At 49.1% G+C, this 62,582-nt stretch overlaps 15 protein-coding genes across 15 annotated transcripts; 6 read left to right on the top strand and 9 right to left on the bottom strand.

Annotated features, from left to right (window-relative positions):
- Nucleotides 1-7,024: 7,024 nt before the first annotated feature.
- Nucleotides 7,025-7,259, bottom strand: BX661DRAFT_186465 (uncharacterized protein). The gene has a single exon (XM_051537033.1). It carries the CDS (start codon nt 7,211-7,213, stop codon nt 7,052-7,054), a length of 162 nt encoding a protein of 53 aa, XP_051389833.1. The 5' UTR covers nt 7,214-7,259; the 3' UTR covers nt 7,025-7,051.
- A 1,116-nt stretch (nt 7,260-8,375) lies between these two features.
- Nucleotides 8,376-10,770, bottom strand: BX661DRAFT_172749 (uncharacterized protein; the record flags this gene model as incomplete). Its single annotated transcript, XM_051533796.1, has 2 exons — nt 8,376-10,601; nt 10,723-10,770. 2 exons carry the CDS (start codon nt 10,768-10,770, stop codon nt 8,376-8,378), a joined length of 2,274 nt encoding a protein of 757 aa, XP_051389832.1.
- Nucleotides 10,771-13,124: 2,354 nt separating this feature from the next.
- On the bottom strand, nt 13,125-17,540 carry BX661DRAFT_145398 (multi drug resistance-associated protein MRP; the record flags this gene model as incomplete). Its single annotated transcript, XM_051533113.1, has 1 exon — nt 13,125-17,540. The coding sequence occupies one exon, from the start codon at nt 17,538-17,540 to the stop codon at nt 13,125-13,127; it is 4,416 nt and encodes a 1,471-aa protein (XP_051389831.1).
- Nucleotides 17,541-18,928: 1,388 nt separating this feature from the next.
- Nucleotides 18,929-23,932, top strand: BX661DRAFT_186402 (P-loop containing nucleoside triphosphate hydrolase protein). The gene has a single exon (XM_051537032.1). The coding sequence runs from the start codon at nt 19,237-19,239 to the stop codon at nt 23,857-23,859; it is 4,623 nt and encodes a 1,540-aa protein (XP_051389830.1). The 5' UTR covers nt 18,929-19,236; the 3' UTR covers nt 23,860-23,932.
- Nucleotides 23,933-23,956: 24 nt separating this feature from the next.
- Nucleotides 23,957-25,944, bottom strand: BX661DRAFT_186400 (uncharacterized protein). Its single transcript, XM_051537031.1, has one exon. It carries the CDS (start codon nt 25,796-25,798, stop codon nt 23,963-23,965), a length of 1,836 nt encoding a protein of 611 aa, XP_051389829.1. The 5' UTR covers nt 25,799-25,944; the 3' UTR covers nt 23,957-23,962.
- Nucleotides 25,945-28,658: 2,714 nt separating this feature from the next.
- On the bottom strand, nt 28,659-30,515 carry BX661DRAFT_200093 (oligomeric Golgi complex subunit 6; the record flags this gene model as incomplete). The annotated part of the gene is made up of 1 exon (XM_051538378.1): nt 28,659-30,515. The coding sequence occupies one exon, from the start codon at nt 30,513-30,515 to the stop codon at nt 28,659-28,661; it is 1,857 nt and encodes a 618-aa protein (XP_051389828.1).
- A 332-nt stretch (nt 30,516-30,847) lies between these two features.
- BX661DRAFT_186397 (ras protein) lies at nt 30,848-31,902 on the bottom strand. Its single transcript, XM_051537030.1, has 2 exons — nt 31,565-31,902; nt 30,848-31,340 (listed from the first exon to the last, which is right to left on the bottom strand). The coding sequence occupies exons 1-2, from the start codon at nt 31,774-31,776 to the stop codon at nt 30,923-30,925; spliced, it is 630 nt and encodes a 209-aa protein (XP_051389827.1). The 5' UTR covers nt 31,777-31,902; the 3' UTR covers nt 30,848-30,922.
- A 1,241-nt stretch (nt 31,903-33,143) lies between these two features.
- BX661DRAFT_186395 (uncharacterized protein) lies at nt 33,144-34,367 on the top strand. Its single transcript, XM_051537029.1, has 2 exons — nt 33,144-33,496; nt 33,602-34,367. The coding sequence occupies exons 1-2, from the start codon at nt 33,376-33,378 to the stop codon at nt 34,108-34,110; spliced, it is 630 nt and encodes a 209-aa protein (XP_051389826.1). The 5' UTR covers nt 33,144-33,375; the 3' UTR covers nt 34,111-34,367.
- BX661DRAFT_186394 (uncharacterized protein) lies at nt 34,358-35,567 on the bottom strand. The gene has a single exon (XM_051537028.1). The coding sequence runs from the start codon at nt 35,198-35,200 to the stop codon at nt 34,463-34,465; it is 738 nt and encodes a 245-aa protein (XP_051389825.1). The 5' UTR covers nt 35,201-35,567; the 3' UTR covers nt 34,358-34,462.
- A 666-nt stretch (nt 35,568-36,233) lies between these two features.
- On the bottom strand, nt 36,234-39,627 carry BX661DRAFT_186393 (uncharacterized protein). Its single transcript, XM_051537027.1, has one exon. The coding sequence runs from the start codon at nt 39,525-39,527 to the stop codon at nt 36,375-36,377; it is 3,153 nt and encodes a 1,050-aa protein (XP_051389824.1). The 5' UTR covers nt 39,528-39,627; the 3' UTR covers nt 36,234-36,374.
- Nucleotides 39,628-40,010: 383 nt separating this feature from the next.
- BX661DRAFT_186392 (uncharacterized protein) lies at nt 40,011-41,777 on the top strand. Its single transcript, XM_051537026.1, has one exon. The coding sequence runs from the start codon at nt 40,075-40,077 to the stop codon at nt 41,677-41,679; it is 1,605 nt and encodes a 534-aa protein (XP_051389823.1). The 5' UTR covers nt 40,011-40,074; the 3' UTR covers nt 41,680-41,777.
- Nucleotides 41,778-42,770: 993 nt separating this feature from the next.
- Nucleotides 42,771-44,690, top strand: BX661DRAFT_186391 (Metallo-dependent phosphatase-like protein). The gene is made up of 2 exons (XM_051537025.1): nt 42,771-43,100; nt 43,371-44,690. The coding sequence occupies exons 1-2, from the start codon at nt 42,981-42,983 to the stop codon at nt 44,622-44,624; spliced, it is 1,374 nt and encodes a 457-aa protein (XP_051389822.1). The 5' UTR covers nt 42,771-42,980; the 3' UTR covers nt 44,625-44,690.
- BX661DRAFT_186388 (uncharacterized protein) lies at nt 44,681-46,197 on the bottom strand. The gene has a single exon (XM_051537024.1). It carries the CDS (start codon nt 45,948-45,950, stop codon nt 44,805-44,807), a length of 1,146 nt encoding a protein of 381 aa, XP_051389821.1. The 5' UTR covers nt 45,951-46,197; the 3' UTR covers nt 44,681-44,804.
- Nucleotides 46,198-49,239: 3,042 nt separating this feature from the next.
- Nucleotides 49,240-53,684, top strand: BX661DRAFT_186380 (molybdopterin binding aldehyde oxidase/xanthine dehydrogenase). Its single transcript, XM_051537023.1, has one exon. It carries the CDS (start codon nt 49,358-49,360, stop codon nt 53,609-53,611), a length of 4,254 nt encoding a protein of 1,417 aa, XP_051389820.1. The 5' UTR covers nt 49,240-49,357; the 3' UTR covers nt 53,612-53,684.
- Nucleotides 53,685-54,167: 483 nt separating this feature from the next.
- BX661DRAFT_186379 (uncharacterized protein) lies at nt 54,168-55,559 on the top strand. Its single transcript, XM_051537022.1, has one exon. The coding sequence runs from the start codon at nt 54,204-54,206 to the stop codon at nt 55,512-55,514; it is 1,311 nt and encodes a 436-aa protein (XP_051389819.1). The 5' UTR covers nt 54,168-54,203; the 3' UTR covers nt 55,515-55,559.
- The last annotated feature ends 7,023 nt before the right edge of the window (nt 55,560-62,582 follow it).

Here is a 62,582-nt window from a genome sequence, read left to right as displayed (position 1 = left end):
CCCAAAACCCCAAAACCCCAAAACCCCAAAACCAAAACCCCAAAACCCCAAAACCCCAAAACCCCAAAACCCCAAAACCCCAAAACCCCAAAACCCCAAAACCCCAAAACCCCAAAACCCCAAAACCCCAAAACCCCAAAACCCCAAAACCCCAAAACCCCAAACCCCAAAACCCCAAAACCCCAAAACCCCAAAACCCCAAAACCCCAAAACCCCAAAACCCCAAAACCCCAAAACCCAAAACCCCAAAACCCCAAAACCCCAAAACCCCAAAACCCCAAAAACCCCAAAACCCCAAAACCCCAAAACCCCAAAACCCCAAAACCCCAAAACCCCAAAACCCCAAAACCCCAAAACCCCAAAACCCCAAAACCCCAAAACCCCAAAACCCCAAAACCCCAAAACCCCAAAACCCCAAAACCCAAACCCCAAAACCCCAAAACCCAAAACCCCAAAACCCCAAAACCCCAAAACCCCAAAAACCCCAAAACCCCAAAACCCCAAACCCCAAAACCCCAAAAAACCCCAAAACCCCCAAAAAACCCCAAAACCCCAAAACCCCCAAAACCCCAAAACCCCAAAACCCCCAAAACCCCAAAACCCCAAAACCCCAAAACCCCAACCCCAAAACCCCAAAACCCCCAAAACCCCAAAACCCCAAAACCCCAAAACCCCAAAACCCCAAAACCCCAAAAACCCCAAAACCCCAAAACCCCAAAACCCCAAAACCCCAAAACCCCAAAAACCCCAAAACCCCCAAAACCCCAAAACCCCAAAACCCCAAAACCCCAAAACCCCAAAACCCCCAAAACCCCAAAACCCCCAAAACCCCCAAAACCCCCATCAGTTGCCCTTTTCCTTGTGAGTAGAAATTGTAATGAGAATTGGACTAGCTATAATATATATTAATAAAAATGAGACTACAGAAAGAGCTGAAGAGCTCACTATTCAGAATTCGCCATACACATAAAATATCAAACATATTTTACACGTCTGCACTGTCACGTGACTCGGCCCCCCATTTCTGATGTCACAGAAAGACTCACAGCCATAAAAAGGGTAAAACAACAACAATATTTTATGTTCTCTCTCTTCTCTTTTCCTAGTTTTAGAATATAATTTTAAGGATGCTTATTGAATTCACCCATTAACAGCATTGATGGCCTGTGGTGAGATGCAGCATCCTTGTGCCCCTGAGTCAACCAAGGCAGTGAGTGTTTTGTTGTTTTTGAGCTTGCAGGGCACCAGTACCTGTGAGTATGCAAGATTTTTAGTAGAGTTGGCATTTATTTGAATAAATGTAAAGCCTGAACTACTATCAACAGAGTGAGAGACATTTTGTAAGAAGACTTATTCATACTAACTAATTTTATTAAAAATTCACTATAAGTGTAATAAAACTTATTTGTACTGACTAATTCTATTAAAAATCCACTATAAGGGAGCTTAAAGAGCTCCACTTATCTATTTGAAACTATTGCCCATGAAAATAGAAATTGCAATTGTGACATCAATTATTGCGATTGTTTGAAATTGTGATTGTTTACAATCGCGATTTCTATTTTCACGGGCAATAGTTTCAAATAGATAAGCGGAGCTCTTAAAGCTCCCTTATAGTGGATTTTTAATAAAATTAGTTAGTACAAATAAGTTTTATTACAGCGATCGTCATGTGACATCACAATAATTGGTGTCACAGACAGCCCAAGTAAACTGTAACTGCCATGACATTCAGTTTGTTGGGCACAAATTTCCTTAATAGGCAATGCCCATCAGTTGTCCTTTTCTTTGTGAGTAGAAAGACTCACAGCCATAAAAAGGGCAAAACAACAACATTTATTAGTTCTCTGTTCTTTTTTCCTAGTTTTTAGAATATAGTTTTAAGTACATTTATTGAATTCACTCGTTAACACTTACAAAATACACTCATTAATATTATTAATGGCAATTCTTAATTCGTTTATTCTTTTCTAATAGATTGCTTCTTTCCTGAAATCTCTTGTCTTTTTTCAACATGCCATTATAAGTCCAACCCCCATCAAATATAAAATCATAATCATTATCATCTGTCCATTTTACATCAATATGAATCGATTTGAGATGTAATTTTTCAATATTTTTTGATGGATGGGAATCAACCAAATACTTTAAATATTTTTGATAAAATGTATTCTTCTGACTAGTGGGGTAACTTCTTTCATTCCCACTTATTTTTTTTTCATTAATAACATCCATAGTTCCAGATGAGAAATTACAAAAATAGCGAGTATTATCACGGCTGAACATAACTGCATGAATACAAAGCTTATTATTTTTTTTACATATAGGTGTATAATTTTTATTAAGCATATCTGTAATGCGATTTGGACTAGCTAGAATATATATTAATAGAAATGAGACTACGGAAAGAGCTAAAGAGCTCACTATTCAGAATTCGCCGTACGCGTAAAATATCATAAACATATTTTACGCGTCTGCGCTGTCACGTGACTCGGCCCCCATTTCTGATGTCACATTCGCCCCTACTTAAGATCAGACTCCGTCGGTCTTGGCGATAGCGCGCGCGGTTAAATATCGTTCATATGCTTCTGTCTCATCCACGCTACTCTTGTCCTCCCATGTTCGTCCTTCTATTCCATATCCTTCCCACTGCACCAGGTATTGGCGTTTTCGCCTCCACACACGGTCGTCAACAATCTTTTCGACCTGATACTCGAGGTGTCCTGCAACTTCTACAGGTGGTGGTTCAGAGCGGAGTGCGGCACGGTGATCGTCGGCAGCATGGTATTTTTTTAGGTGTGACCACGAAATGACCGGGTGAATGCGCATGTCGAGTGGGAGTTTGAGGCGGAATGCATTTCGGCCGATCTGTTCTTCGACCTTGTAGGGCCCAGCCCATTTATGTTGCAGTGAGTTGCTGGACCGGTTACGCAGGTAAGGTGGCGTTGTAAAGTTCGTCGAGATCATTACTTCATCGCCTGGCACAATGTCGGGTGAGGTTATCTTCTTGTCGTGGTTTCTGATCATGCGTAGCTGTGCGAATTCGATGTTTTCCTTGACTATTTCGCTAATCTGTTTAATCTTCAGGATTGTATCGTCGGCGTCGGTATTGGGCTCAGCAGTTTCCATGTTGAAGGCGATGGTGGCGGCGTTCAATGGTTGGAAGCTATAATTTGCATAGAATGGGCTGTGCTGTGTCGAGCTGTTGCTGCGACTATTATAGGCGAACTCTGCATGCACTATGTGTTGGTTCCAGTCGTTTTGGTAATTGTTGCACGTCGCACGCAGCATTGACTCCAGTATCTGGTTCACACGCTCAGTCTGTCCATCAGTTTGTGCATGGCCGGCAGTGGACATGTTGAGTTGCGTTCCAGTTTGCTTCCACAGTGCCATCCAGAATGCAGAGCGGAATTTCGGATCACGGTCTGATATTATGGACTCGGGCAGGCCATGTTGGCGGTAGATGGTCTTGAAATACAGGTCGGCGGTTGTCTGGGCGGTTGCGGCATTGTGTGTTGGTACAAAGTGTGCCATCTTGGACAGGCGGTCAACGACGACCATGATTGCATCATATCCGTCCTTTGTCTTAGGTAGGCTGACAATGAAGTCCATGCTCACACTTGACCAGTTGCGTCGCGGGATCTGTAGCGGCTGTAGCGGTCCATCGCTTGGCCTGTTGCTGCCTTTGACTCTTTGGCACAGGTCACACGTTGTGACATAATTCTCGCAATCCACATACATGCCTGGCCAATAGAATAGTTCACTCAGCTTGTCGTATGTTGCTTTTATACCCGGGTGTATTGCAGCATCATGGAACTCGGCCAGCAGTAGTGATCTGTCTTGCTTTGTTCCGACGCAGCGGCGTCCTTTCTTGAACAGGACACCACCCTGTGCATGGAATTTGTTTGTAATGTCGCGCTCGGCTCTGGATGTTGGTTCTTCGCCACTACTAATCCTCTCCATAATTTTCTCCAACTTGCTGTCGCCCTTGTAGGAGTTCTCAGGGTTCGCGCTCGTCTTCAGCGTTAGCGCTTTGACAGCAGCCATGCGGACTGCTATCCTCCCCCCTTTTCCTGAAGAGCCGAACCCGTTGGCTCCACCGGCTGTCTCCTCAAAGGACTTGACCTCAGTGATGTGTGAGTGTGCGATCTTGGTTGGAATCAACTGTGCTATGCGGTCATGTGCAGCGAACGGAATCTCTATATTGCCTGTGTTGAACAGGAGTACTGAAATCTCACCGCGGTAGCCCCCGTCGACTATTCCTCCGAGCACCACAACACCCTTGGCAGCCAGGCTACTGTGTGGGGCAATGCGCAGGTATGTGCCTATTGGCGCCTTGGCGGCGATGCCTAATGGGACAAGGTGTTGGGCCTTGGGCTCGAGCACAAACTTGGTTATACAGTATACATCAAATCCAGCGTCATCTGGATATGCCTTGCAAGGCATCGTCGCATCGTCGTGTAGCAGCTGAACCTCCATGCTGTTGGCAGTTGTGCGTGGCACAAACAGTGCGCACAGTTTCCATTTTTCAAATTGGTCTATCAGGTCGTCGTTGTGCGTATTGTCCTTTGGCTGGTCAGTCTCCATGGTTGCACTCGTCGTTTCTGCAGCCACTGTCTCTTGTGTTCGTTTGGCTTCTGTTTCGGCTTCAGCGCGACATCCGCGTTGGTAGTTCTTGTAGTGCAGCGACTTGCGCACATATTCAGCACGGTTTAGTTCTCTGCGCTCATTGGCAGTCAAATATGTTCTGTCGACCACGGCTGGCGTTGGCGGAAAATTCGTTGTCTGTGCAGCTGGAGTGGTTGTCTTGATATTGGGCATGGGTATGGGCATAGGTATAGGTACGGATGTGTGTGCGGCGTCATCGTTTTTACTCGTGTTGTTCAGCGGGGCATCATTTAGTGGTATAGCTGGTGCAGTCAGTCCTGTCGGTGGCGTCAGTGCCATGTGTGGCACCTTGCCTGAATGTGACGCTGCGTATACTATGTTGTCGGGTTGCGATTCGAGTGAGCGTGACAAGCCGTCAGCAACTGCATTTTGAGCGCCCTTGCGGTAAATGATTTTCATGTCGAATTCCTGCCAGATATCCAGCCAGCGAGCCTGGCGCGGGGATATGTTGTTTTGCGTCTTAAGGAACTCGATTGATTTGTGGTCTGTAATCACTTCAAACTTGATGCCATGTAGGTAATGCCGCCAGAGGACCAGTGCACGAATGATTGCAAGAAGTTCTTGCTCGTGGACTGCATAGTTGCGCTGTGCTGGTCCCAGCTTTGCCGAATAGAATGCCACTGGGCACCACATCTTGTCATGTCGTTGGTGTAGGACACCGCCAATTGCAGAGCCGGATGCATCTGTCTCGACTCTCGTTTCGCAAGTTGGATCATACTGATGGAGTATTGGTGCTGTGGATAGTTGCTGCTTCAGCTCGGTGAAAGCCCTGTCAGCCTGGTCGTTCCACGAAAAGTCGGTATTGCATAGCAAATCGGTCAGCGGTAGTGCTATTCTAGCATAGTTTTTAATAAACCGGCGGTAGTAGCCGCTTAATCCAAGGAATGCGCGGATGTCTGTAATTGTCTCTGGCGTGCGCCACTCTTTAACGGCATCTACTTTGCGTGGGTCAGTCGCAATACCCTTGCCTGAAATGACAAACCCAAGGAAGTCGACTGTGTCTTTGAAGAATGCACATTTTTCGGGTTTTGTGTGCAGGTTGTGCTCCTTGAGGCAGGCGAGTACATCCTCGAGATCTTTTGCATGGTCGGCGTCATTCTTTGAAAAGACTAAGATGTCGTCTAGGTACACGATGCACGTTTTGCCAAGTAGGTTGCGCAGCGCATGGTTCATGACACGTTGGAAGACGGCAGGGGCATTTGTCAGCCCGAAAGGTACAACTGTGAATTCAAATGACCCTTGTTTTGTGCGGAAGGCAGTTTTGGCGATGTCTGCATTGCAAATTCGCACCTGGTGGTAAGCCTGTACCAAATCGATTTTCGAGAAAACTTTTGCGCCACGGGTGTCGTCAAGCAAATCGTCTATACGCGGCATTGGGAATGCATCTTTTATCGTCACTGCGTTCAGGCCACGGTAGTCAACACACAGGCGCATTGATCCATCCTTTTTCTTGACAAAGAGGACTGGTGCACCCCATGGGGAAGATGACGGGCGGATATACCCCTTTGCAAGTAAGTCAGTCACTTGTCGGTCTAGTTCATCCATCTCTGCATGTGACAGGCGGTATGGTGCCTTGGTCACAGGTGCTGTGCCCTCATGTACATGGATTTCCATCTCAGGGCCGCCTGGTGGTGGTCGTTTGGAGGGCGGCTGATCAAGGACTTGGGTGTATCTGGCATGTAGCTCCTGTAGCGCCCTGTCTTGTGTCGTCGAGGTGCTACCAAATGTAATGCGATTTGGACTAGCTATAATATATATTAATAGAAATGAGACTACGGGAAGAGCTCAAGAGCTCACTATTCAGAATTCGCCGTACGCGTAAAATATCATAAACATATTTTACGCGTCTGCGCTGTCACGTGACTCGGCCCCCATTTCTGATGTCACATTTATGATATTTTATGCGTATGGCGAATTCTGAATAGTGAGCTCTTCAGCTCTTTCCGTAGTCTCATTTCTATTAATATATATTATAGCTAGTCCAAATCGCATTACAGAAGCTCCCTTTTGGTGGATTTTAAATCATAAATATATTATAGATAAACTATTCTTATTACAACAATAGTCATTAGTTCAGCTATCTTTTCTTAGTTAAGATATATATATATATTCTATTCAAGACATTAATCAATTGTTTAACACACATGGCTTACCAGCACCATACTCCAATAGTGCGCCTAGGCGCTGGTGCCAGAGACAAAAATCGCCAATACATGCCACAAGTTCTCTAGCTGTATGACCTTCGCCAGCACAGCCAGTGCCACAGTTGCATCCTGCAATGTGCACAGACACCAGAGCGAGCGCAGAATCAGCTAGTCGGTGTATGCATACTTGCTTATCACCAGCCTGCAACACAGCCAATGCACCAACCCAGGACTTGCTGTCAGCTGTGCCTTGCCAAGGCTTTGCGACACAAACTCATGCAGAAACCCAATGCCCCATGGGGACATGCCCTGGTCATCCTTGCAGATACACGCGGGGATGACATCGACAGTGCCCAGCTCCAGCAGCTGCACCATCTGTGGATTTCCCATCTCCATTGCATTTTCTTATGCTGCTGCCAGCCGATATGCTGTGAGAAAAGTACACAGCCACACGAGACTTTCCACTGGCATGCGCAAAAGCTCAAGCTCAGACACTGACTGGCGTGCGACACTGAGCAATGCAGACAGAAATACCAGGTCGATTATCCGCTGGTGGTACTCGGTACGCAGCGCAAACTGCTTTACCATGGCTGCACATACCAACACAATCACAGAGTCTGACTGCTGCCTCTGCTTGCTGCTGCCTCAAGCCGAGCTGTTGGCTGACTGCATAAGTGTTTTGCTGAGCACCTCAAGCAGCCTGCCGCCAGCTTCCTGCTGCATGTGCTGTCAGCCCAAACTACCCTGCCATTCCACTGCAGTGTCATTAGCAGCACATGCAGCAACACAACTGTCCTCAACCAGTCCCCCCTCTGCTGCTGAATTGCCCTGATCCTGCACAACTATCAGCTGCAGCACCTCTCACTGCATAGCCGTATCGAGCAGCAGCTCAGATGAAATATCCCACAGCTTAAAGTTGTCTGAATGCAGCACCAATTATGCCAAGAGATTAGCCATTTCAAGCGTCTGAATGTCCAATTCTGCCTCATTGTCCACACTCCCTTTTGGGATTATTGGTCCTGGAATATCAGGCATGTCGCTGTTGCTGTCTTTGGCTGTATGCAGCAGAAATCTAACTCATACTGTGATTGGTCTAAAAGATGTGAAAGTACCCAGTATGTGCCGAGTGCTGCTCCGACGCCAATTGCAAGGTGGTACCAGCTATCGTCTATGCTAGCAAAAGAATATTGAAAGGGTGTAAAAAAGAACAGTAATTTGTTAATTACGAAATGTGAATTGGAAAGGAAAGGAAAGGAAAAATAAAGAAAGAAAGAATAACGTTAAATTGAAATCATTTGGCAAAATAGCAAAAATCAAAAATTATGGATGAAATCAACCATGTTCAAGTAAAATTGGCCAATGTGCGAGTTTAAAAGTATGTTGTTTACAGTTAAAGTGATCGGCGAAAGGTGATCGGTGGGTTGGTGAATCTGTAAATAAAAGAGGGACAGACAAGAGTTTTAATCTCTATTAAACGTGAAGAAAAAATGAATAAAATGTAAATATTTTATCTTTTGCAGTTGATTTTTGGGTCGTAAAAAGATTTATTAAAAACAAAAAAACCTAAAGTGCTAGCTTCTTGAATGACCCAGCATTGATCTCGTCCTCAGCTGGTCGCTTAAGCTGGCCACTATCCTCTTTGAGGAGCTCAATCGCCTTGGGATGCATAAACTCAGGAGCAGCATCCCAGTTGGCCTGCCGGACAAATTTCTTGTTTGACCAGAGCCGGTGGTTCATAACCTTATTTTCTGGTTCAAAAAGGAACCGGCGCATTGCACGAATGAGCTTTTTGAGACTAGGGCTAATACCATCAACACTGAAGCCCTTCAGCAAGATACCACCACCTTGGATCAAACCCCACCTTGTGATGGCGAGGGATGGAGAGTCCAGGAATTTGAAGCCCTGAACGTCATCCCTATTAGTACCAGCTGGACGCACTGCGTCCATAACGACATAGAGAACACTCTCCATGTCGTCAAGGATTCCCCGGATGGGGCTGCTGCTGAGCATGGGAATTCCCATGAAAAGCGGCGTCTCTGTAAATGGGTCTTTGGCCACCTCCACTTGTCCCACTGTTGTTGCATTGAATCCCCACTGTTCGGCAACCTCAATATGTTTAAGTTGGGTTGGGCCAGTGTCCTCAGTGGGATCCTCAACAGCATCCTCAGTGGCATCCTCATCAGTCTCCGCATCAGTGTCCTCATCAGTGTCCTCATCAGTGTCCTCAGCAGCATCCCTAGGAGCATCCCTGGCAGCATCCCTGGCAGCATCCTTAGTAGTCCCCCAGCCAATGACCTTGGCACAGCCCCAGTCAATGACATACACCTTGTCGTTTTTGATGCACATGTTCCCTGCTGAGATGTCCCTGTGCAGGACACCAGTGTCATTTGCCTGGGCAAGGCACAGGGTCAGCTGCTTGACAAAGCTAGGAACTAGCTTGCATATCTCCTTTTTGGTCTTGACTTTCAGGTACTCGGCCATTGACTGGCCGCAGTATTCCATGAGCACGAACTCCAGCCGGTATCCATTAAGGTCGCTGATGAGCAGGCCACTCGAAAAGATCTTGGGGATACATTCGACTGGTCTCTTGTTGAGGATGGCGTATGCGGCGCCCTCGGGCAAACGATTGACTGGGGTCCAGGAAAGCTTCAGCACAGCATCACGACCTTTGCAAGTCCCCCTGAATAAATGGACATGGCGCCCAATCATGTATGAATAACGCGCTATTGTCTCCTTGATACAAAACAGAGCAGCGCCATCCTTGACATCCTTGACATCCTTGACATCCTTGACATGCTTGGAAGCTGAGTATAAGACTTCGATCTTCGAATCGCCCTTGCTCTCCACATTGACTTTCTGCGAAAAAAAGAAAGAGTCAGATTCCTCTGAGACATCGCAGAAATGCCCGAAAATGTCAGACTCAAGAGTCAGCAGGAACCAAAGCCGCATGAGGCATGACTGAATTCTTCCAGCTAGTTCAGGTGTCCAACGACCCGTATTAAAGCATAGCTGGCCAAGCTCGACGATGTACAGTTTGTCACGATAATATGCGTGAAGCGTCAGGAGGTGCCCATGGAGGTAGAAGATAGGCGCAAACGTGCGGGTTGCCTGCTGATCATTGAGCAAATAGCCGTAATCTGCGAGCTGGCCACGAGTATCCTCTGGGGTTCTCTTGGGGTTCGAATCCATCTTGGCCTCGAGTATAGCATGGACGGATTGAATGTCATATGTCATGTAGTTGTGATAAAACGTGATATCTGGCTTGTGCGGTGTGCCTGGTATAGCATCAGTCTGATGTTCATCCAGATTAAGCCTGCACGCTGGGATTGGAGTTCCGCCTGCTGGAATATCTTTATTTGCGACACGAACTGCATTGACCATTGCGTCGAAGAGGAAGATAAAATATTCGACCAAACGAGCTTCCTTAGTCAACCCCATCAACTTCGGGTAAGATATGAAAACGTCAGTAAAGGGCAACCCCCTGAGTCTGGCTTCCGAGCGACCTGTATTGGCTACGATGCCTTTGCTATCAGCCACTGGCGATCCTCTGGCTATGCTGAGGAAGAGATCAGGCCAATCCTTGATGAACCGTTCATACCGCTCCTTCACACCCAGAGATTCAACAAAGGCATTGAACAAATAGTTGTGTTCTATGTTATCGCCAAGGCATTTCAGCAGCCGCTGACGGCGCTTATCGCGTACTTCGGGGGGTTCCGATTCCCCGGGTGGCAGTTCCTCCTTTTTTTGATTTTTTGAGGGTGTTTGGATAGTACCGCCTGTCTTGCTGTTCTAATAAAAAATAATACAAAATGTTTTAAATGTGACCGAATTAGTTTTATATGCACACAGAATAAACAACAACAAACAATTCATCAATATCATAACGATCCGTTTATATTGAAGTACTTACGCCTATTTGATTCGGCGGGGTCTTATTCGGAGGAGCTAGCTCAGACATCATTGAGAGAAAGGGAAAGGGAAATAGAAAGAGAGGGGAGAGAGAGGGAGAGAGAGAGAGAGAGAGAGAGAGAGAGAGAGAGAGTGTGTGTGTGTGTGTGTGATAAGCACTGAGGTATGGTAAAAGTAATAAAAAGTGAAGAAAAACAAATTGAACGAAATGGTGCGAATTGAGAAAAAGGCAAATATTAAAAGTAAAAGTAAAGGTGGAAAGTTGCAAAGGTGAAAAATTGTTGTGATAGATTGCGCCAAAAACAAAAACAAACTTTTTTAATATAAACAAAAAACCTTGAGCTTCTCATGCTTGCATTTGGTTGGTTGAAGTATGGAAACAAGTGTTATAGTAAGAGGGGGGTGTGAGGAGCACTAGTTGTCTAGTGGTAAAAGTTAGGGGTGATTTTATAAAAGGTTTTATTACTGATGTTTCTAAAGTACTACTAGGGGCCAGCCTCATCTTATATATGTTCCCAGTCGCCTTTGTCGTGCACATTGTCCATTGTGCGCTCCGTTGGTGAGAACTGGATCTTCTGCGAGTAGACCGGTATCTTGGCAAGTCGATGTTGTGGTTTTCGTGCGTGTACGCTTATGCGTGTGCATTACAGGATGGGGGGCATGTTTGGGCATCAGTGTGATGCCTCCCTGATTTGCACCTGCATTATCCAATTAGCGTCCTATCGATCAGCGCGCAGGTGGGAACTTGTTTCGCGGTTCTCGACCTCAACATCTGCTTCCATATCTTCAGTCTGCGCAACAGCTGAATACTAACCTTGTGCCGAGATGTATAGAGGATAGAAAACTTAAGATTAAAACAATTAGAGCTACTACTAATGATTCTAGTAAATATCCAACACTATACTCTTGCTATTGGGATGACATAGTAAATGCTAAACGTGTTAGTAAGAATAAAATAATTAAACCCACTAGTCAGGGAAATATCTTATATCAAAATCATTTACAATATTTAATTATTCCTTATCACAATTTATGTAATAATGTTTATGATAAATCGAATATTTTGAGGGGACATGATAAACGGGGTGTACTGGATAAATATCCTGAATTGAATTCATTGAATATGTTTAAAAGTATACACATTGAAATGGATTGGGGGAATAATGATGATCATGATATTATTTTTGATAATTGTTGGAAACATGATAAAATAAAATAAAATAAGAGGTTTCTTGATAAAAGTAGTACAACAGAAAATAATAGACGAATTAAGAAGTAAAATTCATAACCCAGCTTATACTTGTTATAGTAAGAGGGGGGTATGAGGAGCACTAGTTGCCTAGTGTTAAAAGGTAGGGGTGGTTTTATAAAAGGTTTCATTACTGATGTTTCTAAAATACTACCAAGGCCGGCCTCATCTTATATATGTGCCTTGTCGCCTTTGTTGTGCACATTGTCAATTGTGCACTCCGTTGGTGAGAACTGGATCTTCTGTGAGCAGACCAGTATCTTGGCAAGTCAATGTTGTGGTTTTCATGCATGCACGCTCATGCGTGTGCATTGCAAAATGGGGACCATGTTTGGGCATCAATTTAATGCCTCCCCAATTTACGCCTGCATGGTCCAATTAGTGGCCTATCGATCGGCATGCAGGTGGTAACCTGTTTCGTGATTCTCGACCTCAACATCCACTTCCATATCTTCAGTCTGTACAACACTATAAAGGAGCTTAAAGAGCTCCGCTTATATATTCAAAGCTATCGACAGTGAAAATAGAAATTGCAATTGTCGCGTGGCATTATAATAATTGATGTCACATGTGTGGTGCCATCTATGCACTGTTAATCGGCATGTTGAGGTTAAGAATCGCGAAATGAGTTTCCATCAACATCCACTTCCATATCATCAGACTGCTTAACATCACAATAGTTTTTACTTTCATTTCTTTTTTTGTCTTATTCATGAAATAAAATTTAATAATTTAATTTTACTACTCACTTTATTAAACATACTAAAATTTCCAATGCAATATTATTATTTAAATAAATATACTGTGGTGCCCAACACACATTTCAAGCCACTATCTTCCCTTTTCAAGAATCAAGATTGCCCTCATGGCCACTATACACATTTCTGTTATTGCTGGCTGACATCAAGGAACACCATGATGTTTACAGCGCTGCCCACACAGCGCTGCCCCCTTTTTCAGTTAAGTAATTTTTAAGACTTGAATATATCGATTTAGACCCACATTTTTATAGAGCACGACATATACTGGTATATGTAAACATGTATCATTCTAATAATTTTGTGACGAGTTTTTATACAGCTTGTTGATAATTTGAAAGTTATTTCAAACTTTATATTATTAAGTTTTATTGTTTACATTGTAAATAATTATATTTATTGCGAGTCGTTGTTGCGGGATTCCTCGACAAGCTTAGCAAACAGACTGGTCTCATCAGCCAGCAGGTTGCCTGGCGTGTCGTACTCAGCAAGCCTGCCGCCATCAACAACCAATATCATGTCGCTATCAATAATCGTGTTGAGCCTGTGCGCAATGGTCAGCACGGTGCAGTCCTTGAACTCCTTGCGGATGGACTCCTGGATTATCAAGTCGGTTGAGTTGTCAATTGCCGCCGTGGCCTCGTCGAGCACAAGCACTTTGGCGCGCTTGAGCAGCGCACGCGCAAGACAGATGAGCTGGCGCTGGCCGACGCTAAAGTTCTCGCCGCCCTGCGCGACTACAAATTCGAGTGCCTCGTCCTTGGAGCGCACGACATCGGCCAGGTGTGCGTGCTCGAGTGCATGCCAGATCTCCTGATCTGAATAGCTGTTGAAGGGATCAAGGTTCTCGCGAACCGTGCCAGCAAACAGCACAGGGTCCTGCGGAATGATCGACAGCTTGCTACGCACATCATACAGACCGTACTGGGCAATGTCCTCGCCATCAATCAAAATCTGGCCACCTGCGGCTTCAATGATCCGGAACAGTGCCAGAGTCAGCGAAGATTTGCCAGCGCCCGTACGGCCCACAATGCCGACCTTCTGTTTGGGCAGCACGCGGAACGACAGGTCGCGAAGTACCAGGTCAAGTCCCTCGCGATACCTGGCTGAGTATCCTTTGAACTCAACCGTACCTTGCTCTGGCCAGGACTGCGCCGGACGGTTGTCCTCGATAACCTCGGGAGCCTCGGAGACCAGCTCTTGAAACTCTTGGATTCGCACATAATCACACATGCTGTTCTCAAGATCGCACTCCATGCGCAACATCCAGTTAATCTGCTGCGTACTCTGCAGGGCGTAAGTGACAGACAAGCCAACCAGACCAGCGTCGCCCTTACCATACAATAGCGAGATAACACCCAGCATCGCAGTCGCAAAAATAATGAATGCCGAGAGAAATTCAAGCCGAACAGCCAGCCAACGGTTGAGTGACAGATATGGATAGACGCATCGTTGGTTTGTCTCAATCTTGCGCAAGTTTTCAGTCATGAATCTCTCCGACTTTCCATACGCACGGATGGTGGAGACGCCAGCAAGAGACTCTTGGAAACTCGCATAGATGGGGCTGCGTGTGGTAGAGTCGAGTCGCTTGAGCGTGCGCGAGGTCATCAAAAAGTAGTTCTTCAGATAGAAGAAAAACACAAAGACTGGCAACATAACTAAGCCAAATGCCGGTAGTGACCAGACGATGACAACTAGTGACATAGAAATATTTGTTAGGTTCTGGAACCACTGGGCAACTGTTCGCGGAATGACCTCATCGACGCTGTTCTGGTCCTTGGAAAAGCGCTGCAGAATGCGGCCCAGAGGCGTCGTGTCAAAAAAGCTTGTTGGCGAGTGGAATACAGCCTCCAGCATTTTCTGATGTGTAGCACGGCCGCTGCGCACAGCGCACACACTCCATTGAACGACAGACCGAATATAACAGAATACGGCAGAGGCCAGGCCAAATAGTCCATATATCACAATGTAGTAGAGTGGGCCATGTTTACTGCTGACGGACAGCTCGTGTCCTCGGCGCTCGCTCTCCTCGTTGGCGGTCGACCAGACCTTCAACCAAACGTTGCTTAATACGAGAAGTGCCTGGTTCAGGATCATGCCCCCCACAAACATGGATGTGCCATTCCACGTGCAGCTGCGAAAGTAGTCGATGTACGCAGACGTTGAAACTTTGCCAATGGCAGAGACCTCTTCAGCAATTAGCACATCGCGCTGCCCAATGCCGCTGCTGTCACTGATGTTCCTGCTTTCCGCCATAGAGACCAACTCTCCGGGGCGATGAACTGGAGCAATGCTGGCGGATGGCAGCGAGTTCATTGTCGATCGTCTGCGTGCATTGTCAAAACCAACAGGCGCATCAAGATCAACCACACTGCCAACAGGTGTGACGCCAGCAGTCGAAGGCGGCGTGGATAGATCGACATTGCCAAACTGCTGGATCAAATCATACACCAGACCTCGGCGCTCGATCAAATCCAAAATGGTGCCGACCTCTGCTGGAAGCCCATCGCGCAGCAGCAGCACAGAATCACACTTGCTGATAAACTGGAGAGCATTCGTGACGTGGATTCTGCACCGTGACTTGAGCATACCCTGCGGGCCCAGCACGTGAGCGAATATGTGCTTGCCCACATGCGCGTCGACAGCTGAGAGCGGGTCGTCGAGAATGTACACATCCGCTCGCGAGTACACAGCACGTGCCAGCGACACTCGTGCCTTTTGGCCACCCGACAGGTTGATGCCCTTTTCGCCGATCTCGGTCATGTCACCTGCGGCCAGTATGGCAAGATCGGGGCGCAGCGCGCAGGCGTCGATGACCCGGTTGTAGAACACCTCGTCGTACTTAAGTCCAAAAAGAATATTTTCGCGCAGAGTCGCATTCATGATCCACGGCTGCTGCGGCACATAGGCCACCCGGCCACAGACTGTGACACTGCCTTGCTCACGCCTCATGTCGCCGAGAATTGCTGAGACCATTGAGGACTTGCCCGAGCCTACCTTGCCAATAATCGCCAGGTGCTCGTTGCTCCTCGCGCTAAAATCAATGCTGTCGAGGATGAGCGGTCCGTGCTTGGCCCAGCGGAACGACGCGTCGCTGACAATTACAGCGTCCTCCTTGTCGCTGCCTGACGGCCCGGCAGCCTGATGGCGCGTGCTGTGAAGACGAGCAACGCTATCATCGTCGAGCTCGTCGCTGGTGAGCAGTTTGTATATACGGCCCAATGCCACGCTGGCATCGACGATGGACGAGATTATCATGGGCACCATGGTCAGCGGGAAGCGCAGAAGGTTGAACAATGACAGCGACACAAAGACCAGCTGCGCAGTCAGCGGGCCGTGCGACACGCCGTCAAACAGTGAATATATGAGGAAAGTCACGAACGACACCAGGAAGGGCACAGCCATCATGGCAACCGAGCTCCATGCAAACATCCGGCCGTACTTGCTCAGCGTGACGAGCTCCAGCGACTCGCGGACGTATTGGATCTTCTTCAAGAACGAGCGCTCCCAGGCATATAGCTTAATGACCTTGATTCCCGACAGTGCCTCATCGATCAGCGTGTTGCGCATGTCCTTGTTCTTCATCTGCGCTATCTGCAGGTCACGCATGCGCTTGGTGATCCAGCCATTGACCGGCACAGCGATGACCATGATGACGATGCCAGCAAAGACCGACCACCCAAGGGTTGTGTACAGCAGGTATGTGGCCAGCACAATTTGAAGCGGGCCAGACCACGCGATGTGCGCGTAGTCGGTGACGCCGCCGATGCGCTCAACGTCAACGGAAAACAGCGTCGCGATGCTACCAGTGCTGTACTGCTGGCGCGTCTCGTTGGACAGGCGCAGCGCCTTCTTGTAGATCGCTGTTGTCAAGCAGGATTTGGCCTTCATGCCGGTAGACATTCCCAGCTGGAAGTACTGGTGCAAGAACAGTGTTTGTACAACCTGCAGCACCAGCATCGCGGACGCATAGAAGTAGCCGTGCGACACGGGTTGTGGATCCTCAGTCGCGTGCGAGGCTACGAAGCCAATAAGCCGAGACAGCAGCACGGGTTGCGAGAACTGCAGCGCGTCTTGCACAAACTTGAACACGCCGGCAAGCGCAAAGGGTGGGCCGACTGTCAGCCACAGTGCGCGCAGCAGCGATGGCGTCGAGTGGGTGTCCAGCTCGTGCTGCCAGCGCTCGGCGAACAGCTCAGCGACATTGGCTGGTGCGAGCCGCCAGGGCAGGCCCCACAGGTCACGCTCACCGATCTGCTTGCGGCGGCCTAGCCGCAGCAGTGGCGACATCCACGAAAATGTCAGCCGAGAGAACACGTTGGCGTCTTCCTCAGGCGCCCGCATGCCAAAGCGTGCCACTGACTCACGGCTGTCGTCGTAGTCCGCCGGCAGCGCGTACTCGGGCAGCCGCCGCGGCCACAGCTCGGCGCCGAACAGCGCGGCGACCGCTGCTGCCGACGCGTAGCGCGCATTCCACACCCACGGATGCTTCTCGGGCGACGGGCGCCCTGCAATGCGGTCGGTGCGCAGCGTCAACACCCACATTGCTAGGGACGCCAGCCAGAACAGCAAGAGCTGGTCTGACGACCGCCGCGCGCGCGTGTGCTCGTAGTAGTGCAGCTTGGCTGCCACCGCGTACGCGACGATCTGTGCCAGCTGCCCCAGCACAATCGCGTTGAGTCCATGCGAGAGCGACTTGCGCAATACTATAAACACGAACTCGGCCACTGCAGCTAGCGCGACGGCGCCTGCCAGTGCTAGCTTGATCCAGAAGACTGCCGAGTGCGTATATGAGCGTGGCAGGGCGTACATTTGCTGTAGGCGCTGCAGGCGGAGGGCAGCAACGCACAGAAACACCGCGCTGAGCAGGGGCACGAGGACGCCGTGCTCAAAGCATGGTGTCAGATCCAGCTCGCGCTTCGTACTCCACGGGCCCTACTTGGATAATTCGATCGGATCAGATTAGATCAAAGATGTGGTTGAAGCAAAAAATAACGATAAACAGATCAAGCCAGTAAGTTGACTGCCTATATATATGAAAATGTGTACGAGCGTGCGTGCTCAGTTGTTGGTGGTCGAGAAACGTGGATTAAATGAACACTTACCCAGCCCTCTTTGTTTGGGCAAAAGTCTTGTCGATGATACATGATTAATGTCAGGTGCAAAAATAACGATTAAAAATAACAGTGGCGAAAAAGAAAAGAATTGAGGACCAAGGTTGCTGATTCTGCTCGCTGTCATTTAATAACCCAACGCCTTTTTGTTTTCCATTTGGAGCTGCCATTGCCGCCACCGCCGCAGCAGCTGGAGCCCTGAGTTCTAAGAGCATCTATCAGATTGGCGGCTGCGTGGTCAATGTTTTCCTTTTTGAATAGTGGGTGTGAGAACAGAACATGGAAAATATTTGTGCTTTTTTTCCGATGGCTGACAAATACGTTGTCAATTATTTTTTTGCATCTTAATGGCCTGGATCTTGGAATGCCGCTTTCCGATTGGCTGCCAAATGCGACCAGGCAAATGCTGAAAAGAAAATGGCAAAGTCCCTTATGAGCACTTTTTTGGCGCATTGTTCGGCCGCTCTGCGCCATTGAAGTCGTAATTGGCGAGATAAAGTTAATAGAAACACACCACGCTGCGCTGAGCTTGTGACCCAGCAGTACGCCCAGCAGCAGCAGCGGAGGCGGCGGCGGCGGCGGACAGCAGCACATGGCGCTTTGCATTGTAGATGTTCCTTTTTAATGCAATATCTTCCAATTGAAATGCCAACAAACAACCCCTTTCAGTTACTGTGCGTGATTCTATTCGCACGATCTGGTGGACCCCTGCCGAAGTCAAAGTTAAAGCAAATGAGCGGCGCTGCTGATTCTGACTCTGACTCTGATCCTGGCTCTGTTCATGAGGCAGTGGCAATGGCAATGGCAATGGCAATGCCGTGACTGCTTACTAGTTTCCCTGATTATTCAATTGATTTGTATTTGAAAGGATCGGCCAAGGCTGAGGCAATTTGCGCTCAGGCGCAACATCGGAAAAAATTGCTCGCGAGACAAAGCAAATCCATGGTTAGTGTCGCAGACTCCGGAATCTTCGAATGATGTTCCATCGTCGCAAGCTGAGATGCATGGGGAAAATTCCAAAATAGGGGCTGCGGCCAGTCGAAAGCCAATTTTGCGTGCTTTTATTTGCCATTCAGCATTTGTAACCCTCACACCTTGCACTGGCGCCCCTCCACAGCCTATATAAAGAATAATGAATTAGTTGCCCCTTTTTTATTTGGTAAATGAGGAGTAGCAGACGGTCCAGCCATTTTTTCCATCTCTTTTTTCGTATCTTTTCTATTGCAATTTCAACTTTATTTTCAACTTTGATTTTTAAACTCTAGGCTGTGCGCGATCAAAAACAGTTACTCTGCTCCCACCTTCCCGCACCCCCTCTTTCTTTATATTTTTACATACCAGCAACGATATAACCTACTGCGCCGCTGATAGGTATCAATCCAAACAACCACCCAATGCAGTCGCTGCTGCCGCCACTCTGTCCGTCGCTCGAGGGCTGGGGCCCGCTCAGCCCAATCCGCCCGGTCGACTTTACCACCTGCTTCCAGCATGGCGCGCTGGTTGCCGGCCTCAACCTCGCATTCGTCGTGGGCGCCGCAGTGCGCCTGAGCGACCTTCGCAGCGCACCCCTGCTTCCGCGCGCCATTGTTGTCTCGGGTACACTTTGGGCCAAACTCTTTGCATCTGCTCTTGCCCTGGCCGCGTCCACCGCCGAGCTGGTGCTGCTCGCCGACCAACAGCTCGTGTTCAGCGTCTTTGGCATCTCGCTGGCCCTGCAGACAGTAGCTGCTGCTGTAGCGCTGCGCCTGCATTACAGGGAGCAGCTGGCCAGCCGCGTGGCCTCGACGCCGCTGCTGCTGTTCTGGCTGGCCACCGTGCTGCTTGCGCTGATGCGGCTGCGCACTGCCGTGACGATGGGACTGTGGATCAGCAACGTGCCCGTGGTCGCTGCCAACGCTGGCTTCATGCTGGCGGCGCTGGCGGCATTGGTGCTGGAGTCGCAGCCCAAGCCGCACCTGCTGTACGAGCTCCCTGACGAGTGCGACGACGATAACGACGACGAGGCTTTGTGCGCACTGCAGTCGCCCGAGGAGCGCGCAAACGTATTTTCGCAGCTCACGTTCTCTTGGATGACGCCGCTGCTCGAGGCCGGCTTCCGCAAGCCACTGCAGATGGAGGACACCTGGGAGCTTGGTGCGGAGTACCGCCCGCAGGTCGCGACCGAACGCTTTCAGCACAACTGGCAGGCAGAACTGCAGTCCGGCCGGCCGTCGCTGTTCCGCGCCACCATGCGCACGTACGGCATACCGTGGATGATCGGCGGCCTGTACAAGCTGATCAAGGATTTGGTGTCGTTCCTCAACCCGATCCTGCTGTCGCGTCTGATTGGATTCGTCAGCAAGTATGGCTCTGCGGATTCAGAGCCCATCGAGTACGGCTACTTTTACGCGCTATCCATGTTTGTCGTTGCCACCATCCAGACAATGGCCTTCCAGCAGCACTGGGCGCAAAACCAGCGTGTCAACTGCCTGATGAAGATCAGCCTGACCACGGCAATTTACCGCAAGACCATTGCGCTGTCCAATGATACGCGTCAAAAATACAACATCGGGGGCATCGTCACACACATGAGCGTCGACTCGCAGCGCATCGCCGACTTTTTTGCCAACTTTTCGCATCACCTTTGGAGCACGCCTCTGCAGATTCTACTGGCATTGTATCTGCTGCACCAGACTCTCGGGTGGAGCATGTTCGCTGGGGTCGCCATTATGCTGATTAGCATCCCGACGTCGGCGCACATCAGCCGCATCATGCGGTCGCTTAATAAGCTGCTGATGGGCTATCGCGACCAGCGCATGAAGATTATGGACGAGGTGCTGTCGGGAATCAAGATCATCAAACTGTACGCCTGGGAGACCTCGTTCATCCGCCGCATTAACGACGTGCGTGTGCGCCTGGAGCTGGCCACCATTCGTCGCTACGGAACAGTTCAGGCCGCCTTCTCATTTGTCGTCACGCTGATTCCGTTTGCCGTGTCCTTCTCGACCTTTGGTCTGTACAGCCTGGCCGACAACAAGTCGCATGGCCCTCTGACCCCGCAGCTGGTATTTGTGTCACTGACGCTGTTCAACATGTTGCGTTTCCCGCTGTCGCACGGCCCGATGGTCATCCCTGGGCTGCTCGAGGCCATGGTGTCGAACCGCCGCATATTTGACTTTTTGACCGCCGGCGAAATCGACTTTGAGGCCGTCGACCACGCACCCTACGACCGCGACGCGCCGGATGCGTCCATGGACGACGTGCTGGTCAGCGTCAAGGGCGGCACGTTCAGGTGGCTGTCTGCAGACGCGCAACCGACGCTCAGCGATATCAACATTGAATGCAAACGCAGCGAGCTCGTCGCAGTGATTGGCAGAGTTGGCTCGGGCAAGTCATCGCTGGCATCGGCGATTCTTGGCGAGATGGTTAAGAGTGCCGGTAGCGTGACTTTATGCGGCAGCGTCGCTTATGTGCCGCAGCAGCCGTGGATCATGAACGCGACCCTGCGCGACAACATCTTGTTTGGCCACCGCTTCGAGCAAGAATTCTACGACAAGGTCATCAATGCCTGCGCGCTGGGCCCCGATCTCGAAATGCTGCCGGGTGGCGACACAACCGAGATCGGCGAAAAGGGCATCAACCTGTCGGGCGGCCAAAAGGCGCGAGTGTCACTGGCGCGCGCTGTGTACTCGCGAGCGGACGTGTACATTCTCGACGATCCGCTGGCTGCTGTTGACGCACATGTGGGCAAGCACATATTCACTCATGTGCTGGGCCCACAGGGCCTGCTCAAGACGCGCGCGCGCATACTGGTCACCAACGCGGTCCAATATCTGTCCAATACCGATCAGATCGTCATGCTCAGTGCCGGCGCCATTGTCGACCGCGGGCCCTTTGCTCGCGTCATTGCTAACCGGGGCGAGATCTATGAGTTTGTGCACAAGTACATCGAGGGCGAGGGCAGCTCGTCGGCCAACAGCGGCGAGAGTGGCAACGCGTCGGACACAGAGTACTACGAGGACGAGGCCACACAAAACGAGCAGGACGGCATGCCCGAGCCACTGGGCGTCGGTATTCGCCGCAAGTCGACCAAGCAGACGCTCGGCCGCGCCAGCATCGGCACCGTCCATGAGTCTATGGCCCGCCGCAGGGTGTGCGGCAACGGTAACAACAACCTGCAGGATGCGACAGCTGGTGCCTTGGTCGCTGCCAACAACACTGGCCGCACGATGACCACTGAGGTGAGCCGCCAGGGCAAGGTCGAGTGGGATATATACCGCATATACGCCAAGGCCTGCGGCATGCGCAATGCAGTCATGTTTGGAGTCGCCCTGCTGTCGTCGTCAGTGAGCAATGTTTCGGCCAACATGTGGCTTAAGCACTGGGCATCTTCAAACAGCAGAACCGATGTCGACTCTGGCATTATGCTTTTTTCCATAGCCCGCCACACAGTGTTCTACTACCTGCTGATCTACGGCGCCCTCGGCTTACTGGGCGCGTCGATGAGCTCGCTGCAATCGCTGCTGCTGTGGACGCGCTGCTCGATCAGAGCGTCGACAAAAATCCACGACAATATGCTGTCTAGCGTCCTGCGCTCGCCCATGTCGTTCTTTGATGTCACGCCGCTGGGCCGCATCCTCAACCGCCTCTCGTCGGATCTGCAACGCTGCGACGAGGCACTGCCGCGCTCGGTGTCAGGCATGATCAACACAATGGTCAGCGTTATTTCAGCTGTCTCAGTCATTGGATTCTCGACACCTCTCATGCTTGTTTTGATGTTCCCGCTCGCCTTCGTCTACCGCTACTTGCAGCAGCGCTATCTGTACAGCAGCCGCGAGCTCCGCCGTCTCGACTCGACCACTCGCAGCCCCATATTTTCCCACTTCCAAGAATCCATCGGCGGCGTCTCGACCATTCGTGCTTATGGTCAGCACTCGCGGTTTGTCGCTGAAAACGAGCACCGTCTGGAAAAGAACATCCGCGCGTATTACACGTATCAGTCGCTCAACCGCTGGCTTTCATTACGTCTGGAGTCTTTGGGAAACTTGGTTATGCTTGGCACCACGATGCTCGCCATTGTGTCTCTTCAGTACTACGGATATGGCGACGCCGGGCTTGTTGGTCTCTCAGTGGCATACGCATTGGACTTTACGAGCTCGCTCAATTGGTCGGTCAGGAGCTACACTGAGGTTGAAAACTCCATGATCCAGCTCGAGCGTGTGGTCGAATATGCACGCTTGCCATCTGAGGCTCCTGAGGTTATTGAGGACAACCGTCCGGCGCAGTCCTGGCCAGAGCAAGGTACGGTTGAGTTCAAAGGATACTCAGCCAGGTATCGCGAGGGACTTGACCTGGTACTTCGCGACCTGTCGTTCCGCGTGCTGCCCAAACAGAAGGTCGGCATTGTGGGCCGTACGGGCGCTGGCAAATCTTCGCTGACTCTGGCACTGTTCCGGATCATTGAAGCCGCAGGTGGCCAGATTTTGATTGATGGCGAGGACATTGCCCAGTACGGTCTGTATGATGTGCGTAGCAAGCTGTCGATCATTCCGCAGGACCCTGTGCTGTTTGCTGGCACGGTTCGCGAGAACCTTGATCCCTTCAACAGCTATTCAGACCAGGAGATCTGGCATGCACTCGAGCACGCACACCTGGCCGATGTCGTGCGCTCCAAGGACGAGGCACTCGAATTTGTAGTCGCGCAGGGCGGCGAGAACTTTAGCGTCGGCCAGCGCCAGCTCATCTGTCTTGCGCGTGCGCTGCTCAAGCGCGCCAAAGTGCTTGTGCTCGACGAGGCCACGGCGGCAATTGACAACTCGACCGACTCGATAATCCAGGAGTCCATCCGCAAGGAGTTCAAGGACTGCACCGTGCTGACCATTGCGCACAGGCTCAACACGATTATTGATAGTGACATGATATTGGTTGTTGATGGCGGCAGGCTCGCTGAGTACGACACGCCAGGCAACCTGCTGGCTGATGAGACCAGTCTGTTTGCTAAGCTTGTCGAGGAATCCCGCAACAACGACTCGCAATGATATGTATAGCTATTTTTTCAACACGCACATGTACGCAATACAAATGAAATAATAAACTACGCTGATGCACGCTTGAGATATAAATTAATTAATTCGGCTTTAATTACAATACACTAAACACTGGCGAATCCCAGATCTGATAGTCGCACGTGTTTCTGGGATTCCCTAGTGGGCGCAACGCCATTAGACGCGCATGGTACTTGCCCTGCGGCACGTCAATCTCGACTGTAGCCTCTTTGTCCTTGTAAATCTTGTTAGTGATGATGGCTCCGGAAAGCGAGTCGCCGCTATTGGGAAGATTACGGATATTGTACTCTTGGTAGCCATATGCCAGATACCCGCGCGTCTTGTTCTTGTTGTCGAGCATCGTGGCAGAGATCACGCGGGTTGGAACGTCAATGCTGTACACCAGCCAAGCTGTCGTGTTTTTGCTGATGACTAGCTGCGATGAATCGGCGATAATGCTGAGGTTGGCATCAGCGAGCGCAGGAAGCCCCGACTGCGCGGAGGACGTCATTACATCTAGTGCGCGGTAGTTGCCATTGAATCCGGCATAGGGCACTACATAGTTGCCGCTGGGCGCGGGCTCCTGATTCCACTTTAGCGTAAAATTGAGGAAGCCCCCGTAGAACCATCGGTCAGACTCTTGCAACCCGTAAGGCGCAACAATGTACACAATAAAGTTGCGCGACTGGCCGGCTGGGATGTACTGAGATTTAGTCTGGGTAAACACCTGGGGAAGTGTGCTGCTCGATGCGGCGGCGGCGGTGGCGACAGTGGTGTTTTCGGCTGGCCATGTGCGCGGTGTGAGGCTGAGCGTGCCATTGGCCGAGTACATCGAGATGGAGTTGGCCGCTGTGCTTTCGAGAGATATGAGCATTCCACGAGTGCAATCCGTGTTGTTGACGTTGATCGACCGCACGGCCCAGCGGACAGAGCCCAGTGACTGTAGCTGAGGGATATCTTTGACTGGGCCCCAGTTTGTGTCGTTAATTGTCAGCGTTGGTGGGCTGATGAGGACGCGAGACATGATGGCGTCGTACACATTGACCAGCCCCGAGCCGCTCGAATACGGATGCACCAACTTGCCAGTATTGTCGTCTTTCAGCGGCTTGGCAGAGGTCATTAGCGCCTTGCGGATGTCGTTGACACTGAAGTTTGGCCGCGCCTGTTTAAGCAGCGCGACAGTGCCAGAGACGTACGGTGTGGCCATCGAGGTTCCTGAGAGTGAGGCGTATTTGCCCATACTGAGTGGGAAGGTCGACCAAATGCTGCCGCCAGGGGCTGAAATCACTGGATCAATGTCGAGCTCAGGCGACGGGCCAAACGAGCTGAATGAGGACATCTGGCCGCCTGTAAATGCAGCAAAAGTGCTGACTGCACCCTTGCGCGATTTGATTGTCACCACGCCAATGCCGCTGCCGTTGCCTTGCAGAATGCCGTTGATGATAAAGGCACCGTCGTCTGCGGTCAGCATGGCAACCGGGATATTAACGGCCGGATCAAGTGCAGCGTTCATAATTCCATTGGCATTGTTGTATATGAGCACGCCAATGGCGCCGGCAGATTGCGCAAAGCGCACCTTCACGGTAAATGTGCAGGTACCGCGCTTGATCAGCGCAATCCTTCCCGTGAGGTTGACAAATGTGGGGTACTCTGAGCAGCCAAGCAGGCTGCCAGTGGCATCCAGTGGGGCAACGATAGGTATGTCTGACTCAAACACAAAGGGCGCCTTGTCGGCGTTTGAATCCTCTACATACACCGAGCGGTAAGCTCCACTAGGCAAGGTAATGTTGGCCACCTGGCCGGTGATATTCCAATTGTCCACCGAGCCCACGCTGATAACGCCGCGTCCGACCGCAGGCGACCCGGCAGTGAACATACCATTGGATCCGTCGTTGCCAATGGCGGCGACGACAACCACGCCCTTTTGTGTCATCTTGGAACATGCGACCGCCAGGGGATCCTCGGGCCATCCGCCGCCACCGAGCGACAAACTAATGACATCGTGGCCGTCATTAAAGGCAGCCTCAATGCCCTGCAAGATAATATCATCGGGCGCCGACACTGAGCCGCCCACCGCACAGCTGAACACACGGTACATGCCGAGAGTGGCTCCCGGAGCAACCCCGTGGACCTCCGGGCCTTGCCCGCCAATAATGCCGGCGACATGCGTGCCATGGCCATCGCAGTCCATCGGAGTCTTGTTGGGCTCGATAATAGGGTTGTCATTGTTAAAGTCAAAGCGATCGCCAATAAAGTCCTCGCCGTACTGCCACGGGCAGCCAGGGGTCTTCCAACATGCACCGAGCTCAGGGTGGTTATAGTCGACGCCGCTATCAACAATTCCAATCTTAATTCCCTTCCCGTCAATCCCCAAGTCCCTCAACACCTTGTCGACGCTCGTCATGTGGTGGTGGAAAAAACCTGTGCTGTTCTGCGGCGCAAATGAGTACTTTAGATCATGAAATCTTACAGGCCACACGCGTCGAACGCCGCGCACCCGGGCTAGTTCTACGGGGTCGGTGTCGCGCGCAGTGGTGACAGAGAAACCATTGAAGACTTTTGTGAACTGATTGCTGATGGTCACCTCGGGCAGAGCCTCGATGTTGGCGATGAAGGCGTTGACATTGACGCTGCGCGCTTCTTCTTCGAACTCTATTATGTAGGAACCTGGTTTAATCCGCACGTTTGATGGGTATGTGACAACTTTGTCCTCGGGCGCTATGGTGTTAGCCAAGGACCAGCCGGTGCCAAAGGCGATGAGCAAGAGCGCAGATGTTATGCACTTGGTCATTATTTTGTGAAAAGGACAAATAGCAAGCCAATTTTTTTGTTTACGGGGAGGAAATATGATAATGGCCAAGAGCTATACAATAAATTATTTAAATATATGTGTGTTTATGAAATAGGATTCTATTAGGAATAAAAATGTAAAATGTAAAATGTAATACGATATAAAATGAAAGAGATAAATTGTCAACATACATGGTCCATCGAGAGACTATTGAACATGTCTGTGTAGATGGTTGTGAATGTAGATGTTTGTGTGTGCGGGGTGGGGGTGGGATGGGGTGAGGTGGGTGACGAAATGGTTAATTGTAATATTAACATTAGAATATTGGAATACTGAAGTATTGGAATTCAAGACATGGCGTATGTGTGTGTGGGGGATGTTGTTAATATAGAGATTAATCCTTGGGGTTTTGGCCAAAGACCATGCGGAGTAATCATAAAATATTAAGGCATAAATTTAAAACAGCAGCGAACTTCTTTTTTATGATCAACACAATGTCTCTGATAGCCCGATACATATCATCTGGTTCTGAATGCACTTCCCCTCGCATTGTCACGCCAATTGAAAAAGTTTGAATAACTGGTTTTTTTTGGTGGATACTTGGGTTTTGGATTATATAAATATTTTATGGTTTGATAGACTGGCAAATACTAAATTACGAGTATTTTTGAGAAACATTAGAATGATTAATTTTAATCGCGTATGTATATTGTGGTGAATACACATGCTTTGCATTTGTGATCGTTTGCAACATAAAGTCCCACAGGCTTGCTCACTTGATTTGAGGTAAGCATCCCATAGAAAATTGGACAATGTCGCACGTGTAAAAAAATTGCCTAGTGCTAAATTTAAAATAAAAAACATTCACCTTGACACCCTATCCTCATGAATATTTAAAAAGTAAAAGTAGAGTAAATAATGAGCGGCATTGAGCTCTTTGACTACGCAGACTCCCGGCTCGGCACGGCAATTTCCAGCGACTACCCGAGCACAACCAACCATTCAGTTTCCAATCTAGTAAGCAAGCAGCACACCGCACACTCAGCCCCATCACTACTCCCTGTATCACTCGGGCAATTACAGCAAGGTAAGGGATTCATGGCCGAGTCGTTTGTCAAACCACCGGTCGAAGTGACCCTTGAATTTGCGCACCAGGTTTCCCTGGCAGCCATAGTGGTGGATCCGCGAATCCGGCAGCACGCGGCCAGAGTCGTCAGTGTGTTTACATGGAATTCGCGGCAGGACAAGTGGGAAATGCTGGGCCCACAACTGGTCTGGGAAAAAAACGACCATATGGCGGCACTGCCGCAGGCATTGTACAATGGAGAGCTGGGGTGGCAGCGGGTAGCCGAGGCCATGCGGCGGCAGCAGCAGCAGCAGCAGCAGCGGTATCACCAGCACCAGCACCAGCACCAGCACCAGCACCAGCACCAAAACCAGCAGCACCAGCAGCACCAGCAGCAAGGACAATGCGCTGCCGCTCTTGTATCCAAATGGCAGGCGTTCACACAACGGCCCAATTCCTTGCACACAGTGAGGCGGATCAAAATCCGCATAACGTCGATGCACCATGCGCAGCCGCCAGGCCTGGGCGGAATTCTTATCTGGGCGCAGCCGTCGCAGTGGCTGCCGATGGACCTCAGAGCGCAGGCGTGGGAGAGCGCGCGACAATGCAATGTGGCCGAGCACAAGCAAGCCGAGCACAAGCAAGCCGAGCACAGGGTGGTGGGCAGCTCGCTGGGCGAGTGCCCGGGCGAGTTCATCGACTTTATCACCCAGAACATCATGGTCGACCCGGTGGTGCTGCCCGGCGGCGCTCGCTGCGACCGGTCCACGATCCGCAGGCACCTGGGCACGCTGCAGACCGACCCATTCACGGGCCTTCCGATGGAGTACGGCCAGGCCAAGCCAGACCTAGCGCTGCAGCAGCGGATCCAAAGATGGGGCGGAAAACAAGCAAAATAGGTGGAATCAAAGCAAATCAAAGTGGGAGATTAAAGAATCACAGCAGCGTCGACACGGTTTCGGGCGGCAACAGCAGCGCCAGCTCAGCGCTGCCGCGCATCGACGCGGCGACTCTGGCGTAGAACGCCGCGTACTCGTCGACAAACAAGCGCGCAACATCGGCGGCCACGTTGCGCGCCAGCGCGTGGTTATGCAGGCGCGCGACCAAGCGCGAAACATCAAAGTCCGACGCGCCCTTCAGCTGCGCATTGAAGGCCTCGATCTCCGCGGCGCCGACGGTGCTCTGCGCCAGCGGCAGCTGCGCCCGGTCGCGCAGCACCGCGCACAGCTGCGCGCGCAGCTCATCCACCAGGGCGGCCTCGCGCACGCGCACGTCGGCGACGCACTGCGCCAGCAGCCGCTGCGCAAACGGCGCCAGCGCGTCAAGCACAGCGCCAACCACGTTGAGCTCAAACATGGCCTGCTCGTAGCCGCGCAGCCGCGTCCTCGGCGCCGCCGCCTGCGCCTCGTGCAGCGCGCGGCGCAGGACGCCGGCGATGGCACCGACCACCGACGCGCCCGGGCCGCCGGCGCTGGCATCGTCCACCGAGTCCATGTGCAGGCGCAGGATGCCCGTGGCCGCCGCCAGCAGCCCTGCCAATGCCGCCGGCGCGTCCAGCGCTGGCGTCACGGCCGCAAAGTCCGCCGCGTCCGCCAGCTCGCCGAGCCGCCGCAGCAGCTGCGCGTGCGCCTGCCGCTCCAGCGCCTGCACCGTCGCCAGCAGCGCGCCGCCCGGCAGCGCGCCGCCGAACAGCGCGGCGTAGAAGCCCAGCACGCTGGCGACGCGGTACAGCGCCACCGCGTCGCGCATCGAGCCGACGGTCTGCGCCACGCGGATCTCCAGCGGCCGCGCGACGTTCGCCAGCGCACGCGGCAGAAGCGCGCTGGCGCCTACGTCACGGCCGCGCTCGCCAACCATCGCGCCGAGCAGCTCGCGCTCGGAGGCGCACGCCTGGTGGACCCAGGCGAGCATGTCGCCGACGAAGCGCTGCGGATCGCCGGCATGCGCCTCGATCGGCCGCGGCCGGCCGCCGGGGCCTCCGGTGGCCAGGGCGCGCAGGAAGGCCTGCTCCAGCGCCGCGCACCGCACGCTGGCGATCTCGGCCTCGGCCGCGGCTGCCAGCGCCGCGTGCGGCGCGAGCCTGGCCAGCGCCCGCCTGAGCTCGGCCGCGGGCTCGGCCGCGGGCGCGTCGCCGGCAAGCTGCTGCCGCACGGCCGCCAGCGCCCACCGCAGCAGCGCGTCGAACGCGTCGCCCTCGACGCGCTCCAGCTCGGCGGCCATTTCGCGCGCGGCCAGGCGGTCGCCCAGCAGGCGGCACTCGGCGCGCGCCTCCGCCACGCGGTCCAGCGCGGCGAAAAACACCGCGTCGACCGTGGGTGGCCGCTGGGACAGCGCCGCCCGGTGCGCCGGCGCCAGCGTGAATTTCTCGGCCAGCCGCTGCGCCAGCGTGCGGCGGCGCTGCAGGTCGCGCTGCTCCTCGCCCAGCAGCGCCGCCTGCTGCGCTGCGCCCGCGGTGGCGCGCAGTGCCCGGCCAACCTGCTGGCGCAGCGCCAGGCACTGCTGGTCGATCGCAGCGACGTTGGCCTCGAGCTCGCCGAAGACTGCGTCGACCGCGCCCAGGGCCAGGACAAACTCCTCGTCCAGCGCCTGGGTCCGCTCGGCCATGTCCTGGCGCACGTCGCGGTGCCTCGCCAGCCGCGCCAGCGCACCCTCAGCGCCTCCCGCGTCCCCGTAGCTCGAGGCTAGCGTCTGGAGCGTCTGCCGCACCGAGGCCGAGTCCAGGGGCTGCTGGACGATTTGCTGGACGCGCCGGCCTAGCGACCCGCCGAGGAGCCGCGCAGTGTCTGTGGTCATTTTTGAATTTAGGCCCAATTGCGAATTATTGAAAAACAATGAGTAATAGCGGAGGGAGAGGGAGAGTGGCCGCTGCTGGATGGCGCCTAGCTGCGTCAGGCCTAGCCCTGTCGAGTGCCCCACTGCTTGGCTGATGCAACAACGGCTCATCTCTCTCTCTCTCTTTGCGAGTCGCAAGCGCTGCGTTCTTTTTAGGTAGGTGCAAGCTGCGCCTGGGAGCTGATACGGAAAAGAAAAAATGCGATGTGGGCGGTGGTCCCCCCCCTACTCAGTTTTTCAGAGCCTCTGTGCACCACAAATCAAAATAGAAAGTAGAGAAATTGGTATTAAGAGAGAAAAAGAAAGAAAGTATTAAGGAAAAAAAAGCCGAAGGGGGGGAGGGAGAGAGTTCAAAACTTGCGCTTTTTTTACAGGATAATGCATCCACAGCCAGCAGCTCCGTCCTCGGGCGACCCGTACCCAGGCTGCTGGCCACCAGCACCCTTGGCGTTGGTCGGCACCGTGGCAAACTCCTTATTGTAGCGGCGGATCTCCTGCACCAGCGTGTAGAAGGCCTCCTTGACGTTCGTCTTGGTCTTGGCCGAAGTCTCATGGAACGGACAGCCAAAGGCCCGTGCAATATCCTGGCCCTCCTGCGTCGACACCTGCCGCTCGCTCTCCAGATCCGCCTTGTTGCCGCACACAATCATTGGGAAGTAGTCGCGGTCCTTCACCCGCAGAATCTGCTGCTGGAACGTCGGCATCTCCTCGAAGGAGTTCCGAGACGTAATGCTGTACACAAGCAAGAATCCCTCGCCTGTCCGCATGTACTGCTCACGCATAGCACTACAAACAAACGTTTGGTCACAAAGAAAAAAGCGAAGCGCGTTTAGTGATCGACATGTTTGTTGTTGTTGTTGTTGTTGTTGTTGTTGTTGTTGTTGTTGTTGTTGTTGTTGTTGTTCTGTGAAAGAGTGCCCACAAAATCAACCTAACAGAAAAAGACATAGCGCGCATACAAACACAAAGAGGTGCATGCCCCTCATTTTCAATCTTTTTGTTGGCCTTACCTGTACTCCTCCTGCCCAGCCGTGTCCAGCACATCAAGCATTGCCGTCTCATTATCAATCGTGCACTGCTTACGGTACGAGTCCTCAATGGTCGGGTCATACTCGTCAACAAAGTGCGCTTGGATAAATTGAATCGTCAACGCAGATTTACCCACTCCACCGCCGCCAACAACCACCAGTTTGTATTCACGAATAAGTTGATTCCCCGACATTATAAAAGAAATATGAATTTATATGAATTATTTTATTCGAGATGGAAATTGTAATAAATAAAAAGAAGAAAAATGTATTATAATAAATGTATCAAAATAATAATAATAATAATAATAATAATAATAGCAATAGCAATAATAATTAAATAGAAAAAATGAACAACGACAATGGCCACGACAACGACCACGACCACGACAACGACAATGACAACGACAACAAAAAATGAACAACAAAAAACGACAACAAAAGGATGAGGAAAATAATGAATCTGACAGTTCGTTTATTTTACTTTTCTGTTTTGGAAACAACCTTTTTTTTATTCACGCATGAGAAAAATCCACATGATCGACAATATAAATAAATCCACTGAGAAGAAAAGACAGACTGAGCTTTACTTTTTTTTTTTTAAATTCCCCCTCCCTTCTTTTTTTTCATTAAGCGCACAGTACGTCAGCCAGTCAGCCAGTTAGCCAGTCAGCCAGCCAGTCTCTCTCCCTCTCAATGACCAAGAAAAGAGCAGTTTTGTTCTTTTATCGACAGAAATGCTAGTTATCAATTGACATTGAACTCAATACGAATTGGGCTTTTTGCCCAACCTTCCCTCTTTTCTGCTTCTTTTTCTTCTTTTTCTTTTGCTTTGTTCCAAATATATGATTATCTATCTATCTGTGTTTGTGGCTGCATCCAAGCTCCACTTTATTCCAACCAAACCAAACCAAACCAAACCAAATCAAATCAAATCAAATAGCTCGTTCATGTTGGATCCAAATCATGGATGAGCCAAAAATAAATATAAAAAAGTCGGTGGCCTGATTGCAAGCGACACCCGCTCACACCCGTGCCACAATCTATCTGCACCGTGTGGATTCTTATTTTTAAAACAATCCTGTGGTGGCTCGCGACTCGACTTGAATATTTGTGTTTAGTCATATTCAGCCAATAGCATGCCAACAGACACCAAAAGAAAAATATCCATCTAAATGATTAAAACTGACACCCTCATCCCCCTCTTTTTTTCTTTTTTTGCATTATGAAGAAAGAAAAATATACAATACAATGCAACGCAACGCAATGCAATTTTTCCATGATTTTGCAGCGCTAAAGCCCTAAATTTTTGACAAAACAAAAATTTTCTCCCTTTTTTGTGGAAAAATCAATGTTGCTTCTTTCGCTTACGTGTGCGTTTCTCATGCTACTGGCTTTTTTAATCATGCTGCTGCTGCTGTCATTCGTTTCCTCTCTTTTTCTCTGATGCTCCTCCCGCTTCATGAAAGAAATATGTGGCTGGAACAGGAAAGAACGAAAATATAACAACCGCAAGAGGAAATGAAAAAAGAAGAAATAAAAAAACGAGAAGAAAAAAAAAAAAAAAAAAAAAAAAAAAAAAAAGTGAAAATTTTCCACCATGAAAAAAGACGGAAAAAAAACATTATCACCCATTTATCCCGTTCCCTATTTTTTAACCTCTTTCTTCTTCTGTTAATTTTTTAGTTTATATATTTCTTTTTTGTTTGGGTGTTTTTGTCCTAGTTTCTAGTTTCTAGCCTACAAGTTTCTTGTCTTTCTCTTTTTTACTTTCTTTTTTCTTACTTTTAGTCATGAGCTCCAAGGTTTTTGTCGGTTCCCTGCCCTTCTCTGTCTCCCAGGAAGAGCTTACTGAGATTTTCTCCAAGTTCGGTGCTGTCCTGCAGACCGTTATCGTCAACGACCGCGAGACAGGTAAATACCATAACTAATTTTTTTGGGCAGATAAAAGTAAAAAATACCAATATTTTTGCACTAAAATACAAACATCTCTTTTTCCCTCCTTTTTTTTGTTGCTAGGTCGCTCCCGTGGTTTCGGCTTTGTTACCTTTGGCACTCCCGAGGAGGCCCAGGCCGCCATTGAGGGTGGTACCGACATGGACGTCCAAGGTCGCAAGATTGTCGTCAACGCCGCCAACGAGCGTGACCCCTCCGCTCCCCGTCCTCAGTTCCAGAGCCGCGGTAGCTACAACAACAACGGTCAGCAGCGCACCTACGGCGACCGTCCTCCTCGTCGCAACTACGAGGATGGCCAGCAGCAGCAGGAGGGCGGCAGCTACCAGCAGCGTAGCAACTATGGCGGTGGCTACCAGCAGCGCACTAACTACCAGCAGCAGGAGGGTGGCAGCTACCCCCAGCGCAGCAACTATGGTGGTGGTTACCAGCAGCGCACAAACCAGGGTGGTTACCAGCAGCGTAGCAGCCAGGGCGGTTACCAGCAGCGCAGCAACTACCAGCAGCAGGACGGTGACTCCTACCAGCAGCAGGAGGGTGCCTACCAGCAGCAGGAGGCCGGTGACCAGATGTAGATAGTTTTTTTCTTTCACCCACACCTTCTTTTCCCCCCTCACCATTCACCGTATAACCTTGCCTTGCTCTCTTGTGCTCGCTTGCTCCGCCCCCTTGGCTTTGTTTTTACCAGCTTATAAAACGCCTCTCTTTTACTCATTTTTCTTGCATTTTTCTTGTACTGGATTAGTAATTGTATAGCTTTTACAACATCAACATTATCAATCAAACGATCAGCAACTGAATGCTTTTTTCATATTGACAATATTCGCACATGCAATCTTGCGTATGATTATTTGGATATTAATTCAACAAGAAAATGTTAAATTTAAAAAAGAAAGAAGAAACAGATTAACTATCTAGTCTCGTTACTCAGTAAAGAGGAGCAGCAACAGCTTCGACAGCGACTGGGGCGGGACCAAAGTAACCAGCCAGGGCAGATGCAAAGAAAGCGCCGTTATCAATATGAATAGCATCCTTCTCGTTGTTAACCGGCATAAAGAAACCGTTGTTACCAGCATACACCGGGCCATCATTGTTTGTAGCCTCGTTAAACGTGGGCTGGACGAAAGTGCTATCAGCAATCTCCTGGTTCTTGCTAACCTGGGTCACATCATTACCCACAGGGTTCAGCACCGAAGCACCCTCCAGCGACAAACCAGCCTTGAGCGTTCCCTGGGACAGAGCACCGCTATTAACCGTGTTGCTATCAATATCCGACAAAGCATTAGCCAACTGGCGCTTATAATAAGGGCCAGCCCAAAGTGCAGGGTTGCTCCAAGCATCAAACACCTTATTTCCATTACCGACGACTGCCGAACCCTGGACACCCTGGGCAACGTTAATCTTGGCATTAAGGAATGCATTGCCGTGGATGTTCTTGTTACTATTGGTGGTTTCAATAGTGTTACCCGTTGCGCCGATAATCTGAGCATTGTCGAAGGATGTCTCGGTGTCGAGAACTCCCTCAGCGAGCTGACCGTTGTTCACAGTGGCCTCGTTGATCGCTGTAGGTCCGTTGACGACATCGCCGAGCTGGCGAAGGGAAAAAGGTGCCGCAAGAGTGCTGCTGGTAAGAGCGAGGAGAGTGACGAGGGCAAATGAACGCATTTTTTTAAAAATTTAAATAGTTTTAAAAAAAGAATAAATGAATGGATGGATGGATGGATGGATGGATATATAGATTTATATAGGATACACAGTTGTTATATATTTAGGTAGGAAAAGGGGTGGAGGTTTTGGATAAGTTAGTGGACGGGAAGGAAGATGGAAAGAAAGAAAAAAAAACGGAAGGACAGTGTATAAAAAAAAGATTTCTCTTGTTGGAACAAATATATCTGCTGTGGATACCCTTCTTCATTATATACTGAATTTTTTGTAAAAAGAAAAATATATATATTATGAAAAGTGTTTCCTGCTGTTTATTTCCTTCCCTCCTTCCTTCCTTACCTCTTCCTCCTCTTCCCCTCCCCTTTTTTCTTTACAAAAAATAACCTCCTCCCTGTAATCCCATCATATTGATTTTCTTAAATGTTTTTTCTTTTCTTTTCGTACGAGAATAATATAATTAAATAAAACAAAAAGAATGAGGCGTTTTACATACTATACAATATAATGAATATGAAAGAAAAACCAATATCATATTTCCTTTTATTAATCTCGATTGTTGTTTGCGCTAAAGTCAAGACAATACAATAACTATTTTCAAAAAAAATTCTAAATTAAAAAAAAAATTTGTGGCTACGACATTTCCTTTCATTCTTTCTTTTTTTAATGTGCAAAAAATATATATATATACAACTAGAAAATTTTGGAATAATCAAGCCACTTATAGTTTTTAATTTTATTTCATATTGTTATATTGTAAAAGAAAATTTTTTTGAACAATATAGTCAATCTTTCATAAGGAAAATATAATCAATAAGTGATACTATTTACTCACTCCGAATTATTTTTTTTGTTTCAATCATATTAATTTTGAATAGAAAAAAGAAAGGGAGCAAAGGGATACGCAGATTTAATATGCGACGCTCATGTTATCAGAAATACTATCACAATAGAAGGCAATGTCACTTTTCTCAAGTTTTTCAATAATAAAATAAGCCATTTGTGCTCGTTTGTATGTAATATATACGGAAATGGCATTGAAATGGTTCTTATATTGAAAAAGTAAAGATAAAAAAACAATACAAAGTACAAAATAATTGCAGCTCCAAGAGACAATCCTCCCTCATTGTCATTCATTCATTAATTTATTCATTCAAAATTTTCAAATTAACTTGCTTCACAGACCACGCTCATTTGTTGATGTTTTTGTCGTCGTTGTCCCGGTATACTGCTCCAGTTTGCGCAGATATCTCGACACCGTCGACATGTGCGCCTTGCGCTCATCCAACAACAACAAGTCAATATCCTTTGGCCCCCCTGCCGCCCCCAGCCTGCCCATCTGCCGCTGATGCGGCCTGTTGGCGCGCTCCGACTCCAGCAAGGCGCTCAAGGACTCGTATAAGGGCTGTGCCTCAGCTGCAGCCTTCTTGTAGGCCTCCCGCTGGCTACTGTGCCTGGTCAGCGCCTCCAAAAGCATCAAAAACGCGTGGCCCACCTCCTCAAAGCTCTCGGACAACTCAGAAGAGGAAACCGACGTCGACGTCATCTGTTGTCCGCCAGGCGGAGAAGACGCAGTAAACCCGAGAGCAGTATCGCAGCGCATAAGTAAATTGACGCGTGCAATTTTCAACAAGGTGTCGCGGTAAAGCCGCGGCTCCAGGCTCAGCGGTTCCTTCTGCACAGTTGACCGCACAACGTCGATCTGTCGGCGGAACCTCGGCACAACAAGCGTGGCGGCTTGCCGGTTAAGCAAGCGCGCAAGAGGGTAGGACGATGGCCACCCAAAGTCGGCGCCTACCAGGCGGCCCTCTGTGGCAGAGTCTGGCGGGGATTGTGCCCGCCACCACTGTGTGTTGACCAGGTACTCGTCGTAGGCGCGCATGGGCACAAGCGAGTTGAAGTACAACCGCACGACGCTGGCTGACACCGTGGTTGTTGCCGGATACGCCGTGTGGATCTGCATGTTGGAGCCCGCCAGCATGGGCGCCACTGTCTGCGCATGCGCCTTCATCGCTGCAACAATGCTCTCAGCCACTTGCGCCTGCTCGCCGCCCGCGAGAACAGTCTCTTGGATGCTGATCTCCAGCGCCACCATCTCGAGCACAGCCGCCGGACACGCAACCAGGCACTCGCGGATACGCGCTCGCACTTGCTCGGCGTCCAGCACCAAAACGGGCCTCGCACCAGCCGAGTCCGCCGCAGCAGCAGCGGCAGCATCGTCGGCAACGTCAAACACAGTGGGAAACAAAAGCACGTGCACCAGACTGTCCAGCTCCTCGCTGCGACCATTAGCCAGGAATGCACGGCAGATGCCTAGGCCCAGCGACAAGCCAGCAATGCAGTCGTGGGGCAGAACGAGCTTCACGACGCCGCGCAGCAGCTTCGCATCGAACAGCGCTGGCGCCTTTTGTGCGTACTGTGCAATCACCTTGTGCTTCTCCACAATAACCTTCCATGCCGGCTGGCCGTTCGACGTGGTCGCCTGCGGGTCAGCAACAAGGTCGGCCAGCTTGGTGCGCAGGCTGGCCAGGTTGAGCCGTTCAAGAACCTGTAGCACCACCGGATGCCGCTGCGCCACCGCCTCTAGCGGAAAGTCCGGCGGCAACCCATAGCCAAAGCGCTCAATGTCGGCAAGAAACGCCGCCGCAGCCTCACCACTGTTCAGGACCGCCTGATTTAAGCCTCCGCTGCCACCGCTGCCCACTCCATCAGCCAGCGAGCTGCCGGCTGCTGCTCCCGAAGACTGTGGCGGAAGTGCCCATGAGTTGTGGCCAGGCCGCGGCTTAACCTTGAACAGATCGCAGAGCGTCTTGTTGGTCTCGGTCTCGTCGCCCAGGTCACCCTCCTCCATCATCCCAAGCACAATCTCAGCGGCCTTGCGCACATCACGTGCGTAAACAGCCTCCTCAGCGGCTGCAAACTCGCTACCAACGCGGTGCACCGCAGCACCCTGCAGCGCTTGTCCAGTCAAGCGGTGTGCGTAGAGGTCGCCACACGAGCTCAGGGTGTAGAAGGTAGTGCCCTTGGCGCGCACGGCAATGACCGAGCCAATGTCGTCTGCCGCGCGGCGCTCGGCCACTACAGCCGCCCTGACCGAGCGCCGGCCGCTGCCGTCAGCAAAGTCCTCAGCGCGCATCGACTGCAGCCACCACGCCTTGTCGCCAGACCCTGTTGACAGCATGTCCGCATGAGACGCGCTCCACGCCACGCTGCGTGCGGCGCCGTGGCCCGTCGGGTGACGCAGCGTCGCCGCCGGCCCGCACTCTGACACATAGCGCAGATCCCACAAGCTAACGGCACCGGACTCGCCGCCAGCCGCCAGCCAGTATGGCACAAACGGCGACCAGGCAACGTCGTTAACTGCGCCCGAGTCGCCGGCTAGCCCAGCGCCGCCCAGCCACGAGCTGTACCCACCAACAGCATCCACAGACGCGCCCGCCGTGCGCCAGACCAGCGAGCGGCCGCGCCGCCGCAGATCAATAATGCTGACAACGCCGTCGGTTCCGCCGGCCGCAATCAGATTGGCCGGCGCCTGCGGGCTCCAAGCGGCGCGGCTGATAGGCTGCGCCGACACTTTCTCGGCGCGCAGCGCATGCTGGCTGCTCGACGCGTCCCATACATTGACGACACCGCCCAGACATGCCAAAAACACATCGGCGCCCGCCGCAACCTGCGCCGGCGGCCACCCGGATGAGCTGCCGGCCGCAAAGGGGGGCGCAAACTCCACACACGATACGCGCTTTGTCGGCACATGGTTGCCGGGCGCAGCAACGTCGATGCTCTTGGCAGCCTTGTTCTTAAACGTTCCAACGCAGCGCACCAGCGGGCCATCGCTATCGTCCGATGCAAATCCCAGCAGCCGCGCGCGATCAACATGGTACAGCACGCTGGTGTTGCGGTCCGTTCCGGCCATCAGCAGGTTGGACTTGAGGGCCAGCGAGTATATAGGAAATTTGGATGCAAACGACGCCTTAACATCGAGTTGATCGTCCAGGCTCTGGACAAAAAACATGTTTGTCTCATAGCTGCCCGATCCAATTGCAAGCAGTGGCTGGTCGTCGCTCAGTGCCATGCACGTGGTGAACCGCGAGTCGTCCGGCAGCGCCAGCGATGTTGACTGCACTCCCTCTGTGTCGCCGGTCTCGCTGGCTATATACGTCTGTCGCCACCGCCTGAGCTTGTCGCCCTGCGGACTCCATGAATCCGCATAGTTGTATGTGCTGTCCAGATGCTGATTGCCATCTGCCGACAAAAGACTGTGTCGCCGTGACCCATTGTCCGTGCTGGCCAGGCTCATTCGAGAGCTGTGTCGGTCGTAGCGCAACGCCATTTGTGTACTGTGGAATTGGAAAATGCAAGTTATAAAGAGGAAAAATGGTATTGTATAAATGAACTGATTGGAAGCGTGAGAAAGGCAGAAATGGTGAAAGGAGTTTCAAATTGGTGGTTGGAAGCTGAGCGCTGTAGAGTGCTGGAAAAAAGCACGTGCTTTGGTTAATCCAAAGTGGGGAAATATGCTGTAATCGGATCAAATTGTTTAAAATATGGCCAAATTTCTGGAATAGGACAAGCCACCGATTGCCGCACGCTCTCACCAGTGGAAGGCATGCAACAAGCCTCTTTTCTGGGTGCATAATTTACAATTGTTACTATTATTATTGACAAGTGATAATAACAAAGCCACTATTGGGCCGGCTGCTTTCTACAAAACATGCCGCCAATTTGAGAAGTTACAAGACAAGACAAAATGACAATGGCAAAAAGGCTAGCAATACAATCGTTTTTTGCTTCTATGTTTCACCACTTGTTTCTTCGTCTGCTCCACTTTGAAAGCAATTATCATATAACATTTCTGCATACTTTTTTCAGTTAAAGCTATGAAGCCCTATGTCTCTTCGCATATGCCACCCGTCGACATCCCGGCGGTTGACCTGCCGACCTTTTTTTTCAACCGCGCGCGCCAGAACCAACACTCAGACAGCAAAGCTCGCCCACTTTTTGTTGATGGGACATCACCAAACGGCCTATCGCTGACTCTGTGCCAGATGCAAGTCCTGTGCGACCAGCTTGCATCTGGCTTTTACCACAGAATGTGTCTACGCCCCGGTGACGTCATCGCTGTGTTTATGCCCAACAGCATATATTACTCAGCCGTTGTGTTCGCTGCTCTAATGACTGGCGCCGCATGCACCTTGGCCAACCCTGCGTACACGGCCCGCGAGCTGGAGCACCAACTCGAGGACTCCAAAGCCATGCTCGTCATTACCACTGCCGAACTGTACAACACCGTGTCCCAGGTCTTTAACACTCCTGAGACCAGAAATAATGTGCTTGTAATCGACAGTGGCGAGGCTGCAAACGGTCTGCGCTCTATTTTCGACATCCTTGATAAGCAGACATACCCTAGATTTTATTTTAAGGAGGATGCAGAGAGCACCAGCATGCCAGCATTTATTCCGTACTCCAGCGGCACGACGGGGCTGCCTAAAGGCGTGGTGCTGAGCCACCGCAATGTTATTTCCAACATTTTGCAGACCGAGGCTATCCAGAAGCTATCGCCGGCAATAAACACAGAGCGCACATCTGTGGCCGTCCTGCCAATGTTTCACAGCTTTGGTCTCCTCTTCCTCTGCTTTCTCATGCCCATCACCGCAATCACCACAGTGGTGATTCCAAAGTTTGAACTGCCACTATTCCTCCGCCTTGTTGAAGAGCATAGAGTGACTGAGGCCATGCTCGTGCCACCCATCATTGTTGCACTTGCAAAAACTGCCATCACAGACCAGTACAATCTCACCAGTCTCAAAGAAGTGATCGTTGGCGCCGCGCCCCTGGATCAGGACACTATCACGGCAATCGAGCTGAAGATGCCTCACCTCAAGATTCTTCAGGGCTATGGCCTCTCGGAATGCAGTCCGGCGATATCATTAAATACGATTGGCGACCGGCGCACGGCCTCGGTTGGTCGGCTTTTGCCTAACATTGATGCCATGGTGTTGGACGAGACGGGTCGCGCGCTTGGTCCCAGTGAGAGCGGTGAGCTGTGCTTCCGTGGCCCCAACAATATGATTGGGTACCTCAATAATTGCAAGGAGACCCGCCTAACCATTGACTCCCACGGCTTCCTCCACACAGGTGATATCGGGTACATCACCAGCGAGCAGTTTGTCTATGTTACTGATCGCAAAAAGGAGCTGATAAAGTTCAATGGCTTCCAAGTTGCGCCTGCTGAATTGGAAGGGCTGTTGCTGCAACATCCCCATGTCAAGGACTGCGCTGTCATTGGTGTTTACGACGAAAGTAGGCAAACAGAAGTACCCAGGGCGTTTTTAGTCTTGAAATCGCCCGACGAAGCTGATGCTGTCGTCAAATGGTTGAATGAGAGGGTGGCTTACTACAAGCGGCTGCGGGGCGGCTATGCAATAGTAGATGCTATTCCAAAAAGCACATCGGGCAAGATTCTACGGCGTATGCTCAAGTAGTATATTTATTTACGTAAGTTTATATGACCAATTTACTTTTTTTAATAGGATATTACATTATAATGCATAAACTCTCCACCATTAAGCAAATAAAATCAGTGAGCTACAATTTAAGGAATGCAAAAATAAATAAAACCATCATATTTTTGTATGTATATATACTACAAGGAAACAAGGATACCTTCAACTTTTTTCCATCATTTTTTGTTATTCTCTCGTTTTTCGTGTCCAACTTTAGAAATATTATATTTAATTACAATGGCTGGCTCAGAATGTAAATCAATCTTCCCAGATGTCGATTTGCCACTCCAGGACCTCCTAGCATTCTTTTTCAAACAAACAAGCAAGTTCCAACCTGACTGCCCAATCTTTGTAAATTCTGACAATGGCCAAACCAAGACCCTCACTGGTGCTCAGCTGCACGGCATGTGTGATACAAGAAATTGCGGCTTGTCTCCGGCGATTGATTAATGAATCAATCACAAGTTAATTACCTACTTGGATATGCGGGAATCCATATGCACATATAAATACCAATGAATATGAACAGTAGAGGCTGTTGATCCCTTAACTTTCTTTTAGTTCATTTTTTTGAAAATAAATACTTTTTAATATAACAAAGACAACTATAAAAAGGGAAAAACAACAATTATTAGTTCTTCCTTTTCTTAGTTTTTAGACAAAATATATTTTAATAGTTTCTTGAATACACCCGCTTACAGAGTGGGTGAACAGCCAGGTTGCTTATTCCAAACATTTGAGGGGCGGACATATGCTTGTGGATGCCATTCCAAAGAGCCTACCGGGCAAAATACTGCGTCGAGTGCTTCGGGATATGGTTACCGATGGGAAACAAATAAACAATGCCTATTAGGTCAGACAATTTATGGTTTTCTTTAAGAAAATCAATATTTAAAATATGTTTCTACAGTCGATGATATTGTTTACAATACGTTGTTACTGCTACAGTCGATAATTATTACTACGTCGTGTTCTGAGCGAGGGGTGATTAATCTATTCTTTTATTTTCACTTTTATACTGCAGACGCAAAGAAGCAACGTTGCAACGCTGACATTCTCTTCATTCTCTACTTTTAAGTTCTTTCACAGAATTACACTCCTTACCCTTCAGTTCACTTTTGAACTTTTATACATTAGCTTTATTTTTAATCCTATTCATTGTTACTCATATATATTTACATCCATCCTTATAAAAAATCTGACGGACGGACGGACAAAGCGCGTTTTCCAAAGCAGGCAGAGGCACAGTCTGTACACAAAATCTACACCCATCCTTTTCAATGACTTCTGGCCGCCGCATCGTTACTCGCATACTTAGGATATACTGGGTCGTCCTGCTCCTTATTGGCGAGATTGGACTCTATCGCTGGCACATTAGCAGGTGTAAATGGCCGAGTCGCGTACGTTTTCTCACCCTCGCTACCATTATTGCTCTCTGCTCACACGATAGCATATTCGTTTCCCCAGCTTTGTCAAAAAAAGAGGGGACACGTATGAGCATATGTGCGGATTTCCAATTGTCCACTTGTAGAAAACAATTGGGGCCGACAAGTGTACATGTTTAACAAAGGTGCTACTGCTGAGCGCCCATTGTTATGTCATTTTAAGCAACAATCACTCATACCTCCCTTGCTCTGATGCCTATATGTTTTTTCAATCACTCTGTTTAGGAGAAACTGGCCGAAGCCAGCCCCGATTTCGTGCACGTGGCGATAGTTGCTGACCCGCAAATTGTCGACCATTACTCGTACGGGCAGTCAGGTTTTTTTCTTCGAACAGTCGAGTTCTTCACTGATATTTACATCCGCAAGTCTTATCGGTTCTTGCAAACCATCCGCAATCCCTCGGCAGTCATATTCCTCGGTGACCTGATGGACGGCGGGCGCGAATGGACCGACGAGGCCTGGCACAAGGAGTACGAGCGCTACAAGAGCCTGTTTGTCAACCGCTCGCCGCAGAGAATGCGCACCTATGACATGGCCGGCAACCACGACATTGGCATCGGAAACACTGTTGTGCCGCACGCACTCGAGCGCTTCCACAAGTACATTGGCCCGACCAACCAGGTGCTCAACATCGCCGACCATGAAATTATCCTGCTTGACACGCTGACTCTGGAAAATGACAACCCACAGACAAGCAATTCCAGCCGCCAACTGGTGCAGCAGCTATCGGAGGATCGCAGCGGCGACAAGCCCCGACTGCTGTTCACACACGTACCGATGAGCCGTCCCGACGGAACGTACTGTGGATTCGAGCGCCAGAGCAAAATAAAGTTTCTGCCGAACCGCCGCGGATACCAGTTCCGCGACCAACTTTTTGCAAACACGACCCTGCGCTTGCTCGACGCCATCCGACCCAATGCTGTGTTCAGCGGTGACGACCATGACTCGTGCACGGTCGAACACAAAATTCCCTCGTCGCAGAATACGACAACCGAGTACACGATCGGCGCGTTTGGCTGGGCCAGCGGCGTGCCCATTGCCAGCTACGCGCTGATGACGCTGTATCCGCGGACAAGCAAGGTAAATGCACAGTTCCAGGTGAGGCGGTGCTTCTTGCCGTACCAGCTGGGCATTTACGAGGTCTACATTGCCAGCTTTGCCATGTCTTTGCTTGTTGTCGCTGTACTGTGCTACCGGGGCTCGCACAGCTACCATCCGGCGGCATTGTACAGCCAGATCAACCGCGGCTCGAGTGATGCGCCCGAATGCGAGAGGCATCTTGTCTACTTCTCGTTGCCGTCGTCAGAATCGTTGTCCCCGTCGCCGTCGTCGTCGCTGCCGCTGCCCGTGATCACGCCTGGCAAATGGTCGTTCAGCAAGCGCGGATTTTTTGCCCAGTTCCTTAGCATCATGAAGGAGATCATTTGCGTGGCAGTGCCGACGTACATCCTGTGCCTGTCATACTTTTACGTGTGTTAGATTAAAGAAAAACAATAATTTTCAAGGCAGTCAAAATCAAGCGAATTATGTGTAAATAATTTTATGTTTTATGATTAAATTTTTGGCAAAAATGAAAAACAGTGTGGAAAAAATAAGAACAAAAGAAAGTTTTAATAGACTCGATTGAAGGAATCAAACAGAGCCCCAAGATGGGACCATTTACCACCTGCGGTTGGCACCACCACGGTTGCCGCCGAAGCCACCACGGCTTCCGCCACGGCCTCCACCACGACCGCCGAAGCCACCACGGCCTCCACCGCGGCCACCACCGCCGTTCTCGTTGTTGCGGGGGGCAGAGTAGTCCAGACGAATGGCACGGCCGTCGAGGTCAGAGTTGTTCCACTGCATGGCGCTGGTGGCCGACTCGACAGTGTCGAACTCGATGTAACCGTAGCCCTTCATGCGACCGGTGTCACGGTCAGTGATGACGCGCACAGAGACGACCTCGCCACACTCGGTGAACGCACCGCGGATGCTGTCCTCGGTAGAGTTGAACGACAGGTTACCAATGAACAGAACCTTGGAGGGGGCCGACGCGGGCTTATCACCACCGGGGGCGGCGGCGCGGGGGCGGGAGGTGGAGGTGGTCTCGTCGATGCGGATTTCGCGGCCGTCGATCTCCAGACCAGTGGCAGCCAGGGCCTTGACCTGGGCATCCTTGTCGGTGAAATCAACGTAGCCAAAGCCGCGGGAGCGGCCGGTATCGGCGTGGGTGGCAACGCGGGCGTCGGCAATGTCACCGTAGGAGGCAAACAGCTCGCGGAGGGTCTCACCCTCGGCGGAGAACGGCAGGTTGCCAATGAAAATGGAGAAGAGCTCACCCTCGGTCTTCTGCTTCTTGGTCTCCTGGACGTCGGTCTCGGTGGCATCCTCCATCTCAACGTCGGACTCGGCCTTGCGCTTAGCGCCCTCCGAGGCCTCAGACGAGGACTCGGAATCAGACTCGGAGTCAGAGTCAGAGTCGGAGCCGGAAGCAGACTCGGAGCTGTCGGAATCGGACGACTCGGCCTTGGCCTCAACCTTGGCCTCAGCCTCAGACTCGGAGTCAGAGCTGTCCGAGGACTCGGAGTCGCTGCTCTCCTCCTTGGCGGCGGCCTTCTTGGCGGTCTCCTTCTTCTTGGGCTTCACCTCCTCCTCGGACTCAGAATCGGAGCTGGAGCTGGAGCTGTCGGAATCAGAGCTGGAGTCAGAGCTGGACTCGGACGAGGACTCCTTCTTGACGACCTTCTTGGGCGCAACCTTCTTCTGCTTGGTGTCCTTGGACACGCTCTTGGAGGATGACTTGGTGGTGGTAGACTTGCCCATTGTTAAATGATTTTTTTGGTATGTGTGATTCTGTGATGTTATATACAGAGAAAAAAGTGTTTATAAGAAACTTGAGAATCAAACAAGAAAAAGAAGCCGTAAAATATAGAAAGTGTTTAAAGAAAAGAGAAACGGGAGAGTATTTGTGACTAGGGAGGCTCAGCTTTAAGGAAAACTTTTTTTTTCTTGAGTTTGTTTGTTTCGTTTGACAGCAGTTTTTTTTTTGCTAGTGAGGTGAAAATTTTAGCTTTTTTTTTCTCATTTGTAAATATTATAGGTGTGCAAAGTAGTTTGGACCAACTTTTTTTTTGGGTGATTTAGCGATCATGGATTATAAACTTGACTTGATTATGATTATGATTACAAAGTATTTGATTAGTCAAGCCCGAACAAATAACAAGACAGGTTTTCAATTTTTCTGAATCGTATTGATTGGTCGATGGGACAATTGATAGACTTTTCAATGGATTTTCACCGAAAATTTTTATTATGCAAGTGCGCACGACCCATCCTGCAGGCTCTTACACAAATAAACAGAACAGGGCACAATGTAATGCTCTGTGTATGTACACTCCCAGCTGCTGCTGCCACTCCATGCTAAACTAACTGCACATTGGCTTATTATTTTTGCCAAATGAAAATGAAACACAGTTGTTGGTTCTAAGCTGGAGGGATCTGCAACAATGAAAAGACTGAACTTAGGCCTTACAAAGGATGAAGAAATGAATATTTATTTTACAAGTTGAACAAGGTAAGTATTAAACACAGTTCGGGGGAGGGGAGAAGATGGGCAATTTCAGCCTGCCCAATGGCAGCGGATGCTTGAAATTAATTTCTCCCTTCCAGCCACACACAAATTCAATCATGTTTCAATGTAATGTGAGGCGAAAGGGAGATAAAGTAGGCTGAAAGCCGGTACTCGTAGAAAAGCCGAATAGATCCATTTAAATCTGATTCGCTTAAATCTTCCCCCATGTAATCTTTGCCGGCTTGTCACAGGGGTTCGATACATGAGGCATGTACGAGCTCAGCAAGTTAGTGCCAAAGCCGCAGCCGGTGCACACGTAGGTGTAATCGATGACGGACGCTGAGAATGGCAGCGCACTATGGTTGTGAAGAGAGTCGACGGGCGAGCTAGGCGCAGAGTCAAGGTCATTGGTGTGCGACGAGGCGTTTGAGATGACCGACGAGCGGCGGCGGCTGATGTGAGACTGGTAGGACAGAGAGCCGGTAGAGATGGAATCCATTTGCTAGTTGCTGATTATGTGAGTTGGGGAAAATAGATATTAAAATATGGAAACGGTTTTTGGGTTGGGATTATTTGTTGTATTTGGCGGGTTGAAAGAAATAGTCAATATTCGTGAGTGTGGTTTGAGAAAAAAAGTTGGGAAGAAAAAAGTTGGGAAGAACGCTCTCTGGATTTTATACTCAACAGGCTAGCAGTGTAAAGAAAAATGAATATTACTAATATTGCGCACAACCAGCCAACCAACCAACCAACCATCCCATCCCATCCCATCCCATCCGAAAATGCAAGCGAAACCCGTCTTCTTGTTTTTCTTGGCAACGAATAAGGAAAAAACGGTATTCGCAAGTTCACTCCAACCTCATTCGTCAAAACGCCCCACTTTACTTTTTTTCCTCTGCTCCGCACACGCTCAGTCGAATTTTTTTTAAAAAAATCTCGAGCTGACAAATTAAAAGGCGCAAAAATTGTTAAATGCCGCTGATGCGCTGATGCATATAAATGACGACGTTCTTTTGTGTAATTTTTCCTTGTGCCGCATGCCGCGTGATATTTACCTAGCCCTGTTTTTAAAAAAGAAAAACGCCTATCGGAGCCAATCTAACTAAGCACACGCCTTCACTCATGCAAAAGGAAGGGCCTTCTGTTCTGTTATTATTTTTTCTTGTCTGATTTCGGCGCCTATGCAGCCAATTGCAGATAAGAAAAAACCAGTAAATAGTTTGCCTATAATTTGAAATCGTATAGATTTCCCACACTTTTTTCTCACACTTTACCCCTTCCACAATAGCCATTTTATCGACACAAAGCAGATAAAAAAATAGTAATAAAAGACGACAACATTGATTCAGATTTGAAAAACATGCACATGTTATCTTTGTTTGGCCGAAAAGAAGAACAAGATATATTCTACGATGTTCTTTAAGCTTCCACAAACAGTAACAGCATTGTTGTTCAAAAAAGCTGGCTATGACAGCAGTAGATTTTATTCTAAAAGAAAAATTGTTTTATATATGTATATTGTTTGTGAGTGCATAGCCACGCATTAATTGACACTTCTTTAAAAAAGTAAAAAACCAAAAATAGCAGGATAAATATTTCTCCTTTCCCAATTGCTCGCCATAAAAGCAATAAAGCAATGTAATTTTTTAAAAAGCATCCATACTTGGTTGCCAGTGCCGCCTCATTAAAAAAATATTTTTCCTATTACAGACACTGCATTTCGCAATCATCAACTTTTTTATAATAAAATTTGTTTCCCCAAATAATAAAGTGCGGCTCTTGAGGGAGGGTTCTTTGGGCGAAAGTAAAAAAATAAGATGAAGAAAGTTTTTTTCCTCCTTTAAACTCGCGCAATGTCAACATTAATACTTTTGCATGATTGGGCGGATAAGACAAAAATGATTTCCCGAAAATCAGCAATAAAAACTTGAAAATAAAAGTAAATTGCAAATCTCTCTTTTTGGGTAGTTGTTGATTGAATACAGAAAAACACAAATAGATAACAAAATCCTGCGGCAATCCAAATAAGTAAAAAAATGCTCTCAACCGTGGCTTCCGCAAACAGGCCGAATATATCTCCGAGATCATTTTTTTTACTTTCTCATTTTACTTTTTTAGGCCTGACTCTGATTCTGATCAGTCCCCGATTAGGTTTGAGGTGTGCTATCGATTGATCACACGCGCTCAACTTTTTTCCTTTTTGGCTTGGAAGCGGCTCAAGTAAATCCACCATTTCATTTTGGAAGTGCTCAAGCCCACAGGAGTGGCCAAATTTGCTGGTCATGCAGCTCACAAGGGACGGAAAAGGGGGGCGGAATGCGATTCTGTTCGCTACTTGCTTTGTTATTTCTTATTTGCGCATGATGGACACTCGGCCGCTCGGAGAATATCACATGACAGAGCACTTGTTTGCTTTGTTTCTCGCCTTGCGCTTGAATTAGAGAGAAAGCGTATATGTCACGTTTAAATCCTGCGATTAGATCATACCTTGGACAATGGCCAAATGTATGGCTGGACATGAACAATGCAACCTGTTGTTAAGTAGTTTTTCTTCCCATCTATCAAAAGGCGTCTTACTCATCTAACATCTAGCATCTAGCATATTTTCATCTACTATATTTTTATTATTAAACACGCATCTGTATTGTTTATTTCAAAAATGACCCAATTCAATTCAAGCATTTTGTTCTACCTCAACGGCAAACGCGTGGTTCTCGACAACCCGGACCTCGACCAGACGCTGCTGCAGTACCTGCGCAGCATAGGCCTGACAGGCACCAAGCTCGGCTGCGGCGAAGGCGGCTGTGGCGCATGCACAGTAATGGTGTCTCGCTACGACACAGACGAGCAAAAGATTATCAACACCTCGGTCAACGCCTGCCTCTGCCCCACCTACACACTCGACGGCAAACACGTCATCACCGTCGAGGGACTCGGCACGGCGAAAAACCCACACCCAGTGCAAGAGCGCATTGCCCTGCTGCATGGATCGCAGTGCGGGTTCTGTACGCCTGGGTTTGTCATGTCGCTGTACACATTGCTGCGCAATAATCCCAATCCCAGCGAGCTGGATATCGAGGAGTGCTTTGATGGCAATCTGTGCCGGTGCACGGGGTACAGGCCGATTTTGGACGCTGCAAAGACGTTTGCTGACCAGGCGTGGAGGGGAGGCGCTGTGGTCAATGAGGATGGGATGACAAAGGCCGGTGTCGAGAAGGGCTGTGGCATCGAGGACTGTTGTAAGCTGAAGAAAAATACAGAGCCGGTTGCCGACTGCACCGGGACCACCAAGATCACCGAGCCGGCCAGCGGATGCTGCCAGCAGAGCAACAGCGGGCCTGCGGCTGGTGCTGCTCCAGGGGGCAGCTGCTGTCGCGACAAGCCAGGTGTCAAGACAGGGCGCCACGACAGCGCAGTGTGCTTGCCCGACGACACGGCCCCCAAGGGTGAAAACCTGGCCGAGATTGAAAAGGCGCAGGTCATCGCGCGGTTCCAAAAGTACGACTCGGCGCAGGAGCTCATTTTCCCGCCATTCCTTGTGCGCTACACCAAGGGCGAGGCTTCGCTAGATGGCGGAGAGCCCAGTCGCCAGGCCCTGGCCATTGTCAGCCAGCACAAGGGCGCCTGGTGCCAGCGCTTTTATCGGCCACTGACGCTTCCCAGCCTGCTGGCCATCCTAAGCGAGCACCCGGCGGCCAAGCTGGTGGCCGGCAACAGCGAGGTTGGCGTGGAGATCAAGCTTAAGCGGTCCAAATTCCCCGTGCAAATCTACGTCAACGACATTCCTGAGCTGCAACGCATTGATGAAGCCGCCGATGGCGTATTCTTTGGCGCCAATATCACGCTGGCACACTTTGAGAATGCGCTCAGCGAGCTGGTGCGCAGGCATGGCGAGCAGCGCACGCAGTCAATGGGCGCTCTGCGCGAGAACCTGCGGTACTTTGCGGGCAACCAGATCCGCAATGTGGCAACAGTCGCTGGCAACATTGCCACAGCGTCGCCAATCTCCGACCTCAACCCGGTATTCCTTGCCGCCGGCGCCATCGTCACGCTGGCGTCCAGCAGCGGCCAGCGAAAGGTCCCCATGGCCGAGTTCTTTGTTGGGTATCGGCGCACGGCAATGCGCGAGGGCGAGGTGCTGCAGAATGTATTTGTGCCGTTCTCGGGCAGGCGTGAGGTTGTCAGGGCATTCAAGCAGGCCAAGCGCAAGGACGATGACATTGCCATTGTGACATGCGGCCTGCGCGTGAGCCTCGACGGCCAAAACCGCGTGCTGGACGCTGCCTTTGCCTACGGCGGCATGGCGCCCACAACCGTGCTGGCCACGCAGGCGATGCAGTGCGCTGTCGGTGCCACCTGGGGCGATCCTGCGCTGCTGCCTCGCCTGCTGGGCGCGTGCCAGAACCAGCTGCGCCTGGACTTTGGTGTGCCCGGCGGCATGGCCGAGTACCGCGCGGCGCTGACAACCAGCTTTATGTTCAAGTTCTGGGCCCTCTCCTGCAGCTACCTGGCCATTGACACCCCCGAGGCTGCGTTAGCGCACGAGATGGACGATAGCGCCGAGCGTGCGCTGTCCAAGGGCGCCCAAGAGTACGCGACTATCACCGAGCGCGCCATTGTTGGCAAGGGTGTCACGCATCTGTCGGCGCTCAAGCAGGTTACTGGCGAGGCGCGCTATATTGATGACATGCCGGCGCTGCAGGGCGAGCTGTACCTCGGCCTGGTCATGTCTGCCCGCGCACACGCCCGCATCCTGAGCATCGACGCGCGTGAGGCGCTGGCCGTGGCCGGTGTGCACCGCGTGCTGACTGCCGCCGATGTGCCCGGCGAGAACCGCTGGAACATCTTCCACGACGAGGAGATTTTGCCCACCGACGAAGTGCACTACGCGGGTCAGCCGCTGGCGCTGGTTCTGGCCGACTCGCAGAAAATTGCGCAGGAGGCTGCCCGCCTGGTGCGCGTTGAGTACGAGGACCTGCCGGCCATCCTTGCTGTGCGCGACGCCGTGGCGCAGGGCGCGCTGTACGACGAGGTGCGGCAGCTACAGAATGGCGACGTCGATGCAGCCTTTGCCGAGGCCGACTTTGTCTTTGAGGGCGAGTCATACTGCGGCCCACAAGAGCACTTCTACCTTGAGACAATGGCCTCCATCGCCGTGCCCAAGGGCGAAGGCGACGAGTTTGACATCTACGCCAGCACGCAAAACCCGACCGAGGCGCAAATGGTCTGCGCCGAGGTGCTTGGCGTGCCTGCTAGCCGCATAGTCTGCCATGTCAAGCGCATGGGCGGGGGCTTTGGCGGCAAGGAGTCCCGCTCTGTGCTGCTTTCGGCCTTCACAGCGCTCGGCGCCTACCACACGAACCGCTCCGTGCGCATTATGCTGGACCGCGACGAGGACATGATGACGTCGGGTCAGCGCCATCCATTCTTTGGCCAGTGGAAGGTTGGTGTCACCAAGGATGGCCGCCTACTAGGCTTGCGCGCCCGCATCTACTCCAACGGCGGCTTCTCGCACGACCTGTCGATTGGCGTCCTGGAGCGCGCCGTGTCGCACTTGGACAATTGCTACCGCATCCCCAACACCGATTTTGTGGGCCGCGTGTGCCGCACCAACACGCAGAGCAACACGGCGTTCCGCAGCTTTGGCGGCTGCCAGGGCATGTTCCTTCTCGAGTCCATGCTGTGCGAGGTCGCCGACCGCTTGAGCCTCTCTGTCGAGCACCTGCGCGAGATCAACTTGTACAAGGAGGGCGACGTGACGCCTTTTTCGCAGGTGCTTGATGACTGGAATGTGCCGCGCATGTGGGCGCAGATCAAGGAAAAGGGCGAGTACGCCCGGCGGCGCAGCGAGGTCGACGCGTTCAATGCCCAGTCGCGCTACCGCAAGCGCGGCCTGTCGCTTTTGCCCACCAAATTTGGAATCTCGTTTGGCGTCAAGTTTCTTAACCAGGGGATGTCCCTCGTGCACGTCTACATGGACGGCTCCGTTTTGGTTGCCCACGGCGGCACCGAAATGGGCCAAGGGCTGCACACTAAGATGGCCATGATTGCCGCCGAGACTCTCGACCTGCCGCTGGAGTCCATTTTCATCAGCGAGACCGCCACCAATACAGCCGCCAACACGTCGCCGACTGCCGCCTCGGCCTCCTCCGACCTTAATGGCTACGCTGTCTACAACGCCTGTAAGGAACTGGCCGACCGCCTGCGACCCTACCGCGAGAAAATGCCCAACGAGCCCTTCCCCAAGGTTGCCAAAGCTGCGTACTTGGACAGATGCCAGCTGACAGCCGCCGGCCACTACGCCACGCCGGATATTGGGTTCAACTGGCAGACGAACGAGGGCATGCTTTATTTTTACTTTACGCAGGGCGTGGCACTCGCCGAAGTCGAGTTGGACACTTTGACGGGGTCGCATACGACGCGCCGCGTGGACATCATCATGGACGTCGGCAAGTCACTCAACAAGGCCATCGATATTGGCCAAATCGAAGGAGCCTTTGCGCAGGGACAAGGGTGGACCACCACTGAGGAGTTCCTCTACTTCCCATCCTCAGGAAAACTATTCACGCAGGGTCCTGGCAATTACAAGATTCCCTCGGCAATGGATATCCCCAGAGACTTTAGGGTGTCTCTCTTGGAGGGCCTGCCGTATCGCGGGCTGAAAACCATTTACTCGTCAAAGGGGATTGGAGAGCCGCCATTGTTTTTGGGCTCGTCCGTGTTTTTCGCTCTGAGGGATGCTGTCTTGGCCGCTAGAGCGCATTCTCCTGGCGTTGCTGAAGAGGTCTTGCATTTGGAGTCGCCAGCTACAGCAGAGATTTTGCGCTTGGCTTGTGTCGATGAGATGGTCGAGTTGGCTAGAATCCCAGCTGCACAAAAAGAGGGAAAGATTCCATTTACTGTTCGCATTTGAAACATGTTTAACTGAAATTTTTATAAATAGCGTGAAGCACACAATTGAACGCAAATAAATATGAATATAAAAGTGTAAGTGAACTGCAATATTGGGGGTTGGCTTTTTTTTTGCAACTTGCGCGATCTTTCCAAGCATAGAAAATTGGCCTAATTTTAAGACCAAGCACACTATTTTATTGCACTACAATTACCAGTAAACCCATGATTATACTTTGAATCATGTATAGCATGAAATATATGTCCATTGAGAGAAGTAGTTACATTTGGCAAAATAATCAAAGAAAAAACTCTTTTAACTGCACCGCTTTGCCTATCATGGGCTCTATTGCAGACCTGAACACATGCCCCTATCACAAAACATTCTAAGGACAGCATGGTCAAGGGTTACCTAGACCTAGGTCTAGGTCTAATTGCCTGGCGGTGGAAGTGTCTGCAAGGTTTTTTTTTTTAAAAAAAATCATCCCCCGGGTTTTGCCCATACTCGTTTGACAGATGATTGATTAGATTTGGTATGATGTGTGTCCTGCTTTTAAAATGTTCTTCTTGAGAAGGGGAGGGGGGCGCGACTTATTTGATTTATTTTACCCACTATGGGCACGCTCAGCGCGCAATTAGCACATTTGTTTTACATTGGTGATGAGGCTTCAACCCCGAATATCAAGCAATGGTCTCTCGACTTTCTAAATTCCAAAGTCATTCCCTGGGCGCAGCACGCAGACCTAATATGGCCAACAATCGACACCAATGACCAGGTCAAGGTTCTTGCTCAAGCACGGCATACCTACGAGTTCAAAACACGACGAATATTAAGTGGCCAGAGCAAACTCAATTGCATATACAGCGTCCTAGAATCCGACTCAGACCGTAACTGCCAGTGCGCAATCCTACATTGCATTATATGCAATCCGCATGCGCCAGACATCGTGCGTGTTGCGGCAATTCATCAGCTCGCAAATAGCATACGAGAATTGGCTGGCGCTCATGTACTAGGAGCGTCGAGGGCGCATGGCGCAGACACTACCAGTATTGACGTGCTAATTAGCGACCAAATAACTCGACATTTGCAGCCCCAGCGGTACTCTCGCACAATCTCTGATATGAACAGTTTGCTTGCTCATGGCTTGGTGCAGCTGTCAGTCGAGTTGCCGGAGGATGCCGCCAGCTGCCAATTGAAGCACAAGGTAGAGTTTTTAGCAGCTGCAAAGAATTCAAAGACAATTGGCCTCGGACTAGCGCTGCTTCAGACAATGGGCGTGGCGACAAGTAGGTCTGTTTCTTTGATTGTGCGCGAGATATTTTTAAACACATGTGACGACGCGCATGATGCCCAGAACAGCGCCCTTTTTGCCGCCGCTTTTGGGGGTTTCAAATACCATCGTGCGGGTCACCATGCTGCATACAGCCCAATGGCACTGCAACCAGTAGCTACAATTAGCAAAGAGAAATGGGAATTGCTGCAACGGGCAGTCATTGAAGAGTTGACCACGCACATTTTCATGTTACCCGACAACGAAAAAAAGGTTCGTCTTGTTATTCCGCTGAACGCGTACTTACTTGCCGTGCTGGCCAGCCGCGACCAAGTCTTTAGACGGGATTACATTTTGCTGTTGGTGAACATGAACAGCCGCAGCCAGGCGGCTGTTCTCAGAGAGTGCCTGTGTTTACAGGATGGGGTTGCGCAGGACACATATGCCGGCTCCGAAGACGCTTTAGATGCCCTTACCGACAAATGGAATTATCTGTCGAACCAGCCTCAATGCCGCTCCTTGGTTGCCGAATTTTTGCGCGATGATCACATCCGTTTTGAAAATGAGATGAGCGATCTCAAAGCAATATCTGATCATCCAGTTTTCAAAATTACCGCTGCATTCTGGGATTCTTTTTACCGGAAATTGGCGTAATATAGAAAAAATCGTATGTTTAATTTGCAATACATTATTTGTTTCCTCAAAATAACTTTGATTTCTAAATGCTTTTTACTTTTCCACATGTAAAATGTCCAGTGAATCGATTAATTAGTTTCTGTAAACATTCATGCAACCAAGACATTGGGAGAAAAATACAAATGCTGCAAACAATAATCAAAAAAATGTGCTACGGTTCTTTGTAAGAAAAATACTATATCACAGCAAAAAACAAGTCCAAAAATGGGCAAAACAGCACATCCACGCCCCAAATCTCGTTTACAAAAAAAATTGATAGTAATGCGGAAAACTAATGGGATATTGCGGAAATGATGAGCGCAAATTATTGGCCTTTCAGTTTTATAAAAAAATGACCTTGTTTGGCTAATTCACGGAAATGAACGGAAACTGCGCTTTGACATTTTTAGATTCCACTGAATATCCGTTGATTTTTCTGGTTTTCTAATTTTTTTAAAATGTACACAGAAATATCCGAGTTTGAGCTGCAGTAATCATTGAAAGGTTTCTTTTAGGGCTGTGAAAATTATTGTGTGGATATTATTGTTATCATAAAAAAAGAAAAGATGGAAGGAAATGGATGCACTTTGAAAATGTTTAATATTGTTTAGCCTAATTAAATATGCAATCAGCTCGGTGAGCGATAAAATCGGAAAACTCCTGCCAGCCTTCTCCGCAAACATCGCAGCTGTATCCGTGGAAGGCACCATTATTGCAATGCTGTGCATAATGCCAAATCTGGGTGGGGCACATGGGCGAGCAAATGCGACTATCAGTGCTAATGGTACTGCAATTTCTGTTACACATTGTGTGAAGAGTACTTTTCGAAATGCGATTATGAAATAGTGATGGATATCTGTTTTTGCGTAGGGATAGAGTTTCTAAAGCAATCCTAATGTATGAAATCAGCCACGTAAAAAAATACCGAGCGGTAAAAAAATAGAATAGCAGATCTGATTGATGATCGGTGGTAAAAAAAAACACTGACGTTGTGCGAAGCAAAAAAAACTGGTATGTGTGTTCGATAGTGCCGGTCGCGCAAGCGGGTGAGAATAAGCAATTTAAGGTGAATACTTGTAGTTTGTTTTATATAAAATCTACAACCACAGGCTACTCAAGTGGTATTTATACGAAGAATATACAATGGGTTTTTGTTCTTTTTTTAAGTTTTTTTTGCGTCTGTCTCCATGTGTGTGCGGCGAATTAAGAAATATAAAAATAGTGGCGTGATGCTAGCAGCTGCGGCTTTTCCTGCTTTTCTTTTTGGTTTGTAAACTCGGAAATCTCAAGATAAATTTTTTGTTCGCTTTGCTTTCCCCTTGTTTTTTTTGTGATGTTACAAAAGATATCTGTTATTTTTGTTGTTGCCATAGAGGTAACAAAAAAGCAGGCTTTTTAAACACCACGCAGTAAAGAAGGTAAATGGTTTTTGAAGCTGAAAATAAGAATTGTTTAAATTCTAAGTTTACAAAGAACGGATGAACAAGAAAAGACATCTATTTATTTATAGTGGATTATTCATCTGGATAGACAACTACACTTTACAAACAGTAAACAATAATGTTTGTAATCTTGTAAACGTTTTCAATAAATAAAAAGTTGTCTGTGCGTTGTCTAGTTGCTTTAGTTTTTTCGGCTGTAAGCTTAGAAAAGTGCAAGCAGTAAATAGGTGGATGGTAAACTCACTTTGTCACAGCACACATTCAATTCCATTCGCTCAGAATAGTCACTCCTTTTATTTTTTTTGCAATTCAGTTGCAGTTGCAGTTGCAATTGCAGTTGCATTGCGGCACGGGGAAAAAAATAAGCCACGGCCAGCGGATAGTGTTTGCCATTGGTGTTCTATCTGTTGGTCGCTGACTGCCGGAAAAAATAATTCAGGAAAGTTGAAATTGCAGTGTTGCCAGTCGTTCATTTGTTTACTGACATTTTGTTTTATCTTTAAAAATAATTTTTAACGTAAAGTTAAAAGTAAACACAAATGACATGAGACAATAGGTGAGCGTGTGCCCACAAACTAAAGTCACACAAGTATATGTGCGTCCGCCATACATATTGGGAAGTTTAATTAACATTAGTCAACTATAGTTGAGCTCGCTGCATTGTAGTGACATTGTAAGTTTATTTATATGTATCGGAATTGTTAAAAAGTTTCAGACAAAAGTCTTGACAAATTTTGATAAACAAGGAGCAATATACAATATATGCAAAGCTTGTTACCTATTTTAATATGATGTACACTAGTGCATTAAAAATTATAAATGAAATTATAAATTAAAATAAATGCATTGTTGTGCGAGTCTACATGACTAGTGATAGAGTGTCAGATGCCTTTTTATTTTTTTTTAAAAAAAATCATACTAATGTTCACTTACAATTGCTTATTTTCAATTTTTTTAGTTTGCTTGAACTGGTGCATCAAAATAAAGAATTCAAGGCAATTCAAGAATAACAGATACACCAAGTCGGCTGAGCCACCTTCTTGTAATGTTTGAGCGCCTCATTGCCACGGTTCGTTTTGAATCATCTCAGCGTTAATAATGTAACCATCGGGCGCAGAGTAATTTTTTTGTCTTGTTGATTTCTTTCAAAGGCAAGTTAGCCGCAATTCATTTTTAGGGGTTTCGGAAATAAGGAGAGTGGGGGAGATGGGGATGAAAGAGCAATAAAGCCGACGGCAATAATTTTAAAGTGATTTTCCTTATTTGTTGTGCCAAAGTATTCATCTTTTCTCCCCCACCTCATGAATGTCAATTTCAAATTCAAAGCGATATTACGGATTAACATGCTTCCATCCCCAAATTTATGCATAGGAAGAATACATTGGCACTCTCTCAATGATGGACGATGCATGATGGTATCTGCATACTCTCCGGCTTCCGCTTTTTAATCCAAACTTGAATGTTTGTGCGTTGTGTGCATGTCATGCCAGTAAAAGGCGCATTTCTGGATTGTAGATTTGTCCGCAAAATTTTTGACAGGCTTTGCACTTTTTTTATTTGTTATCAATGATGAAGCATACTTTAGCGTCAAATACAAATAATTTTTCTCAGTAACAAGCTGACTTTGTTTCGATTCGTGCAAGCAGTCTACTTGTAAGCTGTTTTTCTATCAACTATCAACTATGTATTTATATTTATATTTGTATTTTTTACTTTCCGCCCCCAACAAAATTTGTTCATTAATTATCATTTTGTGTACATAAGTTGACAACAATTCCATGTTTGGCCGACAAAAAATCTAATATTATGAAGATGCCTTTTTTGTGACGACACATATTTTTGATTTGGTGTTGTTGGCATGCGTGTGAAACTGACAACCTGTATTTACAGTTTCTGGTATATTCCATTTTCATATGTTGGGAGGAAAGATGAGGCTGACGTCAATTATACAAAAAACATATGACTACGCGTAGCGCAGATCGTTCCTTTATCCTTACATAAATAATACTAACCGTGTGGACCTATAAACAGACAGACGGACAGACGAACTTGTCGGGCTTTTAATTATTATTTTAATATCCCTTGCATTAATTTGAGTCGAAGAGATGTAGTCGCATTGTTTGAACACAGTCTGCAAATAAAAACAGCAGATAAACGAGTGTAAATAATGAGGCAAGCAATCAGGAATATCTGCACAAGCATTTCTGAAAAAGAATAAAAAAGCAAGTTATTATAAAATGGCGATACCGCACGTAATAGTGTGAGTATATTATTGAAAAATGAAAATTACATGCAAATACCCAATAAAAATAAGCGCAAATCGTTTTTATAGCTCTACACCAGGCTTTGACAATAAAAATCAATGTGCGCACCGAGGTTGACGAATAGCACAAAAAATGACAAAGAAAAAACGTGCATTGTCAATGTCAGTTCATGCATATGCACAAACATTACAAAAATAATAAAAAGTAGGCACAAGTGCGGCACTGGACAGGTTAGAAAAGACTGTTTATTTTACCTGCATGAGTACCAAGGAATGCAAAAAACCAACCAAACAGTGGGGAATGCAGGATACAACACAAAGGTAGAAAGAAACAATAAAGGATGAACGGACAATTATTGCGAAATGAATAGGCGCATGCGGATGTAATATTTTAAAACTTGAGAAAATCAATTCAATTCATTAGAGAACAAAAAAAGGTGATTACTCGGTGGCAACGCACTCCTTTATTGCTGGTCGCTATTTTTATTTTAGAAAATTTGAATAATTTCAAATACAATCGGAAAGAGACAATAAAGCGCAATTTCAATTTGAAAGAACTTATAAACATTGGGTCGGTCCCTTTTTACTTTACTAAAAATATAAAAGCAAAAAAATAATAATAAAGACTAGAAATAATAAAATGAACAGATACAAAATGAGAGAAAAGAAGGGAGGGATTAGACGAGCAATTAAAAAATGAAATAGATCGACATTCCAAAAAAATTGTCAAGATTGAACCCAAAAAATTGATAAAAGAGAAAAAAAGATGTTTGTTTTATTGACAAGCTATCGGCCCAAGAATAATGCAAAGAGAAATTGGTATTAGCGTGCAGAGTTGAGCATTGTCAAATAAATACACTTTTTCTTACAATCCCCTTTTTTTACCACTTTCTCTTGCACCCCTCTTCCCAAAAATATATTATTTCAGTATTTTTCATATATATAAAACAATAGTGACGAGGGGCAGGGATTGTAGTCACTTTCTTCTACGCAAACTATTTCAAACCAGAACATTCAAGCCGGTCTTTTTCATTTTTATTAATTTTCTTTCCTACCCTCACCATATAATGCCTTGTAAAGCAATGCTTGTCCCTTAATATCACTATTTCTTTTTTCTTCTCACCATTATTAATTTCATACATTGTTAATTTCATACGTTCTCTTTCCAACTTAATTTTTCTTTTTTTGCGAAAAGGGGTCCGGTATCCCTAATATTTATATCCAAAAAATTCGTGCATTCAGTCTCCAAAAAGGGTTCAGATTATTCAGCATTGCATACTAATTGCAATCGCATCGGGGGTCACAATTGCAAGCGCAGGCGCATTCAAGTATATATCTTTATTATTATTCTTATTATTCTTATTATTCTTAGAGACTGCAATTGGTCGCATCTTGGTCGAAGGTGCTTCTATTACATAACAGTAACAGCGACGGACAAAGGAATTGTTAGCTTGGGTCGGTCGGTCGGTCGGTCGGTCGGTAACTCTGGCTGAAAAACCCCCTTCATCTCCACAAAAAAATAGGGAATGTGTCTTTTATCGTACATAGGACATTCGAGTTCGACAGGATTAGAGGTTCGGATACCTCGGCCAGATAAACTTGTACTATTTTGCAGCCAATGGACCTGTCCGAGGTGCAGCGAGTCAGCAAAGGATGAGGCCGAGTACCTTGCACACTTGTCAAAATGCATTACCGTCTAGACGAACAAGAACAGCAACAAAAAATTCCTGCAATTTTTCTTTGAGAGCAACGCAATTTTCTGTTCTCTATTGTATGTTCATTTTCCCCTTATTTGGAGATGTCACTCTCTCTGACAAAGAATTGCACAATCTCCTGCATCTATACTGGCGCGCGATTTACCAAACAAAAAATCCACTAGAATTATCCTTTGCCCAAAACAGGCGACTGATAAAAACAAACTTTTTTTGCATGTCTCACACTATTATCATACTATTTTCATTCATTTCCTTTTTATATATTTTTTAATCCTTCTCCGCATCATGAACAGTAGCACCAACTCAAGAACTAAACCCAGATCACTGTTGGTGTCTGCTTTTTTATTTCATTCTTTTGACACTTTAATTGTACTTTATACCTTTCATTCCAGTTTACCAAATAATAACAAGAATTAGAAAAACAAATGGGGATGTATGAATATGTGAATAACAAGAACAAAGGAAACGAAGTGAAAAAGAAAGAAAAATAGGTATCAAAAGAAATCGAAAAAAACGAAAACGAAAACGAAACAAAAAACAAAGTTAAATAATAAGCTGGCGACTGAGCTGGCTCGTATTGCCTGTAGTTGCTGAGGCAGCAGTAGGTACAACGGTACTGCGCGCCTTGGTATTATGGGCAACAATGCGATTAAGAGCTGCGGCCGTGTATGCCGTTGCCTTTGTCACATCAACCGAGCGCTGCTGCTTCCTGTTGTTCCGACCACCACTACCAGAGGCAGCAGAAACCATGGACGCCGCATCATTGCCCTTAGCCGAGCTCTGCATCCAGTCGGATACCGGGTTAATGGCGGAACTACCGCCACCGCCGCCAATCGATTCACCACTATCAGTCGAAAACATGCCCAGTCCCGTCTCAAACTCCTTGAAGGCGTCGGTCTTTAGTAGTAAAAGATCCTTATCCAGGCACTCAAATATTTGACTGCCAAAATTATACTCGTACTGCGTCTGTCTAGCGCGCGTGCTCTTGTTGACTATGCGCCGGGCCGCGGGCGGCAGCGCTGGCTGTGTCGGTGCCTGCGCAGCATGGCTCATACCGCCGCTGGTCCTCTCGAGAGTATAGCCGCTGTCCGAATTGATATAGTCAATCAGGTAGTACTCCGAGTCATTAATGGCCTGTGCAGCGGGGCCTATTTGCTGCTGAATTTTCTGCTGCTGCTGCTGCTGCTGTTGTTGTTGTTGTTGTTGTTGTTGTTGCTGAGAAATAGATATCTGGTTCTGAGTGCGGGCAACCTGCTCACCAGCAGCCCGTTGCAGCGACGACTCAGGGGTCAGCAGGCTATTGCCCAGGTCAAAGTCCAAACGCGGCAACACAATATCAGCAACTGTAGCAGACTTGAGCTCTGGACCCGCACCTCCCGCCTCAGCGTTGCTCGCCGACCGATGTCGGCCGTGGGAATTCTGACCCGCAGGCACGCCCTGGCGGCCACCACCAAAGGCATGCTTCATTTTGTTCAAGAAGCGATGTCCACCAGCATGCTCCCCATTTTTATTGCGCCCAGTTGAATTCAGCTTACTGTGCGCATCACCAAATCCACCCTTGGGGCAATTGCCCGAAGCCGAGCACGCGTCGCCATCAGAGACGTTCAACAGAGACTGGTGGAACAAC

Source organism: Kickxella alabastrina, assembly GCF_025024165.1.
Source record: "Kickxella alabastrina strain RSA 675 chromosome Unknown BX661scaffold_21, whole genome shotgun sequence".
NCBI classification, from domain to species: Eukaryota; Fungi; Kickxellomycota; class Kickxellomycetes; order Kickxellales; family Kickxellaceae; genus Kickxella; species Kickxella alabastrina.
Note: the sequence above shows the minus strand (reverse complement) of the source record. Positions and strands in the feature narration are given on the sequence as shown.

Excerpts from the sequence above, each read along its gene's own strand:
- BX661DRAFT_186465 (XM_051537033.1), bottom strand. The coding sequence starts at position 7,213 with ATGCAATGGAGATGGGAAATCCACAGATGGTGCAGCTGCTGGAGCTGG.
- BX661DRAFT_186402 (XM_051537032.1), top strand. The coding sequence starts at position 19,237 with ATGCAGTCGCTGCTGCCGCCACTCTGTCCGTCGCTCGAGGGCTGGGGC.
- BX661DRAFT_186400 (XM_051537031.1), bottom strand. The coding sequence starts at position 25,798 with ATGACACAAAAGGGCGTGGTTGTCGTCGCCGCCATTGGCAACGACGGA.
- BX661DRAFT_186397 (XM_051537030.1), bottom strand. The coding sequence starts at position 31,776 with ATGTCGGGGAATCAACTTATTCGTGAATACAAACTGGTGGTTGTTGGC. Across the intron at positions 31,341-31,564 it reads GCTGGGCAGGAGGAGTACAG|TGCTATGCGTGAGCAGTACA; the intron begins GTAAGGCCAACA and ends GTTTGTTTGTAG.
- BX661DRAFT_186395 (XM_051537029.1), top strand. The coding sequence starts at position 33,376 with ATGAGCTCCAAGGTTTTTGTCGGTTCCCTGCCCTTCTCTGTCTCCCAG. Across the intron at positions 33,497-33,601 it reads CGTCAACGACCGCGAGACAG|GTCGCTCCCGTGGTTTCGGC; the intron begins GTAAATACCATA and ends TTTTGTTGCTAG.
- BX661DRAFT_186394 (XM_051537028.1), bottom strand. The coding sequence starts at position 35,200 with ATGCGTTCATTTGCCCTCGTCACTCTCCTCGCTCTTACCAGCAGCACT.
- BX661DRAFT_186393 (XM_051537027.1), bottom strand. The coding sequence starts at position 39,527 with ATGGCGTTGCGCTACGACCGACACAGCTCTCGAATGAGCCTGGCCAGC.
- BX661DRAFT_186392 (XM_051537026.1), top strand. The coding sequence starts at position 40,075 with ATGAAGCCCTATGTCTCTTCGCATATGCCACCCGTCGACATCCCGGCG.
- BX661DRAFT_186391 (XM_051537025.1), top strand. The coding sequence starts at position 42,981 with ATGACTTCTGGCCGCCGCATCGTTACTCGCATACTTAGGATATACTGG. Across the intron at positions 43,101-43,370 it reads GGTGTAAATGGCCGAGTCGC|GAGAAACTGGCCGAAGCCAG; the intron begins GTACGTTTTCTC and ends CACTCTGTTTAG.
- BX661DRAFT_186388 (XM_051537024.1), bottom strand. The coding sequence starts at position 45,950 with ATGGGCAAGTCTACCACCACCAAGTCATCCTCCAAGAGCGTGTCCAAG.
- BX661DRAFT_186380 (XM_051537023.1), top strand. The coding sequence starts at position 49,358 with ATGACCCAATTCAATTCAAGCATTTTGTTCTACCTCAACGGCAAACGC.
- BX661DRAFT_186379 (XM_051537022.1), top strand. The coding sequence starts at position 54,204 with ATGGGCACGCTCAGCGCGCAATTAGCACATTTGTTTTACATTGGTGAT.